We start from the raw sequence: 57364 nt of genomic DNA on the forward strand, positions 1-57364 counted from the left end.
CTCAGAAATCTGCCTGCCTCTGCCTCTCAACTGCTGGGATTAAAGGTGTGCACCACCACTGCCTGTCAAAATGGGGCCTTTTAGGGGAATGAAGGACAGAAGAAACAAACCCCATAGTTCTGTAAGTCTCAGGGCTTCTGAGCTTGGGATGACTTAGTTTAACCCTCTCCTCCAAGGTCCAGATGCCCATTATTGCAGAGACAACACCTACTGCCCCCAGTCACACAGACACTGAGATGTAGGCCTATTCTCCTGAGACACAGGTCTGTCCTCCTAAGACACAGGCCTGTCCCCCTGAGACACAGGCCTCTCCTCTTTGGGTTTGTCCCCCTGAGACACAGGCCTGTCCTCCTGAGACGCAGGCCTGTCCTCCAAAGACACAGGCCTCTCCTCTTGAGACACAGGTCTGTTCCCCGAAGACACAGGCCTCTCCTCCTGAGACACAGGTCTGTCCCCCTGAGACACAGGTGTCTCCCCTTGGGACACAGGCCTAGCTGGGTGGTGGTGGCACACGCCTTTAATCCCAGTATTCGGGAGGCAGAGGCAGGCAGATTTCTGAGTTCGAAGCCAGCCTGGTCTACAGAGTGAGTTCCAGGACAGCCAGGGCTACACAGAGAAACCCTGTCTTGAAAAAAGAAATCCAAAAAACCAAAAACAAACAAAAAAAAGAAGAAGAAGAAGAAGAAGAAGAAGAAGAAGAAGAAGAAGAAGAAGAAGAAGAAGAAGAAGAAGAAGAAGAAGACAGAGAGAGAGACACACGGGCCTGTCCCAAGACACAGCAGCCATCCACACCCCCACCCGTCTCCCAGGAGGGGTTTGGAGAGCACTCTGCTGTCCAAGCCATTTTCAGTTCATCTTTTCCTAATTTTGCTTTGAGGAAGTCGCTGCAGCGGCGGCGGGCACTTTCCCTTCTCTCACGCACTCCCAACGGCTTCTTTTTCCACCCCCATGTCTCTCAAAGCTTGGATGATGGTGACCAAAACAGGGGGTCCTGCCTTATAGGACAGCAGGGTGTTACTGGGCAGGGTGGAGGCAGGTGCTAGCAATGGGGGAGCACAGGGCAGAGTGCAGGAGCAGCCTAGGGGGTGGACGTGCCCCTTTCTTGCACAAAGGCCCTGAGGCGCAGTTAGCGTGCCATAGCTTAGGGCAGGAACAATATCAGTTTCCTTCTGCACACCCCAGTCTACAGGTCTTTCAGTGGACTTTTGGGGAGGAGGGTACAAAAGCCATCGGGCAGCTGGCCCTAACTCCAGGAGGTGGTGTGTGGCTGGGACCCTGAGCCAACATCGGCAAGTGTGGTGACACAGACACAGGGGTCACACAAGTGAAGGAGCCCAGAGAGCAAAAGCCCTCTGGTGACTCTGGGGCAGTGAGCATTCTCGCAGGCTTCAAGGGGAGAGACCACGAAGGGGTCAGCAGGGCAGCCCCCTTCCCAGTGTGGAGGAGGGAACAGCTTGGGTGCCAGACTGTAGGGCGTGGGCTCTTGCTTCCCTCCCCAGGTGCACGAGCCCAAGAGAGACTGGGCGTTGCTCTCTGCTGAGAGATCGGGGTCCTCTGCCTCCCCAGACGTGAAAAGTAAATGGGACAGTGTGAGACATGAGCCAGGCGTGGCCTGCCAGGCAGGGATTTCCCCGTCGTCCAGCTCATCCTGGTTTGGAAGAAGGCCCTGTGTGGACTGAGATGCGGAGTCTGGATCTGGGCAGGGAGGTGGTGACTCCTAGTTCTCACCCCTGGCTTTCTGCCTACTGTCAAGCTGTTTATTTTTATTATTGTTGTTATTATTATTATTTGTGTGTGTGTGTGTGTGTGTGTGTGCACCTGAGGTAGGAGGGGGCATGCTACAATGCACAAACTTGCAATAGTTGGTTCTCTGCTTGTGGTAGAGGATCAGAAGTTCTAGGTATTCCTCAGCTACATAAGGGCTTCAAAGCTCATTTGGGCTACATGACTATCTCAAGCAAACAGAACCCAGCAACAACACAACCACAACAAAAACCTAGCTCATCCAGGCTGATAAAACACACAGTAGGACCTTCATTTGACTCTGTATCTGAGTACCTACTCTGTGCCTGCACAAATTGCTCTGAGACATGCCCAGCCTACAGGTGGAGGCCACACAGGACGGGACAAGCAGCAGGTACAAGCTATAGAAGACACTAAGGGAGCTTCAGGCTGCTGGGACCAGAGTACAGTGTTCAGGAAAGATGGGAAGGCGGTTCTGTGTCAGAGCTTCCAGATTGCACAGAACTCATTTCATTGAATCTTATTTTACCCAGTGGAGGGCCTGGGCTAGCCCTGCCTAAGACTGCTGAGTGCTGCCTCTAGTTTTGTGAATCAAATCAAAAGATCTGGGTTGTAGCTGGGCATGGTGGTACATGCCTAGAATTCCCTAGCATTTGGGAAGCTGACACAGAAGGATCAGGATTCAGGGTTAGTCTGGGCTACATAGTGAGATCCAGGCCAGCCTGGGTAACCCCACCTGAAAGTAAAAGTCTTTGGGGTACAAAGCCCAGCATAGCTGTTCATTCGGCCTCACTGGGTGCATTAGCTTGGTCCTCACAGCCCTTCTTCTACAGACCAGAAAAAATGATACCAAGTCACCTCCTTACATGACTGTTCAGACATCCAGCAAGTATTTAGAGACCTGGATTGAGGCTAAGGGGCAGGCCATGAGCCCAACACGTAGTAGTAGATGCTTCATAAATGTTGTTGACATATGAAAAATGTGAACCATGGAAGGCCTTTCAGCCAGGAGGGCCTTGTCTTAGAGCAAAAGAGTAACAAAGGGAAGAGACAGCCGAGCCTGGGTCTGACTCCTCCCACTCCCTGCTCTATGTCCTGGACCTTGGCCTCTAGAAATAACACCTACCCCAGCACTCAGAAGGCAGAGGCCACCCTGGTCTACAGAGCAAGTTTCAGAATAGAGAAACACCGTCTCAGAAAAACAAAACAAAACAAAAAGCAAACAAACAAACAAAAAGAACAGCATCTACCTAACTGCTCTGCCATTTTCAATTGGCTCCGGCTGCTGGAATTCCCCAGGGCAAGACCCAAAGACTGAGGTCGGTGGTGAGCTGGGAAGCAGCAGCTCCCTGGCAGAAGGGTCCAGGCCTGCCATGGAGGAATGGGTGGCTGACTTGGCTCTTTAACACGCGTTAGTGGTGCTGTTCTGAAGTGGAGAAAGGTGGGTGGGGTCAGCATCAAAGCACATATGGTGTGCACATGGGGACTCCGGCCCCTCTGTTTGGATGTCACTGTGGAATGACAGATTAAACCTGCTGAAGCACAGGGCAGCTACTGTCACCTAGTATCCCGCATCATGTCCCAGGCTGGGTGCTGGCCAGGCTGGTGGCCGGAGGGACGGGGAAGTGGCTGCTTTGGCTATCTTTAGCACCTTATCATAGCCTTTGACTCTGCCAGGCTGAGCAGAATTCAAGAGGGGAGAGGGAGTCAGGGCCACTTCTCCATAATCACATGAAGCCAGTGACCTGGAACCGCTGCTTGGGGACTCACTGTCATATCTGACTCCTCTTGCCTGTGGGGAAGATAAGTACTTCATCACCCCCATTTTTGAAAGAAGCATAGCCCATGGATGAGCTTAGGGTTGGGGAGGGAGGACAGAGGGATTCGAGGGACTGTAGTACTACTGGGAACCACACCCCTCTATCCCTCCTGGAGCCTCAGTGGCCCTGCTTGTTGTGGGCAGTGGACATAGTAGTCAGGTGCTTAGCTTAGCTTCCTGAGGTGGCATCTGCCTTCAGCTCCCTGACACCAAGGAACGAGCCCCTCTCTGCTTCAGATTCCTTCTATGGGCTGTCAGGATCACATCTGCTCGGAAGCAGGCCTCAGCCTGTGAACTGCAAACAGCTGTAAGGACTGAAGCCCACCCAGCCAGAGATGTGATGCACAGGAGGTGCTCACCGGGCTTGCGATCTCCCCTCCCCCACCACAGCAGCCAGGCTCTATAGCTGCTCCTAGCATGGCTCAGCCCAGCGGTGCCCACCCCACAGCTGGCCACCGTGTACTTTTTATCACACTATTCCTCTCCCATCCTCAGCTTTGCACCTGTTTGCCTCTGTATCACTAGGTAGTGATGAACCCATTTCAAGGAGCAGCCCTAAGGATTCTGATGGTGTGAAGATCTCAGGCTAGACCAGAGAGAGAAGCTGGTCCTCAGTAGAGGGAAGGGTGGTAGAGGGACTGCAAAGCTTCAGACAAGTAGCTGCTTGCTGAGAACTGGCAGAATGAGGTTTCCTGCAGTATTAGGGAAGGAGGCAGCCTGGGGCTATTGCTACTCCAGCAAGACTGTCACCAGGACCCAGGTGATAGCACTTTGAGGTGAGCCCAGGTGGCAGGGCCGCCTCCTTGGGCAGTCCCCGGTGTGTGGTAGACAGTGGCTGTCACTCCTTTTAAGGCAGTGGCAACTCTGCCACCACTTCCCTGTCCTCACTTGCTCAGATTCTCAGCAGGTATTTTTGTTTTTCAAGATTGGAATGAGACTCCTTTTGTCTCCACAGGATTCCAGAGGCCTGTCTAGGGGTTCTGGTGAGAGGAAAGTCTGAAGGGAACAAGCCACAGGCACGGGAGACACACCTTCCAGGCGACGGTCCAGCCACTGCAATCCAGCAACCTGGAGAAACGCTGGTGCCTCCCACCCCAGTACAGACGCTGTACTTCATAAAATTTAAGCACCTACTGTGCACCAAGCTGCTCAAGGGAACCTGCAGGTAACCCTTGAGGAGCTGAGTCCAGAGCCTAAGAGGTCTGTCCAGAGCCTTTTTGAGGAAAGGCCAAGAGCTTCACCTGAAGTATATTTTGCTCAGGCCCAAGCAGCTCCATCATTGGGCAGCCACTGGCCTGTTATCTGGACACTTATCTGCCTCTCCACACAAGTTCCTGAGAAGCAGCTTCAGGTCAGCTACTCATTTCCCCAGTACTCCAGCAATGGTATACAGTGAGCACCAGCCTCTAAAGACTAGCCTGGTATCATCTTGGGTCTGCCATCTTGGACTAGGACCAGCCCTCAGATGCTGAGGCTGAAGATGAGGTCCCTATTACCCACAAGGTGGCTCACAGCTCCAGGTACCACGCTTTCTTTCCTGTCTGCAGCCATACACATGGTGAAGTGTATATTAAACACATATGCAGAGAGCTCCATATATAGGCTTAAATTCTTAAGACCCACCTGGTGTAGAACCAAGGCTACATCTAGTCTGAAAAGGTCACCTCACCTGTAGCAAGAGCATAAACAAGCCTGCTGGTAGTCAGTTTGGGGAAAAGGCTACCCTCTAAGGACTCTCAAGCACAGGATGATCTTCACATTTGTGATCCTAACCTTGAGAACGTTGCTCCACTTAGAGACAAAGCCATGCACAGCATAGACTGCCTGGGGCTAATGCTTCCTTCGGTCCTAATAGGTTCCTAAAGGAGCCCAGGCCTGAGATCTCTTCAGAATGGCAAGGACAATTAATTCCAGAACACAGCTGGGTTTTCAGCCATGTGCTTCACCCACCACCTGGTGGCCCAGGCCTAAAGTACAGCCTAAATTGCCAAACACTTAGGTCCCACTATTCTCAATGGAAAGGCCAGGAAGCTCATGGGCAGCCTCCCATCTCATGCAAACAATGCTATACCATACCATGGAAGCCAATACCAATCTATAAACAGCTTTGTTGCTCTGAAGCCTGGCAGCCACCTAATCTAGCAGCAATTCCAGGCTGCAGGACCATCCCCCAGCTCATGCTATCTGGACTGGATGCAAGATCCCATTAGAGCCTCAGAGCCCAATCCAGCTTTTCTGAGCAGGGTTGGTACAGTAAACCTTTGTGTATGGTAACAAAGTACTAGAACAAACAAGCCAACTACTAGGTGGATCATACCAAACCTTTTGTAGATTTTTTAGCAGGCCTAAGGCCTCATCAGTACTGCCTAAGGAACCAAGAGACCCCTGGCTGATGTCACCCAAGCTATGTACAGACCTGTGACAGAAATTAGGGACATATTACCCTTTAGTAGCTTTTAGGCATTGGAAACCCATTTCAACAACTCAAATGCTGCTCACTAGGCTCTTCATTCCTTAGTGTATGAACACCCAATGCCACCAGGCTGGCCAATGATGCTAAGGAAATGCAAGAAAACCAGTGTATATTATGTTTATATTTATATAGAAATATTTTATTGAGGGGACCCAGACAGCTGTGCAAAGTGATCCTGGAATCAAGCACCTTCCTCCTTGGCAATGCGATCTTTCTTGAGTGGTCCCTGGAGGAGAAACAGCAGAAACATTATTCCTGCACATAGCCAAGACAAAACCAGGCAGCAGGTGCCCCAGCCCAGGTAGGTCCTTACCATGAAGGCTTTCTTCTCTTCCATGGTCTGGAAACGACCATGGCCAAACTTGGAGGTGGTGTCAATGAACTTCAGGTCAATCTTCTCCAGAGCCCGACGTTTGGTCTGGACCAGCAAGGACTGTGGGCCAAAAAGAATGGTCAGTGACTGACAGCCAGCATTCCAATCCCAGCTCCAACCACCACCACAGACATGAACAGAATGGGTAACAGGTTCATGCAGAATTCCCCTCCTCTTCCAGGATTAATACCAGAAACAGGCCAACTTCCCTACAGCTCAGGCCTGAGATCCACCGCCCCAGATCTGGTCAGAGCCCAGGATCTTCTCACCTTGCGAAGAGTAAGGACTCGCTTCTTGGTTCCCACCACACAGCCTTTGAGCATGATGAAGTCATTGGTCACCTCACCATAATGGACAAAGCCACCCTAGGGAATTCAGAGAACTATTGGTCAGCAAGGCTAGTTAGTTGTGTCATAGAGCCAACCAAGATCAGCCGGGCTGTTCTCAGAAGGAAGGCAACAGGGAACAATTCCTCAGTCTCACTCGGGCGCTGTGCCCAGCGCACATTCCAGAGCCTCATCACAGAACAGCTGATCTTGGACATCTTTCACCAACCCCACCTAGTTGCTGTGCATGGCCTGCATGGCAAGTTCTGTCCCAGACATATTCTAGGGGTCAGCTGCCAGTACTCACCAGTGGGTTGATGCTCTTGTCAGACAGGTCATAGTCAGTAGATGCATTGTTCTTGATCAGTTTACCATCCTTGATGAGGTAGCCTTGACCAATCTTGTAAATCTGAAGAACACAGAAGTCAACTGAGAAGGCAGTTTTAAGAACCAGCACCCAAAGTCAGGTAGAAACAACTGCCCAGACCAGCATCAAGTAGGAGTCCTATAGTTGTGTTTTCCCAGGTCGTGGCCCAGAGTAAGAACACTGCTATTTGCTGGATTTACAAGTCAGATAGTCCCAGTCCCCTTGGGACCCTGAAGGTAAGAGGTTCCTGTTACCAAGAACTGCATGAATAACTAAATCTGCTATGTATGGTAGCAACTCGTGCCTGTAATCCAGATACAGGACTGCCACAACTCCAAGCCAGCCTGTGCTATATAAAGCATAACTGCTTATAAATTGATCATTTCAAAAAATTTCCCAAAGGTTTAGGTCATTAAACTTGGCAATGTCTTGTATCTATGTATTCCTAGGACTATCTTGTTCTGTGGACCTGAGACCCTCTGCCATCTGCAGGCTCCCCTTACCTTCTTGTTAATCTCTGTTCGGTGATGGTAGCCTTTCTGCCCAGCTCGAGCCACAGAGAAGGCTACACGGGCAGGGTGCCAGGCTCCAATACAGGCAACCTTGCGCAGACCTCGATGGGTCTTTCGGGGCAGTTTCTTTGTATGCCAACGACTGGTCACCCCTGGAAAGGAACATTTACTCTTTTAAGGGGGGTTGGGTGGCCGTGTCCCTTCCCTATGAGTACGAAAGACACTGATTATCTAACATAAATCTGAGTATCAGAATTCAATTCCTACCCCACATTTTTAAGTCAGACTAGATGGGTGTCTGCCTAAATAGTTGTAACATTCCAGGGTCTTACCCATCGAAATGGCGGCAACCCTTACCTTTGTATCCTTTGCCTTTAGTCACACCGATGACGTCAATCATCTCATCTTGCCCAAACACCTGGTTCACAGGCACCTGCTGCTCCAGCCTCTCCCGGGCCCAATCGAGCTTCTCAGCCACAGTGCCTCCGTTCACCTGGATCTCCATCAGGTGCGCCTTCTTCTGGCGCAGAGGGAGCAGGCGCATCTAGAAGCAGATGGATCAAGTCAGTGGACTGTCATGAGCTATATTAAATGGCTCCCATCGAACTAGCCCTGTTTAGTGTCACAGTGCCCTCTGCTGGTCAATAAGGAAGAGGCCAGGAATGTCTCTAACACCTTCAGGTCAAAATGCCTGCAAAATGACCAAAACATTAGAGCCTCACACCCTAAGGTCCCTGTGCTTACCTGAGTGTGGGCAATGATGCGGATGACCTGGCAGTACTTCTTCATGCTGTTGAAGTCCTTCTCCAGCTGCTTCTTGCCTGTGTCATCCTGCCATTTCTTACAGTACTTGGTGAAAGCCTTCTTCTTAGATTTGTGCCTTCAGGAGCAGAGCACAGTTGGGGGAGGGGCCGGGTGCAGGCCTTCATCACCCTTGCAGTGGGTGAGAGGAAGGCAGACTGGCACCATTTGGGGATGGGGCTCATTGCCGGCTTCTAAGGAGCCTTTTCCACCGGCAAGCGGAGCCTGGATGAAGCTCATCGGGCAGAGCCGAGCGGAGCTGAGCAGAGGTCCACAGGTTAATATAAGTCATAAATGTCAACAATGCACAATTCTTGCTCCAGGGTAGCCGAACTTCCCTCATCTGGGGTCACATCTCACAGTAGTATAAGTCAGGGAAACAGATTAGAAGCAGGGGACTTATCTTGTACATACAAGGCCAGCATCTAAGATTTTCCCAGCTCCCTTGCCACTTCATTGGCAAAGGTACACTAACTTCAGCTAATGACAACCTCAAAAACTTTTGATCAAATACATTCACTGTGAGCCCCAGTTCATCGTTTCCCTTAACTCAGGGGAGCCTCCCACATTCTCAAGCTTACCAGTTCTTATAGAATCGCCTTTTACACTCATCACTGATATGCTCAGCAAATACAGTCTTGAAGGTCCGGAGGCCTCGTGGGGTTTCAACATATCCCACAATGCCCACGACCACCATGGGTGGGGTTTCCACAATGGTCACAGCCTCCACAACTTCTTTCTTGTTCACCTCTGTGAAGACAACAGGCATAAGCATCAGTGGGAGCAAATACCTCGGCACATACAAGTGTAAATCCTGGACCTTCCATCTCTGCCCTTCACATCTCTGGGATCTCCAACTGCAGTTGAGCTGAGCTGAAAGTTCTAGGTGTCACAAACCCAGCCTGCACTTACTCTGCAACACTGCTACTACCAGACTATGCTGGGTGAGAGTATCAGCAAAACGCCATGTGCTTCATTCCAGACTGTCTCAAAAGCAGCTGTATCACTAGCCTGGTTTCAGTGTCAGAAAGGCAATTGTTAACTGTGTCTAGAGAGGCCAACTCAAAGTTGAAGAGATTTCTTTCTTGAGCCTTTAATAGATCCCCTTCCCTTTCAGAGGGCCTGGGATTGATTGATTGATCCCCAGAAAGGATCAATCCCCACATGGAAATGATCTCCACATGGAAAGGACCAACTTCACAAACAGAACTTTGCACAGTACTAGAATCTCTGGTTTAATCTTTCCTAGGTCATGGCACTCTCTTTCTTAGGGTCACTGTTAAGAGTGGACACTGCCACCTTAGGTGAGGCATAGCACAAAGCACCCCAGGATGGAGGTCTTCTGTTGTGCTTCTTTGCAAAATTGCCCACTGCCCCAGTTGGACAAGTGCTGTACATACTCGATCCTGGCCTGTCAACTTCCCGGACGATGTGGGTCATGCCAGCCTTGTAGCCCAGAAAGGCTGTGAGGTGCACAGGCTTGGAAGGGTCATCCTTGGGGAAACTCTTCACCTTCCCACGATGCCGGCTGCTGCGTTTTCGAGGCAAGAAGCCCAAGGACCCATGCCTGGGAGCTGAGAATTTCCTGTGAGACTGAGGTAAAGTGAGAGATCATTAGCATTGCTCTCAATCTTCACATCTCTTACCCCTAAGGCCAAGGATTCCACTTTTGCAAAAAATTTTTCCAGTAAGCACAGTGTAATAATATTTCAGCTTAATGCTTTTATAGTGTCCATGCAAACAAACAGCAAAGTCATACTAAAAGTTCCTTGGGCAAGTTTTCTGGAGTCACACCTAAATGACAGTATGACATACTAAAGCTATTACAAATCGGGCGGCCTTTAAGCCCAGCACTCTGAGAGGCAGGGGCAGGCGGACTTCTTGAGTTGAGGGCCAGCCTGGTCTACAGAGAGTTCCATGGCAGCCAGGGCTAAACAGAGAAACCCTGTCTCGAAAAGCAAACAAAAACCCAGGAAGAGCATATAGCTCTTTAGGGCTGGAATGATGGCCCAGTTGAAATCCCACACACATGGCGGTTCCCAGCCATCTGCAATGTGTTCTGGTGCCCTCTTCTGGTGTGTCTGAAGAGGGTTACAGTGTACTTGCATATCATAAAAATTTAAAACAAGTAGGCCTCAAAACTCCCAAAGCCAAATCAGAACTTGACAATCAGCACAGAGTTTCTGCCCGCCCGTCAAAGTGTTCATCATCTGTGGCTTCTGGGAACTACAGAGATCCACCTTCCTTTCTCGGAACCACACTGCCAAAGTTTTCGACCAGATTTGAAAAATGCTTCAATTTTAGCCAACGCCATTCTTTAGAACTCCACGAATCCCTATCAGTCTGATCATGGGTTCTAACCTCGAAATTAACCACAAAATAGCCCATTTATTGAGTCCCTTGGGATTGCACTCCACCAAATGGCTCCCACCCAGGCCCAGGCCTGTCGAAAGCACGTTCTCTGTTCAGCCCGTTAAGGTTCCTGGATTTAGGGATGGTCGCGGCCCGTACATTGACCCCCCCCTAGAACATCCCCTTAGTATTTGTGAGGCCGGATGGCGCTGACGGGAGGCGAATCCAACCAGGCCCGCGGAAAACCAGAGAAAAAGCAGCATGCGTAAACGTACCATCTCGCCGCCACACGCCGCCGCTAGAGATCGACCAGGCGCTGGTGCAGGCTATATAAAGCCAAATGATGGCTCCGCCTCCTGAGCGTACGAACGTGCTGACGCATGGACGTCGGGTCGAAGGGCACGCGTTGAACCTCATTTTACATACGTTTTCCCGCCCACTCGGGATTGACAAATAGAGTCAGTACGGGGAGTGGTTGGGTTCAAACTTAGTGAAACGCCTCGGAGACGTTTAAGTTTAGAATGTAATGAATCTACGGCGTTCTGTAGCAGCCAAATTTGATGATAATGAAGGCAAATGGAGGTATTGCGCTTCCTATCACCTCTAGTACGGAATCACACAGTGTTAGTCTCTTCGGTCCCACACAGCAACGAAACAACGGCATTGAAGCAGGCTTAGTGTCATACAACTGACTGCGTTGCTCTCGCGAGCTCTTAAGATAGAAAGGCTGACTGGAACTGCTTTTTGCCTAACCAGTTTTTTTGATGTGACCATGACTTGCCTTTAATACACCATGATTTTGGGCCCATCTCCCTCAAGTCCTGTCTCTGCCATTTCAGTCTCCAGATGCCATGTCCTGTTCATATTTTGCTCTTAACTTTCAATTTTACAAACGTGTGTGTTTACCCTGTGTGTACTTTTGTACGCCATGTCCGTGCCTGGCATTTTCGGAAGTCAAGAGTGTCAGATCTCCCTGGACCGTGGTTAATGCTGTGAACTAAAGCAACAAGTTTTCTTAACCACTGAACCATCTCTCCAGATTAAGAATTTTAATGAATTTATTTTTAGCACATCAACATGGCTTTCTTAAAAGTAAAAAAGAAGCCGGGTGGTGGTGGTGCACGCCTGTAATCCCAGCACTCTGGGAGGCAGAGGCAGGCAGATTTCTGAGTTCGAGGCCAGCCTGGTCTACAGAGTGAGTTCCAGGACAGAGAAACCCTGTCTCGAAAAACCAAAAATTAAAAAAAAAAAAAAGATTAATCTGCGTGAGTACATTGTTGCTGTCCTCAGACACACCAGAAGAGAGCATCAGATCCCATTACAGATGGTTGTGAGCCACCATGTGGTTGCTGAAAATTGAACTCAGAACCTCTGGAAGAGCAGTCAATGAGTGTCTGCTGAGCCATCTCTCCAGCCCTTCCTTTTTTCTTTTACATTTATCTGTTTTTATTTTATGTGCATCAGCGTTTTGCCTGCACACATGTCTGTGTGAGGCTGTCAGAGCTTGGAGTTACAGACAGTTGTGAGCTGCCATGGGTAAGAGGCTGTTGACTTGAAATAGGCTCCTTATCTGGACCCATCCAATGAGTCATTCATGTTAAATGTATTAAAGATTAGTATATTTGAAGAAAAAATGAATTTTGATTGATTACAGTAGCCAAACTTCACTCAGTTAAAGGAGTCAACGACCCAATAATGCAAACTGATCATAATTCAGCATGATTTATGTTTTAGAAAAACAGTGCAGTGGTGGGACATGCCTTTAAATCCCAGCACTCTGGGAGGCAGAGGCAGAGTGAGTTCCAGAACAGCCAAGGCTACACAGAGAAACCCTGTCTTGAAAAAAAAGAAAGAAAGAAAGAAGGAAAGAAAGGAAGGAAGGAAGGAAGGAAGGAAGGAAGGAAGGAAGGAAGGAAGGAAGGAAGAAAGAAAAACAAAGTAACTCTAGCTTTTGGGAATCAGGTTTTGATCTTTAATCCTGTTCTCTGTCCACAAATGCTTGCTGGCCATGTGACAGTTCTCAAGTTCTTTGATTCTGACCTGTCCTCATGGCTACCTCCTTTAACTAAGAAGAAAAGAAGGACAGGCAAATTGGTGCAATTTTGATAGGAGAGGCTGGAGGATCAGTAGATCAAAGGTATCCTTGACTACATAAGACTAGGGGAAGGTGCTTAAACTGTTTCTAAAATATGTTTAGAAAAATCAAGTCTTCAAGCTGTGTATAGGGCCATATGTCTTTAATTTCAGCACTTGGAAGGAAGAGCAAGCAGAGCTCTAAGAGTTCAAGGCCAACATGGTCAACTTAAGTAGCTGCAAGCCAGCTGTATAGTGTGACCCTGACTCAAATTAAATAAAATTTAAAATTAGCACCTTTAGAAAATTAGGACTTTTGAGTTACAAATTTGACTCAGTGGGTATAATATTTGCCTAGCCTGCATGAAGCCCTACATTTGATAACAAAGTCCAGGCATTTAGCATACACCTTCCATTCTTTCTACCTGAGAGAGACAGAATGGAACCAGGCAGATGCAGATCCACAGAACATAAAGAGAAAGCACAAACCTCTAGGTATTGTACCATAGCAATTTCCTCCCAGTTGAAACATTCCGTCCTGCAGGGGAGGCTCCTGAGACTCAGGAAGTAAGCAACTTACAAGTCTCAGGAAGTTCTTCAAGCTTACCAGATTCACAGGATATATAAACTAGGAATTGCTGAGGAGAGACTTTTCCACCTGTAGAGCTGCCTGGGTGCAGTGCAAAGGATTACCAGTGAGCTTTTGGGTGCTAGAGTTAACTGTCCTTGAGCTATCCATGCTCCTGTAGTAACTCCAGTCAACTCATTGCTTCATCAAGTTGAACTTTGGTGGAATCATTTCTCTGGTCTGTCATTTGTGTCATCTCTATATTGGTAGATATTTATTCACATTTTCTCAGGGAATTTCTCACACAAAAGGATCATGGATCCTGACTGATCCATGATCAAGAGCGATGAGGCTGTTATTTGTTTGTTTATTTTATATGTATGTGTCTGTGTTTGAGAACATGCACTTGGCTGCAGGTACCCAAGGAGTCTACAGGCCACAGATCCTTGTGGAGCTGTAGTTATAGGTTATGAGCCACCCAGTGTTACTACTAGGATCTGAACTTTGACCCACCACAAGAGCAGCACTTGCTCTTAATCACTGGGCCCTCTCTCCAGTTGTCTTAGTTAGGGTTTTACTTCTGTGAACAGACACCATGACCAAGACAACTCTTATTAAGGACAAAATTTAATTGGGGCTTGCTTACAGTTTCAGGGGGTTAGTCCATTGCCATCAAAGTGGAAACATGACAGGTAGAAGTAGAACACGCCTGAAATCCCAGCACTCTAGGAGGCAGAGGCAGGCAGATTTCTGAGTTCGAGGCCAGCCTGGTCTACAGAGTGAGTGCCAGGACAGCCAGGGCTATACAGAGAAACCCTGTCTCGGAAAAAAAAAAAACAAATCCAAAAAACCAAAAAAAAAAAAAAAAAAAAAAGTGAAAACATGGGGCTGGAGAGATGGCTCAGTGGTTAAGAGCACTGACTGCTCTTCCAAATCCTGGCAACACATGGTGGCTCACAACCATTCTTAATGAGATCTGACTCCCTCTTCTGGTGTATCTGAAGACAGCTACAGTGTACTTACATATAATAAATAAATACATCTTTACAACAAACAAACAAAAACAAACAAACAAAAAACCAAAGTGGAAACATAGCAGCATCCAGGCAGGCATGGTGCAGGAGGAGCTGAGAGTTCCACCTCTTGTTCTGAAGGCAGCTGCTAGAAGATGACTGGCTTCCCAGCAGCTAGGACAAAGGTATTAAAGCCCATGCCTGCAGTGACACACCTGCTCCTACAAGGCCACACCTCCTAATGGTGCAATGCCCTAGGTCAAGCATATACAAACCATCACACCAGTCTATGTTTTTGTTGGTTGTTTGGTTGTTGTTGTTTAGATAGTCTCAAGTACCTAAAGCTGACACTGGAACTTAAATCTGAAGCAAGCCTTAAACTAATTCTCTAATCTCCACCTCCCAAGTGCTAGGACTATAGCCAACCAGGTTCAGAAATAAGGAAGCCAGGCGGAGGTGGCCCACACCTTTAATCCCAGTACTTGGGAGGCAGAGGCAGGTGGATTTCTGAGTTTAAGGCCAGCCTGGTCTACAGAGTGAGTTCCAGGACAACCAGGGCTATATAGAGAAACCCTGTCTTGAAAATACAAAAAAAGGGGGCTGGAGAGATGGCTCAGTGGTTAAGAGCACCTACTGCTCTTCCAAATGTCCTGAGTTCAAATCCCAGCAACCACATGGTGGCTCACAACCATCCGTAAAAGACAGTTACAGTGTACTTACATGTAATAATAAATAAATCTTAAAAAAAAAAAGGAGGTGGTTTACACAGATATTGTGAAACTGTAATCTTTTGCCATGGTGCTTAATAACAAAGATGACGTTAATTTGATGGTGACCAGAGCTGCTGAAATGATGTCCTCCCAGAAGTCTTTTCGGTACAAGGTTACCACAGCCTCTGTGCAGGATCCTGGCTCTCATTCACTCAGTGGCAATATAAAAAGACACAGCAATTCAGTAATTCCAAGAGCTTTAGGAGTTGTGTGCCAGGAGGCAGGACCAGGACCTGATAGATATCACACATCTATTTCACAGGGGCAACTAGATGGGATGAATGCATCCATCTATAGCTGACTGACAAGGCCCGTCACATTGAATGCTTGAGGGAGTGCAGTGGGTGGGTGTTAAGGCACCCAGATGGCTCTTTTTTTTTTTTCGGTTTTTTGAGACAGGGTTTCTCTGTGTAGTCCTGGCTGTCCAGGAATTCACTCTGTAGACCAGGCTGGCCTTGAACTCAGAAATCCACCTGCCTCTGCCTCCCAAGTGCTGGGATTACAGGCATGCGGCACCACGCCCGGCTCAGATGACTCTTTATATTCTGTTGTATTCTTCACGAAGTGGTCTGTGCCTTAAATCCAACACTGGAGAGAACTCTGTGAGTTTCAGGCCAGCTTGGTCTACAGAGCAAAGTCCAGAACAGCCAGTATTGCATGGTGAGATCCTATTTTCAAATTAGAAACAAAGCGCCCGGGCGGTGGTGGCACATGCCTTTAATCCCAGCACTTGGGAGGCAGAGGCAGGCGGAGTTCGAGACCAGCCTGGTCTACAGAGTGAGTGCCAGGACAGCCAGGAATACACAGAGAAACCCTGTCTCAGAAAAAAAACCAAAAAAAAAAAAAAAAAAAAAAGAAACAAAGCAAAATGAAGACACTCACATTCACTATTAGTGCAACTTTCAAAAATAAAAAAATTTTTATTTTTATGGTGGCACACGCCTTTAATCCCAGCACTTGGGAGGCAGAGGCAGGCAGATTTCTGAGTTCAAGGCCAGCCTGGTCTACAGAGTGAGTTCCAGGACAGCCAGGGCTACACAGAGAAACCCTGTCTTGAAAAACCTAAATAAATAAATAAATAAATAAACAAACAAATAAATAATTAAATAAATATGAAGGCTAGCAAATAAAGGTAAATATAATGCACTCGCTCTGCCTGATGTGCTTAGTTCAATCTTTGGGACTCATTTAGTGGAAGGAAAGAAGCAACTATCACATGTTGTCCTTAGACTTCTGCACACATGCTAAATATAATGATGACAAATTAGAAGTAGCGGCTTGAGAGAGGGCTCAGTAGTTAAGAGCACTGGCAGCTCCTCCAGCACCCACAGGGTGGCTCCCAATGATTAATACTTGAGTCCCAGTGAATCCAATGCCCTCCTCTGGCTCCTGTGGGCACTGCACAATTAGGCCACACACATGCACACAGGCAAAGCACCCATATGCATAAAAATAATAAATAAAATGTTCACAAACCAAACCTTTAATTAAAAATAATTGGATAGCTCCAAAAAACAAAAAAGTAAAAAATAAAAATAAAAAAATAATTGGAGCTGGGCAGTGGTAGCACACGCTTTTTTTGTTTGTTTGTTTGTTTTTGTTTTTTGGATTTGTTTTTTTTTCCGAGAGACAGGGTTTCTCTGTGTAGCCCTGGGTGTCCTGGAACTCACTCTGTAAACCAGGCTGGCCTCGAACTCAGAAATCCGCTGCCTCCGCCTCCCAGAGTGCTGGGATTACAGGTGTGAGCCACCACCACCCGGCAAACACACACTTTTAATCCCAGCACTTGGGAGGCAGAGGCAGGCAGATTTCTGAGTTCGAGGCCAGCCTGGTCTATAGAGTGAGTTCCAGGACAGCTAGGGCTACACAGAGAAACCCAGTCTTGAAAAAGAAAAATGGGACAGCCACTCCTGGATTTTTAGCCTAGCCCAGTGGATCACTGTTGGCAAGGCTTTCTCCAGTGCCCATCTACTCCCTGGCAGTTTGGATCTGGAGATGACACTGACAGCGCTGACACCCCAGTGATCTCTCAGGAACACTCTCTTCCTTGAAGCTGGCTTGGTTCATTGTCTTACCCTGTCTTTTCCTTTCTTTGTTTGTTTTCCCCAGACATGGTTTCTCTGTATAGCCCGGGCTGTCCTGGAACTCACTTTGTAGACCAGGTTGACCTTGAACTCAGAAATCTGCCTGCCTCTGCCTCCCAAGTGCTGGGATTAAAGGCATGTGCCACCACTGCCTGGCTTTATACTGTTTTATTAGCAGATTCTATTTGCATTTCTGTAAGCCCACTTCTGACACCTCTTCCACTATTCAGTAGCCTTTTATTTGTTTTGTTTGTTTGTTTTTGAGGCAGGGTTTCTCTGTGTAGCCCCGGCTGGCCTCAAACTCAAGAGATCCACCTGCCTCTACTGGGATTAAAGGCACGTTCCACCGCTGTCAGCTATGCCTTTTAAAGTGTATAGTCATTGTGTAAATCACATATATGTAGATAGATTGATTGGTTAATTGATTTCCAGTGTGTGCTGCGTGACAAGTGTTAATATGAGTAATTAGGAATGGAATAAAATCACCTTGGCTAGATTACCAGGGTGTAGGCGGGATTATCTAGCATACTTACTGTTGAAACTGCTCTACCCCATGAATTTATTGTTACGAGATAAATCGTGGAAAGATACGAACGTGCTCATCTACTTTGTGGCGTAGAACTCTGGATAAGGTGCATATGGGCAAGAGGAGAATGTCTGCACAACATTCATGGACATGTAGTAAGTACCAGAGCTGGTGGCTCAGACCGGGAAACTTCTGACCACACACGGCTTTGTGCTTCGGGGAAAATTCTCTGTCAGGTGTGATTGCTAATGCCTGAGATCTCAGCACTTGGGATCGTCTCAAGTTCCAACTGAGTACAGGTTCTATAGTGAATTCATCAGTTCGGAACACTTGTTCTTACAGTGGACCAGAGTTTGGTTCCCACTACTCACTCGGTGACCCATAAAGGTCTGCAGCTCCGGTTCTAGGGAACCCCACACCCTCTCCTGACCTCCTCAGGCACTGTATTTATACGATGCACATACAAACATGCAGGCAGGCAGGCACTAACACAAAATAAAGATTTAAAGACAAAATGAAAAAAGTCGTCCAATCTACAAAGTTATAAAGATTTTTCTCTTGTTTTCTTCTAGAAATTTTATAGGATCATAGTATAATAGCTGCCTCAAAGATTTCTCATGGGTAAGGTAACACTGGCCTGAAACTCCATTCACAGGGGTAAAGAAGCAGGAGGAATAGAAGTTCAAAACCATGCCCCTCCACAGGGTGAGTTTCAGAGGCCAGCCTAAGAGACCCTATCTCAAAAACAAAACAAAACAGAAACAACAAATAAGAACAAAACAAAACAAAAACCCAGGAGCCCTAAAGGTCAAATTGTGTTGGGGTTGGGAGAGGGTAGGGTGTACTTATTGACCACCTACTGTTTGTGAGGCTTTTGGATATAGACAAAACCTGACCAGCAGGAGCCCAGACAGAGGAGGCAATGGGAGAAATAAGTACATAATTAATTATTGGATTAAGGAAAGGGGTGGGGAGCTGTGGTGGAAAGGGAAGGGAATCTCAGGTCTGTTTTTTCCCCCAGCTTTTACCTCCCTTCCAGGTCCTTCCAGGTGTGTGTGTGTGGGGGGGGGCATGCATGACGTAATCGGTGGAGATAGGCGGCAAGGGGGTTCTGCCCCCCCCCCCAAGGAGGTTCTGCAGATCTCTTAAAGAGGGTCATTCCTACAGCCAGCGATTCAGCGACGCGTTCAATGAGACACTGTACTGTCAAATGAAGCTCCTTCCCTTTATTTGGGGCAGAGAGGGAAAGGAAAGAGGCAAATAAATAAATAAATAAATAACATGGAGGGCTCCCGAAGGCGGGGACGCGTCTGCACTCTCTGTCCACACCCCGACCACGCGCTATTTTGCAAAGAGGTCATCCGGCTGGCAGGGAGCGCGCCCCACATCGGGACCCCAGCGGCACTCGCTTTCCGAGCGCCAGCTTCCTAGAGCTGCACCTGCCGTGCACGAACACCCCCTGGCGGGAGGCCGGGACTGCGCTTCCCGAGCGCAGGGGAGGGGGCGGGGGCGCCGCGCACGCGCACGGGCCGGCGGCGCGCGCCGAGCGGGGGGCGCCGCGCGGTGCAGCCACGATGGAAGGGGGTGCGTACGGAGCGGGCAAAGCCGGGGGCGCCTTCGACCCCTACACCCTGGTGCGGCAGCCACACACCATCCTGCGCGTCGTGTCTTGGGTAAGGACACAGCAAGGCGGGCTGGGGCGCGGGTACCGGCGCGACCTCACCTGGCCCGGGCGGCCCTGCCGACACAAGCGGATCCCGGCCCCTGCCATTGAGTTCCTCAGCCCTATCTCCGAGACCTCTAGGCTGTCGCTGCTTTGCATCTAGCGGCCCGGTTCGCGCGCGTCCATGGGGACGGTGCCCAAGTTCAAGGCCGCTTATTGGGGGGCGCGGATCAGGGCGTGGATCTTTTTCTAGGGCGCACTGCTGCACCTGCCGCGCGCTTTCGGGGCGAGGACCGGGAACTAGATTTCGTTGCTCACCCTGTACGTTGCAGAGCTCTGAGGCTGGAGCCTGGATACTTGGGTTCCGCCAATTCCGGCATCTGTTTTGCCGCGTGACCTTGGGCAGGGAACCACCCCAAAAAAGATCAGGGATACGAAGGATTCAGTTCAGAGCTGGGTGGGGAGCGTCACCTCTTATGTCATGCCTCAGTTTCTCGATTTATATATAGGGTGGGAGGAGCCTCCTTGAGGCCCCTTTTGGCTACGACATTTTATGAATCCGCAACTCTCCCATCCCTAGCAAACAAGCACCTGAGTGGATTCTAAATGTTGTCTGGAGAAAGGTCCCTTCCACGCAGTAAAGAGCAGGGAAGCCTGTCAGTTTGCAGTCTTCAGGCCACCTAGTCCGTGCAGGTCCCCCAGGCCTGAGTAGGGCTCAGCTCAAACTGAGCTGGGGGCTGGGGCAGAAACAGCTTGAAGGGGTGACTCAGGGGTCTTTTGCACTCCAGAGCGAGGAGGCCTGTCGGCTCTGGTGTCCTGGCTTCATGGAGGGTCTTGTCTCTGCAGATCTGGAGTCCATTCCTGGTGTGCTAAGACCAGAAGAGCCTGCATTGGTGACATGGGTCAGGGACCTTGGGGGCTAGTAACAGAAGTCAGCTGTGACCTGGGCTTGTTGAGGTGCCCTCTTTTCCTGGTTCTCAGGGCCATTTCCGGCTCTGATGGGTGGAATGGCTTGAGACTTATTCTGGTCTTAGGAATCATTTAAATTTTCTCCTTGTGAGGAGCCTTGTTTCTGTTACTCTTTATGGCTACGCAACCCAGATATATCCCTGAGGGTTTGTGACACCGGATTTATTCATTCTTGACCCTCCCCAGCTTGCAGAGGCCCCTGCCGGGGCCCCTAGATGAAGTGGGAACCCTGGAGGCTCTACTCCCTCTGACCTCTCTGGGGCCCTGGCTGGGAGGTTGCTCACACTAGCTTTGTGAAGGGGCGTGGGCGTTCCTTACGCTTGGGTCGTTTCTACCGGTGATGGCTTCATTTAGCAAAGCTTTATTGAGTCTGCCAGGCCCTGAGGGGAGGGAAGGCAGAATGACTCAGGCTGGGCCCTACAGTTCAGGGAGCCCATGGTCCTACTAGAGTCAGGACAGGGGTCTTCCTGCTGTGGAACTGATGTGCTTCATGGAGGTAATGCCATGTTGGTTCTAGTGGGACCGAGAAGGCTTATATTTTATGTCTGGGTAAAAGGAGGACATGCCCAGCAGGAGGGGGGAAATGAACTAGATCTAGCACCCACTCACTGGCTGTGGGAAAGGCAGGCAAGCCTTGGAATCCAAGTCTTCTTGTCACCAGAGGACTGGGCTTCTGCTGTAGGGGAGATGGCAAACCCTGTAGTTTCCAGATTGGAAAGATGTATAGATGATCAAGTCCAGTCCCAGCCCAAAGCCCTTCGGGCCCTTCCGGCCCTGCTCACACACCTGCCTCCCAGGTGCTTTAATGCTTCAGCAATGGCGTGTTCTGTAGGCTAGAGGAAAACAAAATGTTTTTAAAATCTAGATAAAAAGCTTTGATCCTGGGGCAGTCGTGGCTCCTGCCCTTGATGGGGAGTACTCAGAGACTGAGGCAGGTGGATTTCTGAGATCAAGGCCGGCCTGGTCTACAGAGTAAGTTCCAGGACAGGCAGGGCTACACAAAGAGACCTTGTCTCAAAAAAGCCAAAAAACAAACAAACAAAAACCAAAACAGAACAAAAAACCAAAGGTTTTGCGCGATGGTGCATGCTTGTAATCCCAGTATTCCGGAGGAAGAGGCTGAAGGATCAAGAGTTAATGCTAGCCTCGATTACATGGTAAGTTGAGGCCAGCCTGGGCTACATGAGACTGCCTAAAAGGAAGATAAAGAGTTTTGTGCCCCTACTTGCTTATCAGTGTATTACCAGCTTTTTATTGGACAGCAACACGGGACACATAATACCATTGAAGCACACACTCCCGGTGAAGAGGGGACTGGGGCGTGGCCGGTAGTAGACCACTTTGCCTAGCAAGTGTAAGGCTCTGGTCTCCAACCTCAGCTCCAATGGGGGTGGGAGGTGGGATGAGAAAGAATGAAAGAAAGAGAGAGAGAGGAAATGGTGAATTTCATGTGGTGCCGCGTTGTCTCTGTTCCATCTTTTGGAACAGTCCGTGCTGTATAGACGTCTTAACACATTCTGGAGTGGGCCCATACCTTCTCTCCGCCCTCACGGTTTTGCATCTACTGTGTGTCTGGTAGCCCCCATACTTCCTCATGGAGCTACGGGAGCCTGGGTTCTGGGTCTGAGGTGCCTGATTCGCTCAGGTTTGCTCACACCTTCCTGGCTTTAGCATTGATGGAGCCGGAGTCCCAGGCCCCTCTGTCCCATACAGGCTGGACTAATACCTAGGCCGCGACCTCAGGCACCATGTGGTCCCAGCGCCAGGTACACATAGACGTGTGTGTTAGTAGAACTTGTTCCAGGATGATCTTTTGTTGTTGTTGTTGTTGGTTTTCTGAAAGATGGCCTTAAGACCCTTACCATGCAAGCTATGTGACCTCACTCCACCCGGACCTTGTGAACCTCGGGTCCCTGGAGCCATTGACCTCCGTGGCACAGAAGCAGGGCTTCCCAGAACCCACTTGTCCCTCCACTGGAGCTGTCTCTACTCTTGGCTGTCACTCCTTCCTCCAGGCTGGGCAAGGCCAGACTGCACTTGATGGGGACGACGGAGCTGGGACTCCGTCCAGGGCAACTACAAGCTGTTGCCTCCGTCTGTTTTCTTATCCCCTTTTTTCCCCTCCCCATATCTTTTTTAAAAAGACAGGGTCTTATATAGCCCAGGCTGGCCCTAAATTTGATATGTAGCAGAGGATGACCTTGAACTGATCCTTCTGCCCTCCCTCTGGTGCTAGGATTATAGGCTGTGCTACCACACCTGGTTTTTTTGTTTTGTTTTGGTTTTTTTTCTAGACAGGGTTTCTCTGCGTAGCCCTGGCTGTCCTGGAACTCACTCTGTAGACCAGGCTAGCCTTGAACTTAGAAATCCACCTGCCTCTGCCTCCCAAGTGCTGGGATTACAGGTGTGGGCAACCATCGCCCTGCACCACACCTGGTTTTATTAAGTATTGGTGGTGGTGTAGAACAAGCCAAGCAAGCCCGCCATCAGCTGAGCTACAGCCTCAGCCTCCTTTAAATATTTTAAATTTTCATTTCATTTTTTAAAGATTTATTTAGTTATTTTATATGTGTGAGTACACTGTAGCTGTCATCAGGCACACCAGAAGAGGGCGTCAGATCCCATTACAGATGGTTGTGAGCCACCATGTGGTTGCTGGGAATTGAATTCAGGACCTTTGGAATTGCAGTCAGTGCTCTTACCCGCTGAGCCACCACTCCAGCCCCTCATTTCGTTTTTTTTTTTTTAATGTGTATGTGTCTCTGTGGGCATATTTGTGCAGGGGACTGAGGAGGAAGAGATTGTTTGAAACCTTGGAACTAACTTGGAGTTAGAGGCACAAGCCTCCTAACCTGGGTGCTGGGAACTGAGTACCCTGGGTGCTGGGAACTGAGTACCACAAGGGCTTTTAGAGCAGTCTCTCCAGCACCTTTTACTTTTTGTTGTTTTGTTTTGTTTTGTTTTGTTTTGAGACAGGGTTTCTCTGTGTAGCCCTGGCTGGCCTGGAACTCACTCTGTAGACCAGGCTGGCCTGAAACTCCTGCCTCTGCCTCCTTTGTGCTGGAATTTTTTTTTTTAATTTACTTATTTATTATATGTGAGTACACTGTAATTGTCTTCAAATACACCAGGAAAGGGCATCAGATCTCATTACTAATGGTTGTGAGCCACCATGTGGGTGCTGGGAATTGAACTCAGGACCTCAGGAAGGGCAGTCAGTGCTCTTAACGTTAGCCATCTCTCCAGCCCCAAGAAGGAACAAAGTGACAGTTCAGACGGCTGTAAGCCATCATACAATCGCTGGGATTTGAACCCGAGTACTTTGGAACTATAGTCGGATTTTTTAACCGCTGAGCCATAGCTCCAGCCCTTGTGCTAGGATTAAGGGCACATCCAGCTAATTTTTTTTTAACGTTTTTTGTTTGTGTGTTTGTTTGTTTTGGTTTTGTTTTGTTTTGTTTTTCTAGACAGGGTTTCTCTGTATAGCCCTGGTTGTCCTGGAACTCACTATGTAGACCAGGCTGGCCTCAAACTCAGAAATCCACCTGTCTCTGCCTCCCAAGTGCTGGGATTAAAGGCGTGCACCACCACTGCCACCCAGCTTCTTACATTTTTTTAAGATTAATTTTTATTTGTGTGCTTAATTTGTGCTTGTGTGTGCATGTCATGTGAGTATGGGTGCTTGAAGAGGGCATCAGGTCTCCTGCAGTTGGAGGTATGGGCCATCTTCTGTGAGAAATGTGAACTGAAAACAGGTCCTCTGGAAGAGCAGTGAGTGCTCTTAACCCCTGAAGCATCACTCCAGCCCGTTTTTAACTTGAGTTTCAGACAGTCTTGATGTATAGCCCAGGATGTCCTTGAATTTAAGGTCTTGTCTCTCAAGTACTAAGATTATAGATGCGCAGTCCAGTTTTATCCCCTGACTTCCGGTGGCAGCCTATGCCCCTGCTGGAGGTGCTGGGTGGGGGAGCCAGTTCTCAGCCCCGTGACTCAGAGCAACAAAGTTGAACAAAGGCCAGGGGATGAGAGGGGAGGCCCGGAGGCCAAGGGAGGATAACTGGGTAGTTGGAAAAGCCAGGCTTGGAAGCCAGACCTGAAAAACCTGCTTCCTGGTGGGAGAAAAGGTATACAGGGTACAGGGCAGGCCTGTGGCAGCCTTCCTCAGCCCTGCCTGGCTGTGTGACAGAGCACGATATTCTGTGAGCCTCAGTTCCCTGCTGATTAAGTAACAGAAAGACAATGTCATATTATATATATATATATATATATATATGTATATATATATATATATTTTTTTTTGGTTGGTTGGTTGGTTGGATTGGTTTGGTTTTTTGAGACAGGGTTTCTCTGTGCAGCCCTGGCTGTCCTGGAACTCACTCTGTAGACCAGGCTGGCCTCAAACTCAGAAATCTGCCTGCCACCGGGCAATGGTGACAGACACCTTTAATCCCAGCACTTGGGAGGCAGAGGCAGGAGGATTTCTGAGTTCAAGGCCAGCCTGGTCTACAGAGTAAGTTCCAGGACAGAGAAACCCTGTCTCGAAAAACCAAAAGAAAAAAAAAAAAAGAAGAAGAAGAAGAAGAAAAAGAAATCTGCCTGCCTCTGCTTCCCAAGTGCTGTAATTAAAGGTGTGCGCCACCACCGCCCAGCTAATGTCTTAGATCTTATTTATTTTATTTTATACGTATGAATGTTTTGCCTATATGTATGTTATACACCACATGTGTGTCTGGTGGAACTTCTATGGAACTCAGAAGTCAGCATCAGATACTCTGAAACTGGAGTTATGGATGGTTGTGAGCCACTGTGTGGGTTCCAGGAATCAAACCTGGGTCCTCTGCGAGAAAACCGGTGCTCAGTCATCTCTCCAGCCCAATGGTATGCCCACCCTTAAAAAGGCAGTGCCAAAAGGCTTGGAAGATGGCTTTGCCCGTTAGTGCTTGCGATGTAGGCCTAAGGTCCTGGGTTTAGATCCCTAGCGCCATCGTGAAAGCACGTTTTAATAGCACGAGGCTGTAACCCCAGCACTGGGCGGGGCATACACAGGCAGGTCCCTGGAGCTCTGCTTGCCAAATCAATAACTTGAGTGCCCAGTGAGGGTCCCTGCCTAGAGCAGCAAGGGCTGAGGACACCCCCATGCTGACCTCTGGCCCCCACATGTATGCACACAAGCAAACACTGCGGCAGAGGGAGGCTCGTTGGCACACACGTGAGCAGAGCGGAACACTGTGGGAGCTTGGCAGAGTAGTCATGCCCTCATGTTTCTGGGGGAGCCTTCTTTTCAAGGCACGGAGTTTGGCCCATCTCTTCTGTTGAGGAGGCAGGTGCCAGTGAAGTGAATTGTGGGAAGAGGTACTTTGGCTGGTACAGCCCCAGCCTGTCAGCCCAGGCTGGGACCATAGAGGAGATCCCAACGAGTCAGATTTCTCAATTACAGAGCAAGTGGACATGGCCTGGGACCTGGGTCTTCAGCTTCTGCGTCACTCCTGAAGTCCCAACCTGGGACCTCCTTGTGTAAATTGCACTGTAACAGGCCAGAGGTGGGCAGGCTCAGGGTACTGTCTCTCAAACCCTTCTAGGCCCTCCCCCAGCTTAGACTGCACAGCAGGCCTGATACCTCCCTTCCTTCTGACAGACTAGTTCCAGGGTGACCACTGTCCCTCCACGTCCATGTCACATACCTTCCCTCGTCGGCTGGTCGTCCGTCCTGGTCCCTGTGCCAACTTCCGATTCCACAGCTTGGCTCCCCTTCTTCCACAGTCTCTTCCTTATCTGCCATAGCCACAGCCACCATCCACACCCCAGGTTGTGTGTAGCCTCGTCCCCAGCCCAGTTCTCCTCAGCCTTGTCTGTCCTGTGATTGTGTACCTGGACCTCGGAGCCACAGATTCCTCTCCACGACCCTTATCCCGGGGCTTCTTGTCTCTCCGCCTTGGTTCCTCAGTAGTTACGCGTCCCTGCTCTGGCACACCTGCTATAGCTGGGCCAATGGCGGCGCTGTGCCCCTTCTGGGCCAGCACCCTGTTTGATGGCCCAGGCTGCTCTCCCATGTTCCCATTCCTGCGTCTGCATCTGGCGTTTTCTCTCCTTGATCTCCCCACCCCCACACACATATTCCCCATGGTCCCCTCTCTGCTCTTGCCCCTTTCCCCTCTTCAGCATAGGAAGCCGCCCCCTCCCCATTTCCCTGGTCCCTTGTAGGGCTGCGTGTGCTCAGTCTAGCTCAGTACTCAGCAGGCTCGCCCCTACCTCACGCCTCCCTCTGGTCAGGCTCATCCACGACCTGACCTTCACATTGCCAGATCCCGTGGCCAATCGTTATCAATGGATCTCCACCGTGCCTGGCTGGCAGCGAGGGCCTCTGCATGCCCGTACAGTAAATCCAGACGCATAGGATGTGGACTCGCTGTCCTCTCCTTAACCTATGCTCTGAGTGTGTTCTGGACGCCTGCTCCAGCAGTGAAGGCCTTCACACTAATGAGGGATATGTGATCCAGAATCCACTTAAAATAGGGCCGTGGTGAGTGAGTGAAGAGTGTGGGCCCTGGCTTAGCGACAGGGAGCTGACACTAGACTTAGGATAATAACCAGCCAGCCAGAAGGAGCTGATGCTGCAGCGGAGTTGAGTCCGGCTATAAGCCTTGGGGGCAGGGAATCTGCCAGCCCCCCCAGCACTAGGGGATGGCTGGTTTCTTGGGAGGGCTCCATACTGTGGCTATGTGAGGTGGGGCTTCTCCTACTCTGTCCCTTTGTTTTACCTGAACTGTCATCTCCCCTGTGAAGCCATCCTGGGCTCCCAGCTTGCTCCTGACTCTTCGCTGCCCTTGGACCTGGCAGGTAGCGGAGGATTGGCAAAGCTGCAATCTCTTCCACCTTGTCTCCAAAAGGGAGCCATGGCTAGGAGCAAGGCGGTGTCGAGCTGGGGTGCTGGCATCACCTGACACGGAGAGGGGCAGCAGCTGAGGGGAGAACTCTGTCCTCACTAGCTGAGGGACTCCAGAGTCTTAATCAGTCGCCCTATCTCTGAGGTCCAATGGCCGCCTTGCTCGCTGGATGGACTGGATACTTAGGTCCAGCCGTGACGGAATCAGACACTTGGACACTTCTTCAGGTGGTAACCAGGCCTCACTTCCTCCTTCCTTTTAAAAGCGGTAGAGGTGGCACTGATTGAGGGGCGCTGGCCAGTCAAGGCAGTCCTCTGGGTCCTCCTTCCTGGTAAGGCTTCAGGAGGGGTAAGTTTGTAGCATCTCAGTACCCGATGAGACCATGTCTCTGTGCCCTGCCCAACCCCCCCTCCCCCAGACCTTGTGAGGACAGCCTGTGGGAAGATTACCACTTAATCCCCAATGGTCACATCCAAGGCTACAGGGAGAAGAGGCTCAAGCTCTCCAGGCAGATGAGCTCCTGCTGGAAGCTGTCACGAGTCCTTGAGCTGTCGTTCCCCGCTTCCCTCACATGATCCTGTAGACCGAGGACTTGTCTGTAGTAGGGCCCTTGGCAGCCTGAGTCATCTCTGCATGGTTTCCTGTTGGAACCCTGGAGGCAGGACTGGGGCTAGGGAGGGGCCAACTTCAGGCCAGATGCTCTCTGGAGCCAGGTTTAGCTCACAGTAGGTTTAGAGAGGCTGCACTTCCAGGGGTGTGTGGAAGGTCCTACCTACCGGCCAGGGATGCTGACAAGTTCTTTCCTTGAACTCTGCACTGCCTGTGCCTGTCAGACTGGCTCCTGCTTCCCGCCAGGCTTCTCCTGACCTTCCTACTGGGTCCAGGAAGACCGAACCCCACAGTTGAGCTATAGGGAACAACTTATGTAATGGTGTCATGGAGGACACTGACTGGAAGCTGTCCTGGATCTGAGAGTCCTGTCTGGAGAGGGCTTCCTGGAGCTGCGTGGTTCCTGTGACTGCTTAGATGCAGCAGAACCAGCCTCCCTGGGAAGCTCTGGGGGAAAGATAGCTTTTGTCCTTGGCCACAGGACGGACAGCCAAGGGCAAAGGCCTAGAGGTGTCATTGCTTTGGGAGGTTGAGCTTGGTAAGGAGCCAGAGAAGAGGGTACGGGCTGTGGTGATTCCACTTCCTGGGGAATTGAGTGTCAGTTCAGTAGGGGACCAGCTGATGCGCCTTGACCTTGGTTTAAGGAGGGTGGCTGGTATGACTGCGGCCATTGCCTGACGATCTGTGGAGGTGGCCTGGCTCCAAGGTGGTAGCACGAAGAGTTACAGAGTTATGTGAGGAAGCTGACGTGAGAGGCCAGATGGCCAGATTGGGGTGGGGTGAGGTCCAGTCCAGGTCTGGGGTCTGGTATGTAGATGGGACCCTTTGCGATTTTGTGTGTGTGTGTGTGTGTGTGTACAGCTAATTTGGGTAAACCTGGCATCTATCTAAAGACCTTTCCAGACTAGTGTGGCGGACACTACACCAGGAGGTTGAGTCAGGCGGACTGTTGTGAGTTCAAGGCAGACTGGGCTATGTAAGCGCGTACCAGACGAGCTAAGACCCAGTCTCACAAAGAAGGAGCTGGAGAAATATGCTGCTCTTCTGGAGATATCCAACCAAGTTCAGTTCCCAGCACTCACAGCTGCCGGGAGCTCCAGGTCCAGGGATCTGACGTCATCTTCTGGCCTCCTTGGGCACCTGCACACACATGGCACACACAGGGCTTCTGGAGTTGCTGGGCTGTTCCAAGCTGGCTAAGGAACGGGCTGGGGAGGGCAGCTGTTCTTAGAGCCCTGCGGCTGGCCCAGGCCCAGACTTCCCGCCCGGCTCCGTCCTCTCTGTATACTGACCATTTGGTCCTGTAGGAGATGGGCAGGTTGCATGGGGGCTGTCGTGATTGCCTGGAACTGGGGTCTGGGATCTGCCCCTTCTGGAAGCAGGTGGTTAGAACCTAGAGTGCTGTGGAAATGCAGGCTGGGGCAGAGGCCACGCCCCCGGCTCCCGCTGAACCCTATTGGGTAGCAGTTGCTATGTTGGGATGTATGGTAAGCATTAATGGCCAAGTGGGGTACTTCTATTGGCTTCGGCTGCCCAGGGCTGCAAGCTGGTACAGAATTTCATGAGAGACAAACCGTAAGCATCCTAGCTCATGAGATCAGGGTACGGAGAACCACCTTCCTGTCCCCTGCGGCTGAGCCATCTGTACCCTCCCCATGGCTGACCAGGGTCGCAGAGGCTCAGGACTTCTGGGGCGTCTCATTTCTCTCTGCACCTCTGAATTTAGCAGTCCGGGATCCTGAAATTCTCCTCCAATTAGATCTCTCCTCTGGCTGGCTTCTGAGTTGGCTGCGGGTCTGCACCAAGCACCATCTGGGATGTTTCTAAAGACAGGATGGATGGATTCAGAGCCGTGGCAGAGGCTGTTTATCTGGGCTTCTCCCGTCTATTTTCTTACTGTATTTTATTCAGGGGTGCCTGACACAGCACACAGCTGTCAGAGGATAGCTTTCGGTTTTCCCCTCCTACCACGTGGATCCTGGGACTGAGCTCAGGACGCCAGGCTTTGGTGACAGCACCTTTATCTGCTGAGCCCTCCCCAGCCCTCCCCACCATTGTATCAAGCTAGTGTGGAGAGGGAGATTCCTTTTGAGCCTGCTGCTGTCTAGTGACTTCCTTGGGTCTGGTCCTGCTGTCTGGGTGCTCTGCTGTTTTGGAGCCCTGGTTCTACCTGTGAGACCTTTTTTCTTTCCCCACAGCACAGCCAACAACCGCAATGTATTTTCCCCAGTGTCCTGGCCACCACTGGATCCGTATAGAGTTTCCTTCTGGTTTAGTTTCCGGTTCTCTGGTGTCTGCTTACACTACTCCGTATGTTCCCTGCAGTCTCTGCAGATCTGGCCTTAACGAGCTACCCAGGGAGGCTGCCTGGCACAGGGCACCAGCTTTGGATTCAGAGAGCCTGGCGTGCCTGTGCTGGCTCCCCTCAGCCCCACAGTCCCAGTCCCAGTCCTAAGACAGGAGTGAGTGTGTCTGGTGGGTCAGCGCACACCAGTGCACACCGTAGGTCTTTCTCTCTCCACATCTGTGAGAGGCAGAGCAGCAGGCACCTGAGGAGGCCCTGTCCCCTGCTCTAGGAGGGTTCCACTTGGATGAGAAGCTAGACCATCTCTGCCAGTGAGGAGGAGTCCTGTAGGGGGCTTTGGGCTTTGGAGACCTCCAGAGACTGGTTGTAGGTTTTTGGAGACAGTTTATCTGCAGGCTCCTGTCCCCCGCCGGGGGTTGGGGGGTATGATATTTTCAGGTGCACACCTCTCTCCCCGATGATCATCAAGTCTACTCTCCGATTCGATATTATTCGCTGCGAGGGATCTGGGCAAATTGTGCAGGCCACGTCTCCTCAGCGGTCCTGGCTCTTTCCTGTCTTGCTACTGCAGGAGCTCCCTGCAGTCTCTCTTCCAGCTGCCCAGCCGATTCTTGCAAACTCCGGTTAGGTCAGGTCAGTTGATTGAATCGGTGTTGATTCCTGGAACCACCCTGACCTTAGAGGCCAGGGGCCCGGCCTTTTCTTACCTTGACGACCTTAATTCCGTGATGTCCTCTGGCTGTGCGCCAGCTTCCCCATCCTCCTCCACACACTGCGCCCTAGGGCCTTTGCACTCCTGGGTCCTCCCTGAGTCATCATATTCAAGATACCTGATGGGTTTGGGGACTTGGCTGCAGCCTGGCTAAGTGGTCGCTTCATCAGAGGGCCACCTGGCCACCTGACCTGTCTTCTCCCTGCACCTGTCACGGAGACCAACGTTAAGTTTTGAGGCATGACCTGTACTAGAACAGTCTCCAAGGAGGAAGGCCTAGAGGGGGGCATAGCACAGGGAAAGGAAGGGAGGAAGCGCGGAACTGGAGGGGAGCAGGGCTTCCTGAGTGAATGGGGTGGGTGCCCAGTCGGCCTCTATACCTAGAAACTCAGGGTGACGGTAGAGAGAGGAACCCCAAGCATGACCTTCCAGCTGTAGGGTGGTGACCCGTTGGAGGTCACAGGACCAGTGAGAAGGGTTTGCCACCCAGCTTGTTCTGAATCCTGTGCTTACTGCGCCTGAAGCCAATAGCCACTGCACAGTTGTCAGCCTGTGTCTCGCTGACCTCTAATGCTGGCTTCAGCTGTCCCCAGCCCTCCGCTGCATTCTTGGTCCACAGCCAGCCTCCCTGCGTCCATTCCTCTGAAGTATTGTGTGTTTCAGATCTCTGCAGGGCTGGCTTCTTACCCAATATCAAAGGGCCTGACCTCAGGACGCTTCCCTGACTGTTGATGTATCCTCTTCACCTCCCTGCTGTCAGCCTAAACATCCATTCCCCTGATTAGACATCAGTCCAGCATCTCTCTGGTGCTCGCTCGGGTCATCCCCACATGGGCCTGGTGTGCATTCGTTCTTCAAAGTACATCGGCAGCCCTGGGCTGTTGTTCCCCTGAGTTTGCATTCAGACAGGTAAAACTGCATAGCTGAAGACCCAAGGCCAGGCAGGGGTGCTCAGACCAGACTTGCACCCTACAGGTCACTCCCCTCAGGGATGTCTTACTGCACTCAATGCCTGTTTCTGCAACGTTGCTGGCACCAAGAAGCCTCTAACCTGTGGTGAGTGCCTGACGAGACAGAGCCGGAGCCTGCGGCTACCGCTGTGGGGTTGCAGACCTCCCGTTTCTGTTCTTCTGAGAGTGTTTTGGTCTTGTTTCTCACCCTCCAGGGAACACGTGTCTCCAGCACATTTTTCTTGGCCTCTCCGAGGACTTCCCGCCTGGTTTACCCTAGACACCCAGTCTCTTCCACTTTCCCCAAGGCCCAGGTTTCCGCCTGCCTCCTCCCCTCCCGGCTCCTCCCAGCCTCTGAGGAGGCCATTCCCTTGCCTGTGAGAAGATGGCCTACTCTTGTTCTTAGGCCTGCAGCAGTGGGATATTTTCTGGCCACAGGAAGCGTGCACCTCCTAGACAGTGTTGTTGCTCAAGAGAGTCCTCTGGCATTGAGCCTTCCTGCCCATAGCCTCCAGGGAAGGAAAACACCCTGCAAGGACCTCTCTCTTACTCCTCTGAGGCAAGCCCTGCTCTGGGGTGCAAACCTCTCCATGTGGAGAAGCTGGTATTGTTTTGAAAAGCCAGGATGGTTAGCACCTGACCAACCAATGAGCGGCGGCGTCCCCTGTGTGTATGTGTGCTTACGAGTGTGCGACCGTGCACAGGTGGAAGTCAAAAGACAATTTTGCGGAGTTGTTTCTCTCCTTCCACCTTTATGTGGGTCCTGGGACTTGAACTCAGGTCTTCAAGTTTGTGCTGCAAGCACTTTTATCCCCTGAGCCATCTCACCAGAAGATAATTTTTTCTGGAAGACTGTTCGTTGTCCTACACACAGCAAGCCTCAGATTTGAAGGCAGCAGGCCTTTCTGAAGTCTCTCTAATCAAAGACTTTCATCCTGCTGGTTTGGTGGCATCTGGTGATGTGCAGGACATGGTCATTTGGTGCTTGAAGCCTTGGGTTGTTGTAGCTGCCTGACCCAGATGCCAGTGTGCAGGGATGGGCCAGGCTGCTGTCCCTCAGAGCCTGCCTTGCCTGCTTGGGAGCCCCTGACAGAGTCTTTGAGACCCCCTCGTAGGCCACTCCCCTCCTGGTCCCCTGAGCACCAGCCTGGGCTCAGTGTTGCTTAGCCATTATTGATGTCCCTCACCACCTGGTCCGTTTCTTCAGGTCCTCCAGAGGCTGGCTACCTTCTGAGTCTCAGTTTCCCTTTTCTGGCAGTGAGCACTCTAAATCTTCTTCTGGGTTTCATGGGCCAGATGCAGAGCCAGTGAACCAGAATATCCTGTGTGGACAGGTCTGTGGTGTCCTGTGGCTCCGAAAACCTAGCCCTCCATTCTTTCTCCCTCCTTCCCTCCTTCCATCTCTTCTTCCCTCCCTCCTTCTCTCTCCTCTTTCTTTCTCTCTCTTTTCTTTTAAATCAAGATAAGCTCTGACTATGTAGGCCTGGGTATCTTTGGAACTTACTGTCTAGACCAGGCTGGCCTCACATTCACGAAGAGTTCCCTGTCTCTACCTCCCAAGTCTTGGTGTTAAAGTTGTGTGAAACCACACTGCCCCCCCTTTTTTAACTAACCCTTCAAAACCCAGTGGCCTTTAGTATTTTCATGTTGTGCGGTACAACCCAGTCCCTATCAAACGGCCCCCATTCCCTGCCTTCTGCTCTGCTCTGTTGCTGCTTTGCCCGTGGTGAAAACAGCTGGTGGAAGAAATCGCATCAAGTCTGTGGTGTGGTGGCTCATACCTTTCATCTCAGTACTTGAGGCAGAGGCAAATGGGTCTGTCTCTTTTTAAGTTCAAGGCCAGCCTGGGCTACATAGTGAGTGAGACCTGTCAGAAGGAAGGGGGAAAAGGAGAAGAGACAGGGTTTCTCTATGTAGCCCTGGCTGTCCTGGAACTTACTCTGTAGACCAGGCTGGCCTCAAACTCAGAAATCCATCTGCCTCTGCCTCCTAGAGTGCTGGGATTACAAGTGTGCGCCACCACCACCCGGCCAGATTGATTTTTAGTTTTAGTGTTTGACACCAGAGATAAACCTCAGGAAGTCGTGTGCTCAGCACGTCGCTGCCTCTGCACTCCCTCCCTAGCCCTGTATCTGGTCTCCTTGCTTAGTTCAGTTCTTCCCTTCAGTGGCTGACTCAGAATCCACCTAGAAAGGGCTGTGAGCTTTGCTTTCTTTCATTCCTCCATCCACGCAAGTGTAGACAGAATCTTCCTTCAGTGTCCTGAACCTGTGGTCTCAAGCTCGTTCTCATTTTTCCTTGGGAAGAGCTTGCATAAATCCTCTGAGGAGTGCGTGCACGTGCCTGGCTCCTGTCTAGTGCCTGGCTCCGCCCCCCTCAGCGCAGGCACTTAATGGAATTCAAACATCACAGTGCACTGAGGCCTGGGGGAGATGGTGTCAGGAGGCAGTCACGTGGCCAGAGCTATACTGGACCACTGTCATATGACACCCAAGAAGACAAGAAAACAGTGTGAATGGTCCTTGGATTCCCCTCTTTGTCCGTATCACCGGTTCCTTAATCCTCCTGGGGTCAGCTGTGGCAGAGAGCATGCCTGGCTGATACTGAAGTGGCAGTTCTTTATAGAAATATGAAGCGGGGGCAGGGGTGATGAGGACAGCTCCTCGGTTAAGAGCACTAGATGCTCTTCCAGAGGGCAAAGGTTCCACTCCCAGCACCCACATGGTGGCTCACAGGGAGCTCTGGCGCCCTCTTCTGGCCTCTGTGGGCACTGCACACTGTAGTGCACAGACAGATTATCCCTGCACATGAAATACATTTTTAAGAAAGTGGAAAGTAGTTGCTGAAGGAATGTCTCAGTTGCTAAGTCTTGCTATGCAGGCATGAGGACCTGAGTTCAGTCCCCAGTATTCATTCAGAGTTGGGCACGGTGGCTTGAGCCTGTAGTAATAGTGATGTCTAGGCAGAGGCAGGGGGACCACCGGGGCTCACCAGCGGGACGGTCTAACTGAATCTGTGAGCTCCAAGGTTAGTGAGAGAGCTTCTCTCTAAGAGTAAGGTAGACAGTACCAGAGGAAGACCCCGACACTGACTTCTGACCTACACATACATGTGTGCACATACAGATATGCACACGCACACATATGTACATGCGCACATGTGTACACACAGAGACGTGAGGCAACGGCAATTGGGAATGGACAACAGTGATTCCTCCAGCTCCCGCTTCCAGCTCCCCTCAGGCCGCATAAGCCTGTTTCAGTGTTTTTCTGAGATCTGACCTTTCCCCATCCAGGGAGGAAGCATGGAGGTGACAGGCTGGTCCCCTGGGCTTGGGCTCCATTTCTGTCACTCACCAGCTGGACACATTCATTCACACCAGTGCCTCATCCACAGAATGCTGATGATTCTGATATATTAGTTAGCTATTACTGCATAATAAACTGCCCCCACATGTATGGCCTTGAAACAGCTGTCACGCATTGAGACCCAGTCTCCCTGGGTCAGGAATCTGCTTGGTGGGTGCCATTGCCTCCAGGTCTCTCCCAGGCTAACGCCCCGGTATCAGCCAGGGCTGTGGCTCACGTGATGGCTCTGCTCTGGGTGCATCGGTTTCAAGTTCACTAAACGGGTCCTGGGTGGGTTTCAGTCAGCCCCCATTCCACAGGCTGCCAATGGAGGCATCTGCTCCCTTCCGGCTGCCGGCCAGAGACTTCTCCCTGCTCCTTGCTGTGTGGGTTTCTATGGTGCCGCTTGAAACACAGCAGTTGGCTTCCAGTAGAGCAGGCAGGGCAGGAGACCAGAGAGTGAGCGAAGTGGGAGCCAGAAGCAGTCCCTCGCCGCTTTCATAATGTCGTACTCACGGAGGTACTTTGATCCTAGTTCTCCCAGTTATTCCTTCACGTCCCTTCTCCAGAGCCCCCTGATCCCAACAAGTTCTTACCTTCATGCCTTTGCTTATTTATATTTTATTTATGCGTATGTGCACATTGTGTTTATACTATGTGAGTGCAGTGCCCACAGAAGCCAGAAGGGGGCGTCAGATCCCGGGGAGCTGGAATTACAGATGGAAACTGTACCCAGGTCCTCTGGAGGAGTAGCAAGCTCTTAACCCCCTCCCCCTGCGCTGTCTCTCCAGCCCTGTATCTTTGCATTTAAAGTTGTCTGCCTGAGCACAGGAGGGGCAAGCACACTTCACCATCCCTGTACAATAAAGAAGATGCCTGCCCTTCCTCTAGCAACCACTGGCCCCCTGTCGCTCCTCAGAAAAAGGGTAGGGCCTCATGAATCCAGACACTTTTTTTTGTTTTTGTTTTTTCCCTGAGACAGAGTTTCTCTGTATAGCTCTGGCTGTCCTAGAACTCACTCTGTAGACCAGGCTGGCCTCCAACTAGGAGCTCTGTCTGGCCCTGCCTCCCAGGTGCTCGGAGGAAAGGTGTGCGCCACCATCGCCGCTGCCCAGACATGTTTTTAACCACATTGTCTATTAGAAGCAGACCACTGTTCCAACCTCCTGCTGGGTGTGACCAGCAGGAGGCAGGGTCACTACAGCCTGAGCCAGCTGCCCATCCCGCTGACATGAACAGGGTTGGCTACGACTTACAACACGGCCCGTGGGATGCACTTGGCAGTATTGTTACCACTTCGAGCTTTTGTTATTTCATTCCCTTGGGATAGGACCGCGACCTGTGGGTTGAGACACCAGACTAGAACAGCCTAGGCCATTCAGGAGGAACATAATGTGGAACTGGGCAGGTGTCAGGAATGGTGGAAGTTGACCGGGAGGACAGGGTATTGGACCTGAGTTCCACACCAGCCTTGGGACCCTTGGTGTCAGGTGGTAGGCGAGGCTGCATGTGCAGTCAGATGCCCTTAAGTCCTTGCAGCAGTGTTAGGAAATGGTTGATGTTGCCTGTGCTGTGTGACCTCAGGCAAGTCACCCTCCCTCTCTGGGCCTTCTGCTTCACACCTACTTGCCGTGTGTTCACAGTGAGTCGGGGAGCCTTGCTCACACTTGGCCCTCTCCTGGCAGGTCTTCTCCATCGTTGTCTTCGGGTCCATCGTGAATGAGGGCTACCTCAACAACCCGGAGGAGGAGGAGGAGTTCTGCATCTACAACCGCAACCCCAACGCCTGCAACTATGGCGTGACTGTGGGCGTGTTGGCCTTCCTCACCTGCCTGCTCTACCTGGCGCTCGACGTGTACTTCCCACAGATCAGCAGTGTTAAGGACCGCAAGAAGGCCGTGCTATCTGACATCGGTGTCTCGGGTGAGCAAGCTTTGGGGGTGCCCCTTACCAGCGTGTCGAGAGCTCTCTCCTCTACCCTCCCCCCGAAGTGTAGGTGACTGACTAGGGACTGTGGTTGGGGAGGGGAGGGCTTCTTCTGCACCCCTCCCTGGGGAGACTGGAGCTGCCCCCTTCCATTGGTCCTGGGAAGGACTGCCACCCTTTGCAGGTCTCTGACCCCTTGAGAGTCCCAGAATCAGCCCGAGCATGGTTAGGACTGACGGCCCCTGCTTCTAGGCCTGGGGTCCCTTTGACCTTCTAGAAAGAGCTAGGACTAAATGAATGTCCCCAGAAGCTCCTCTTAGGGGCTGGTACGTGCCCGCTCTGTCCTGGACAGCTCTGGTAGACCATGGGTGCCCATTTGCCCTTCTGCCCAACCACACAGCTCAGCTTCAGACGGGCTCCTTTTAGGGTTGTTTCTGGAAGCTGCACACGGGTGGAAAGTGGAGATCCAGGCTTCGGGTCGTGCGGCCACTATAGTCCTGTCTCAGTTGTCCCCTCCCCACAGTTCTCTAGAGGTCTGAGCAGGGTCACTGCATTCTGCCCCATGCATAAGCCACTAGGCTTCCCGACCAGGTCAGGGAGAGGGCAGCCGTTTAGAGACGCCCCAGATATGGCTGCCTCCTGCCCTCTGTGCCGTCCTCCCTGTATTCCAGCCCTGTGAGTTGGCTTGACCTGCCATCTCTGTGGTCTCCCCGACCCCAGCTCTGTGATTTTCCTGGCTCCCTCTCTCTGCTCCAACCCCTAGCTCATTATTTGGGGGTCAGGGAGATGGGAGCATGCTCTTGAACTGTCCCCCTGTTCCTCTGGGTCCTGTTTTCTCCCCTTCTCTTTGTGTGTCCCTGACATCTGACCTGGCCCTGGGCACCCCAGCCTTCTGGGCCTTCTTCTGGTTCGTGGGTTTCTGCTTCCTGGCCAACCAGTGGCAAGTCTCCAAGCCCAAGGACAACCCTCTGAACGAAGGGACGGACGCAGCCCGCGCTGCCATCGCCTTCTCCTTCTTCTCCATTTTCACGTGGGTGAGTATGGGTCCCCTAGAGTCCCCACTTGCTCCAGCCAGACCCCAAGCTGTGTCCCGTTGAGTGGATGGGCTGAGCCCTGCTTCCCGGGGGGACCCTTGCGGGCTTCCTGAGCAAGGCAGACCCTCGCCTTGTGGTGGAACAGCTTTCCTAAGGATGTGGCTTAAATGTCACAGTGTCGCCCGGATGGGTCTCGACCTCAAGAGCCTCCTGCCTTAGTCTCTGGGCACTCACCGTGCTTTTGCCGCTTTCCTTTCACGGACCGAATCTTCACTCTTGGGGTCTCCCCACTCCAGGAGAAAGCTTCCTATTGGCTCCGCTTTCCAAACAAGGAAACCGGGGCTCAGTCACTTTGCAGTGCACTTATTTATATTTTGTCTTTTTAAGGGATTTTATTTTTAGGTCCAGGATGGTGGCATTCGCCTTTAATCTCAACACTGGGAGACAGAGGCTGGCTGATCTCTGAGTTTGAGGCTATCCTGGTCTATAGAGTGAGTTCTAGAGCTACATAGGGAGACCTGGCTCAAAAACAAAACAAGCCGGGCGGTGGTGGCGCACGCCTGTAATCCCAGCACTTGGGAGGCAGAGGCAGGTGGATTTCTGAGTTTGAGATCAGCCTGGTCTACAGAGTGAGTTCCAGGACAGCCAGGGCTACACAGAGAAACCCTGTTTAATGTGTGTGTGTGTGTGTGTGAATGAATGAATGCATTATCTAGGATCTAGGGGTCCAGCATGGGGTCCTTTTCAGGGCTAGCCCAAGGTCTCAAGGGCTCCATGTGCCACAGCAATGCTAGCCCTTTTGCGTGGGTCTAGGTCAACCATCCATTTCCTCCCTTCCTAATCACCAGTCGAGAGAGGTTGGGGTGTCAACAGCCCCCCTTCCCTCTTCTCCCTTCTGTTACTCCATTGTAAGTTCCACATTCTTCAAGGAAGCCCGTGGGCTGCACACTGTCAGCCTTCTCTCTCCCTACTCTCCCTGGGTGACTTTAAAGATTTATTTATTTATTTTATGTATGTGATTGTACTGTTGCTGTCTTCAGACACACCAGAAGAGGGCATCGGATCCCGTTACAGATGGTTGTGAGCCACCACATGGCTGCTGGAGATTGAACTCGGGACTGCTAGCGGAGAATCTTAACCGCTGAGCCACCTCTCCAGCCCAGACTTCTTTTTCTTTTTGAGGACCCCAGCAGCCATCTTTGGGGGGCACTCTGTACCCCCCAGTATTGGGAGCTAGAGTTTTGCGGTTCAGGTCCCAGAGGCTAGCCATGGTCACCATAGAGCTCTTGATATCTTCAGGACTGGGCAGGAAGATCAAAGCTCAGGGGATCTCATTCGGGAAGAAGGTACCCTAAAAGTAGGACTTCCCCTATTCCTGCCGCTGGCTGAGATGGTGAGGCCGGCAGGAGCGTAGCAAACACCCAATAGCCTGGTGCTGCTGCCCACTGCTGGCCCTTCCTGAGGCAGCTCTGCCCTTCCGCTTCCTCAGTGGCCTCACCCCTGCTCTCTCTGGCAGAGCCTGACCGTAGCCCTGGCCGTACGCAGGTTCAAGGACCTTACCTTCCAGGAGGAATACAACACACTGTTCCCCGCCTCAGCACAGCCGTAGTCCCTGAAGGACAGGGAGTCTACACCTCAGCAGGGCCCAGGTGCAGGAAGGCCCAGTGCTGGAGATTCTGACCACTAGGACAGGATGAGACTGGCCAGAGGAGTCGGCTATGGCTCACCACGGTCTCCCGCATGCTGCATTTCTTCCTTTGTTTATTCTTTGCATTCGTTCCTTCAGTAAACATTTATTGAGCAGCTGTTTTGTGCCTGTGTGGATTAGACAGGGCCCTGGCCCCAGGAGGAGCCTGGCTGGGGAGGGAACAATAGCTGGTCTTCCAGAAAGTCGAGTGGGCTGTTGAAAGACCTGAAGTGCCTCCGTGAAGGGACTGTGCTACTGACAGGGTCATAAACCTGTCCATGACTGTGGTGTGAAGGACCAGCTTAGTGTCTTCCTGGGCTGGCTACCTACCGAGGGCTAGCCTGGAATGTTGGACGACCTGTGGCCTGGCTCGGTTTTCCTGTGCCATGTGACTGAGAGCAAATTCTTGCACCACCCTGAATCTTAGTCAATTTTCCTCGCCTGACTGATAATGAATCAATGACTTCAGGCAACTGAGCAGACTGGACCAGGGCTTGGCACAGAGATGCTCAATAAATGTCAGTTCTATTGTTCGTTCATTCATTCATTCATTCATTCATTCCTTGAGGGAAGCGCATCTCCATAAGCCCTCCTTGGAGAGTGGGTCTTATAGTAAATACTTGTTCTGCCAAAAGACTTTGGCTTTTACCCAGACCCTGGGTCTCACCCACCTGTGCTTGTGCTCCCTGCAGAGGTGGGGGATGCAGTGAATACAGAACGCTGCCTCTGCCTTGCTGTAGCTGAGTGCAGTGTGAGCCTGCTGCAGTGTGAGCCTGCTGCAGTGTGAGCCTGCTGCAGTGTGAGCCTGCAGACATTGGAGGCATGCAAGTACAGACAGCCTCCTGCCCAGGAGATGCAGGTCACATGGAGTGCAGGTCCCAGAACGCTGAACAGAGGCCTTCAACACTTCTCTCACAGCTCTGCTGGGCCAGGTCCTTTTTTCCTGCATGTGGTCTCTTGTACTGGCTGGCCACAGTAGGTGTTGCCACGGGGGCAGAAAGGAGCCACAGACACAGTTGTAATTGCCTCTTGATCAGTGGTTCTCAACCTTCCTAATGCTGCGACCCACAGGTTGAAAACCACTGCTTTATCTGGCGCTCTCTCCCTGGGAGGATCTGTAGACGTCTCTACTCTATCCTCCCACCTCTGTTTAGGCATCATGAAGTCCGGGGTGAGGGAGGGCCTGGTCTCCATGCCTCTCAGGCAGTCGTTCTATTTGCTTTCTGCCCTCTCACCCCAGTCCCAGAGAGCTCTGACCGCTCCTCAGTCAGTCACAGGCCAGGGCCCCATGTTTGGGGCTGAACTTCAGCACTCTGCCATGGGTCCCCCTTCTGTCTGCCTTCATCTTCCCAGCCATGACCTAGGAGTGTAGACTGGCAAGGAGTAGGGAAGGCTTTCTCTGTGAATTACAGAGCTGACCTGATGTGCTCTTTGCCCTGCCCCCCCTCCCCCAGGTTAGCACCCTTGTCTTCTCTCTGTCCATGGCTGCAGTTGGATCTTTCCCAAACTGTGCTGAGAGGAACAGGGTGCAGTATGTGTTGAGCAGTCAGGGATCTGATTTGCCCCAAGTGTTTCAGCTAGGATTAGCTTCAGTGGCCAGTTATACCCATTCCAAATAATAACAAATCCCAAGTCTGGAGAGATTGCGTAGGGCTTGCATAGCGGCTGCACGTGTCCCCAGTGATCCAGGCTTCTTCTGTCCCCATCTCTTACCCATTCTCCACCCTGGTGTGTTTTAGCAACTAGAGCTCTGTCCCGCTTAGCACGTCTGCTTCCTAGGCCGTTAGATCAGGGATTGGGTCAAAGAACATTGCCGTATCTCATTGGCTGTGAGTCAGTCACACGACTGCCTAGCTACAGGAGAAACAGAAAGATGGCGTTTAGAAGCTGTGAAGAGGCAACTGTTTCTCCTGGTTCGCGTAGCATCCCTGAGGACACAGTTTGGGAGCAGGCTGTGTGTCTGAGGGCCGTCTTAACCCTCCACAGTAGAGTGCTCTTGTCTTGGGATACATGGGGCAGGTAACTTCTGAGGACCCTGATAGATGGCTTATATGGTCCTGGACTTTGGAGGGGTGGCCGTATGAAATGAACAGTCCTTCCCCTTGGTCCAGCTCAGTGCTTTGAACGTCTATAACCCTCTGCATCCTGTCAACTAACCTCTACTAACCTCTACTCTTGTCTGTCTCTCCCTTAACCGTCCCCACCTATCCCCGTCCCCGCCTGCCCCCTCTCAGGCTGGCCAGGCTGTGCTAGCCTTCCAGCGGTACCAGATTGGCGCCGACTCCGCCCTCTTCTCCCAGGACTACATGGATCCCAGCCAGGACTCCGGCATGCCTTATGCACCCTACGTGGAGCCCAGCGCTGGGTCGGACCCCGCTGGCATGGGTGGCACCTACCAGCATCCAGCCAACGCCTTCGATGCTGAGCCCCAGGGCTACCAGTCGCAGGGCTACTGAGCCCCCCCTGATGGTGGTGACAGTGACCGCCTACCCTGCCCTTGCCCTTCCATCCTAGCTCCCCTCCCAAGCACCCTGCTCCCTCCCAGGTGACCCCGCCTAGCACATGCTCAGTCTCCAGGTGACTCCACAGAAGCCCAGAGCTGCTGGGGTGGGGAGTGGTAGGGTGTGTCCACATATGCGTGCAAGTGTGTGTCCAGCTGGGGTGGGGAGTAGTGGGGTGTGTCCACATATGTGTGCAAGTGTGTGCCCAGCAGGGGTCTACAGGTGGGGCCTAGGGGTTTCAGTCATTCATTGTGTCCTTGGGCATTCACTGAGCACCTACTATATGCCAGGCCTTGCTCAACTGGGGAGTGAGGGAGTTAGAGAGGGGGAAGGTGTTCTGATGAGGCCCTGTTCCAGACACAGGAAAGATGGGACAGACAGATACTGGGAAGTTCAGCCACATGGTGAGTGTAGTCAATCACAGGATGTGGGCCGACATCCCCAGAATCCTTGATATACAACAGTCCTCCTGGGATTGCCAGGGTTATCTCCATTTTATGGTTGAAGAAACTGAGGTCTGAGGGATCTAGGCTCTTTGTTCAAGGTCATTGAAGTGGCTGCTGATGAGGCCACATTAAGATGACCAGATATAGAGCTCCTGCCAGCCTTCTCTACTTCCTGTTCCTGTGCTGTGGGAGTGGGGGTGAGGGCGGGGCAGCGCTTCAAGACTTGAGTCCAGTGAGACCCTGTGATCTGCCTCAAACTGAGGGAGGGCCTCCACGGCCTCAGCCGCTTTCCTCATGCAGGCCCCCTCCTCAGTCTTGGTCTTCTCCCAGTGGGCTCCCTCAACCTGTCCTTGTCCCTTGGTGTTGCTCTGTGCTCAGCATGTCCCACAGGGAACTCCTTTGGCGGGGTATGCCAGCAACCCTTTGCAGTTTCCCAAAGGAGCAGTGGCCACACCTGCCTCTTGGAGGGCTCACTGAGCCCTTCGCTCGTGGCTGGGTAGACAGGAGGCCAGGAGGTAGTGGAGACTGACCCAGGGTCCCAGTGAGGAAGTGGTAGCATGACCTTGCTTCCTAAATTTATTGGCTCCACCCCCAAACTGCCCCCCCCCTCACCTGGGACACTGTCCTCTTTCTGCTTGTTTGGGTCAGCAAAGGCTCAGGCAGGGTCAGTTTGAGTGCCACAGCCACAGGTCACACTACCCCAAATGACGCAGGGGTGAGACGCTGCCCAGAGACTTCCAGCCACCTGAAAGAGAATAGAAAGAGAATAGCCTTGTTGCCTCCAAGAGGGAAGGGAAGTGGGTGGGGCCTAAGGGAACACCAGGGAGGCATTTTCATACAAAATGCTTCCCTCCCTGTGACAGAGGGAGTGCAGAGGGGGGTTGTCTGTGCCATCTCCCTGTGTGTGCCCAGTTCCTGTCAGTGACCTTTAACAATTGAGTGTCCCCACCACCTTGCTCCATGCCCTACAGGACTCTGCCAGGCAGATTTGTTCTTCTGGTCACCCATGTAGTGTGCTGTCACCAAGGGCGTCAGTGGTCCCTGTCTTGTAGGAACCTGTGAAGCAGGCACAGACAGGCCCAGGGTCCATTACAGTGGGAAACCTGGCGACAGCGCAGGCCTGAGGAAGAGTCAGGGAGGGGACAAGGGTTCCAGAGGCCTAGAAGGAGCACCACTGCTCCTCCTCCTGAGCAGAAGGGGAAACCAGGAAGGGAAACAGACCCTTCCGAGTCCTCAGGCGGTTTCCAGAACCAGGAGCACAGAGAGTTAGCATTGGGAATTGGATGCAGACTGAGTCTCCAGGTTTTCTGGGGTTCACGGTGTTGGGAGAGAGCCCCAGGCGGCTGAGTGACAGCTGGCTGTTGCTGACTTCCATTTTCTACACCTGGGAAGGGACTCTGTATACAGCCCCAGGCCTCCACCAGGTGGCTCGGGTGGGGACAGCTTGGGGACCGTTGGCAGTGACTAGAGGAGAGGCAGGCTACCGGAGTGTTGCTGTGACACCACAGGACTTTGCTACTCTGGACCCAGAGCCTCCCTGCCTGTGGGCACTAGAGACCCAAGGACTGCCCATCCGTTTCTCCCTGAACAGCAACAGGCAGCAGGTGATGCCAGGCAGAGGGCAGGGTGCTGGTTAAACTCTGCCCAGCCTTGGGCATCTCTCATAGACTCTTCCTAGTGCTTAGGCCGGAGACCTTTACAGGACCAGAGGGTGGGACTTGAGCATCTCCCCTTGTCCCGTGCATCGTGGTGGGGATGTCAGACAACAGGTGAGCGGCCCGAACAGGATTTGAGTAAGACCCAGGCTTCTGACTCAGTAATTTGAGAGGACTCACACCCCGATGGGCTTGACATAGCCTTTGGAGGACCCAAGGCCAGCAGTGCACCCTGGATTTCCTTCCCCTCTCTACCATCTCTGCTTTCCTCCCACGTTCTCCTTGGAGAGGGTTCCCCACAACCATGCCCTATGGAACTGGGGTTCCCTTTTCCCTGTCAAGCACAAAAGAAGGTCTGGGAAACTTGGGGTCCACACGAGTTTATAGCTGCAGGGATCCTTTGAGAGAACCGTATTTCATCCACAGCCATGCACAGAGTGAGAGATTGGGAGCCCCGTCTTCTGCCTTCTGAGATGACATCCTGCTCACAGGCCATCTTGCCTGGGCGACACCCAGTCTGCCTGGGATGTAGCAATCTAGGAGCTAATCCCCAGGGGACTGGCGCCAGTCTCCGTTCCATCTGTCCCTAATGATTCTTGATTTTCAAAGACTTGGGGTTCCAGGCTTTTCCCATGTAACCAAGAGCTTCCCACTTGTTACCCCTGGGGCACCTCTAACCTTGATTCATAGATCCTTTGCTCCCCAAAGAGTAAGAGCAGGAGTCCCCAGAGTTTGTGGAGGATGAACTGGGCCAGCTGTCTCCCAGTACTACCCCTGACTGATAACTTCCGCCCCCCTGGTGCCCTGGTCCCTCCCGCAGCGTTACTGCCTGTGTATAGTATAAATATATATATTTTCTATATATAAGATGTATAATATAAGGCTCCACAATATATCTGTGAGTGTGTGTGCGCGTGCGTGTGTGCGGTGAAGGGCAGCCCCCAACTTGGGCCCTGCTCTAGACCCTCCCCCATCTGGTTAAGCCTCTCCAGCGGACCCAGTGGCCCTGGGTATCCTCCTCTGTGACATCCATCCATCTGTGGTGACCAAGTGAAGGTGGTGACTTCTGGTGACATAGTAATAAAGTGAAGAGTCAACTCAGCTGTGTCACTGTGTTTCTTTGATGTCCAGAGTTGAACATGCCTTCAGCTTGCTTATCCCCTTTCTCTTGTTTGGCTAACTTGTTTTTCCCAACACAAAGTTCCAAGGCTGGCCTCGAGTTCGTTATAGAGCTGTAGTGACCTTGGACTGTGTGTGTCTTTGTGTCTGTGTGTCTGTGTGTGTGATGTGTCTGTGCTAAAAGAGGAGAGTTTTGTGTTGTCTCTTCTTTCCTTCCACCTTCTCTTGGGTTTAGAGGATTGAACTCACATAGCCAAGTTTGTGCCGCAAACCCCTCTACCCACCGAGCCATCTCGCCAGCCTGCCACATTATTTTCTCAAGACGAGGTCTCTTGCTGATTCTGGACTTCAGCAGTTCAGCGAAGACTGGCTGTTCAATACTGGAAGAACTCCAAGGATCCTCCTGCCTACACCTCCCCAGTACCAAGCTCTATTTTGCATTCTTGCAGTGAATCCAGATTCAGGTCCTCATAATTAAGTAATAAGTACTTTGCCAGCTGAGCCATCTACCTTTCTGATACTTCCTGTACGTCCCAAGTGCTGGGATTATAAGCACATGCTGGCACACCTGGTTTATACTGTACAGGAGGGAGACCCCAGGGCTCTGTGCGTGCTAAGCGAACACCATACTGTCTAAGCTATATTCCCAGCCCAAAAGGATTTTTTTCTAAACATTTACATATTTACTAGGGAGGAGGTGCCATGGAGACCACGTGGGCCTGGTTCTTTCCTTCCACCGTGTGGATCCTAAAGATCAAACTCAGTCATCGGTAGCTGGCCTGATATTCCATACATAGGCTAGACTGACTTTGAACTCTGCGAGGTCCATCTGCCTCCTGACTGCTGGGATTAAAGGCGTGTGCTGCTGTGTCTGGCTCATTGTAAATAGCTATGCATTTTTATGTCTGTGAGGGTTTTGTATGTATGTGTGTATGTGCCTCACATATGTGAAGTCCCTGAAAAGTTTAGAAAAGAGCATTTGTTCCCTTGGAACTGAGGTTATCTATGGCCATTATCCACTATGTGGGTACTGGCAATTGAACCTGAGTCCTCTGCAAGAGTAGGAAATGATGAAGCACCTTGAGAACACATACAGTTATTTTCTATAGAATATGGTGATTTCTGTCTCTGAGGTTTGCTTCTCATTGTTCATAAGTTCTTTAAAGAAGTCTTTCCCCGGGGCTGGAGAGATGGCTCAGTGGTTAAGAGCACTGGCTGCTCTTTCAGAGGACCCAAAGTCAATTCCCAGCAGCCACATGGCAGTTCATAATTATCTATAACTCTAGTCCCAAGAGATCTCACACCCTCTTCTGGCCTCTCTGGGCACTAAGCACCTAAGTGTTTAATAGATAAACATGGAAGCCAAACACCCATACATATACACATACATATACACATACACATACATATACGTATACATATACATATACATCTTTCTCTTTGGTCTGTGAATCAGACTCAGTGCTTTAACATAACCTTTAGGTATATTACCTCATATTTTGCAGTAGTCCCTGCCTGAGGGCTGGCTGTGCTACCCATCCCTAGACCCTGGAGCTGTACTGGTGCACACCCCACAGGGCCAGGCTCTTCCACGGGAAGTCCCTTCTCTTGCCGTGGCCTTGGTGGGTTTCAGCCACCACTGTTTCCTTTGCTCCTGTCCATCTGAGCACAGATCCTGGCTCCCCGTTCCCTTGCAGGGCCACAGTGTCACAGACTGCCTAGCCATATGTGTGCATGCCAGATAGGCAGGCCAACTCCAAGGCACCAAGGCACCTGTGCTGCCTACCACCCACCATGCTGGCTGGCCTGAGCCTGCTGAGTGCCACCTGCCATATCTCCTCTGCTCCTGGGCTTACTGCTTTAGGTACTGGGTTTACTCACAAAATACAACTGAAAGGGGTAAAAGCAGTGGCTGGCGAGAGGGCTCAGTTGTAGAGCGCTTGTGCGAGCTTGCGGCCTTGAGTTTGATTCCCAAGCATCCACAGAGATGTGTGATGTGACAGCAAGCATAGATGGCATGTATTCTCAGGGCTGTGGACAGATGGTGACAGGAGGCCCCTGGGGCTTTCTGGCCAGCCTGTCTAGCTGAGTGCTTCAGGCTCCACAAAGAACCTGTCTTAGAAAAGAAGGTGGGCAGCTCCTGAGGAAGAATGTATAACACCAAAGACCTCAGGCCTCTGGATACAAAATCAGATGAGCATACATGCACGTGTATATACACACATAACGCACACACAGAATTATTTAGTATTTTAGAATGGCTAAGGCAGAGCACTGAATCAAGTGCCAGACTCATTCAGAGAGCAGGACCCACGTGGTGACATAGGTGGCCAGCCCTCAAGTCTGTCCCCTGCTCAGAACATTAACTCCAGCCTCTCCGTTTCTCATTTGTTCTATTTTGGGCCTTCATTTTCTTCTTTTAGCCTCCTTGTCAGTTAGCTACACTTGGCTGCAGGCTAGAGCTATGCTGAACACTTTGTAAAGCAAGATCAAAGTCATGTCTTTCAGCATCTGTGACAGGTCCCATTTTATAGAGGGGGAGCTGGGTTGTGGCATAGGGTCACATGAGCACAACCTGACTTCCCCACACTGCTCCCTGCTTTCAAAACTACTGGGGACTTGGCTTCTTTTTGTTAATTTCATTCTGTTGTGGGATATCCTTGGCCTGGTGAGATTTCAGACCAGATGGGAAGCCATTTCCCCCAAGATGATTCAAAGTCCTCAGGATTTTCACTAGTCACCTGCTTCCCGTGGGCCAGCCATGGGTGGTGTCCTCTAGGACAACAAGGTGAGTTCGTAGGCCTCTTCCACCCAAATACACTTCCTGATCAGCCTCTCTGGTCCTGTGGGTCCTTGTCTAATGTAGACGCTTATTTATCCAGACTGACCTTGCTGTACACTCTCCGTTCCCAAGGATGACCTTACATTTCCGGTGCCCCTGCTACCATGTACCAAATGCTGGGATTATAGGTGCATGGCTCCTACAGGGCTAGAGATGGAACTCAGGGCTTGGGGCATGCTGGGAAACACTTCCAGCTGGGTCATATTGCCTGCGTTGGTGTCACATGTTTTAAGTTTTTCTGTGGCTGGGCCTGGTGATACCATCTTTAATGCCAGAATTTGTGAGGGAGAGGCAGGTGGATCTCTGAGTTCCAGGACAACCTGGTCTACAGAGTGAGTTCACATACATTGACTGTTTATTAGGTGAAAAGAATGAGCAGAGTCGTGAGAACCAAAGACTTGAACCACCATCACAAAAGCGTTAAGCCCAGTACTTCTTCACAGAGAAGGGCCAAGTCACTAGAAAGGTGTGGGCCCTCCCGCTAAAGCTTAACTGTTCTTCTTCCATCTTGTGGGTCCCACGGTTTGAACATCGGCTATTGGCCTTGGCAGCAAGTGCCTTTACCTGGTGAGCCACCTCACTAGGCCAGGGCTGGAGCTAATATAACAGTTAAGCAGCAGCTGGGTACTGTTACCACATGCCTTAAATCCCAATATGTCAGAAAAGATACTTGTGAGTTCAAGACCAAGGTGGTCTACAGAGTTATTTTCAGGACAGCCTAGACTACAGAGAAATCTTTGAATCAAGAAACTAAAAAGAGGGGGGGGGGGGAAGGAGTTGAACCAGGAGGACACACAAACCTGGCTGCAAATTTTAGGAAGTAGTTTGTCAAGCCGGGCGGTAGTGGCGCACACCTTTAATCCCAGCACTTGGGAGGCAGAGGCAGGTGGGTTTCTGAGTTTGAGGCCAGCCTGCTCTACAGAGTGAGTTCCAAGACAGCCAGGGCTATACAGAGAGACCCTGTCTCGAAAAAACCAAAAAAAAAAAAAAAAAAAAAAAAAGAAGTTGTTTGTCCAGTGGTGGTCAACATGTCAAACAGCGACCTGCTATTTTTGTTCTAGGATGTAGCTGTCTATGTTTGATCCTTAGCTTTCTAGGTTGCTCCTTCAGCCAGCCCTAGACTGGTGATCACAGTATACCGAGTGATCACAGTATGTCTCCATTGAGTTGGAGCTTAAAGAAACAGGGTTAAGACCAGAGGAAGCCATTTTGATTCTAGGGCACTTGTACTGGTCCATTCCCCTTTCTCCACATTTACCTCTAACCAGAGGTACATAGACTCACTTGCAGCTGTCCTTACTATGAGGCAGGAGTTCACATCTGCAAGTTACTGTGCTCAGGACTAAATTCTTGATGTTTTCCTTGGCAAAGCTCCCCAGCCTCCCCTTTGAAGCAGATAGCAACTTCTTCATGCTTGGGACGGAATCCTTGAAGCGGGGCCTGGCCTCCTCTCCATTGTTCACGGATGGTCTCTGCACGTATCCTGCCAGACATTTCTGTCCTGGCCTCTTCACTTGCACTGTGGACACACAGGTCCAAGGCAAACTTGTCAATCTGTCGGGTACACGGGAGCCATGGAAATGACAGCAGATGGCCCAGGAGGGAAGAGGTCAGAGATGGTCAGAGTAGACCTGAGGCTTCTGAGCTCAGCGAGGCCGAGCCTCTGTTTAATACCAGAACTTACCTGCAGAGGTGGGAACTTTCAAAAAAGAGACTAGTGTGCAAACATCACAAAGCCAATAAACGTAGCCTTTTGAAGTAGTGGAGGAATGAAGAAACTGCTCGCTAAACAAATCTCCTAAGAGCTTGGCTTTCTGCAGGGAACAATAAAAAAAACGGATCCATTAAAAATTCCAAAAGGGGGCTGGGGAGATGGCTCAGCCCTTGAGAGCATTTGCTGTTCTTTCAGAGGCTGTGGGTTCGTTCACACATATGTGGTTCATAGCTGTATGTAACTCCAACTCAAGGGATCTGATACCCTCTTCTGGCCTCCATGGCTATGAGGCACATACATGGTACACAGACATATGGCCCATAAAGAAAAATAAATCCAAGAGGGAAAAAAAGAGAGAATTTCAAACTGAGGGCTGGCAAGATGACTCAAGTGTGTAAAGGCATTTATTGCTAAGGCCAGTGACCTGAGTTCAGTCCCCAGAAGCTACATGGGAGAAGAAAACTGACTCCCAGAAGTTAGCCCTTGACCGCCACGAAGATGCACCCCCATGTGTGTCTGTGCGCCAAGGCTAACCCTGGTGAAGCCGTATAGAAATATAAATGTAAATGTGTCACCAAGGGAACATGGGGTGGAAAAATGGCTCGGAAGTTAAGAGTGCTTATTCTTGAGCTGGAGAGATGGCTCAGCAGTTAAGAGCACTGACTGATCTTCTGAAGATCCTGAGTTCAAATCCCAGCAACCACATGGTGGCTCACTACCGTTTGTAATGAGATCTGAGATGGGATGCCTTCTTCTGGTATGTCTGAAGACAGCTACAGAATTATTTATTATAATAATAAATAAATCTTTTTTTAAAAAGAGTGCTTACTCTTTTTTGTTTGGTTGGTTTATTGAAATACTGTATTACACAGCCCTGACTATCCTGAAACTCATTATGTAGACCAAGCTGGCCTTGAACTTGCAAAGATCTGCTTGCCTCTGTCTCCCGAGTGCTGGGTTTAAAGCATATCCCACTACCACCTGATAATTTACTGCTTTATAAGACATTGTAGATCTAGTGTGCTAGCACACACCTTTAATCCCAGTGCTCAGAGACAAAGGCAGGTGAATCTTTGAGTTTGAGGCCAGCCTGGTCTACAGAGCAAGTTCCTGTACAGCCAGGACTATACAGAGAAACCCTGTCTTCAAAAGAAAAAAAAAAGATTTTCATATGATTGGGCGTTCTGCTTGAAAGTATGTGCACCACAAGCCCTTGGCAGCCAGAAGAGAGTGCGCATTTCCTGGAACTGGGGATTCAGATATTGTGAGCCACCTTGTGGGGATTCTTTGTAAGTTGCCAGTGCCTTTAACTACTGATACATCTCTCCAGCCCTCAACTTTACTGCTTTTCCAGAGCATCAGGATTTGGTTCTCAGAATCTACAAGGTGGCCCACAGCCACCTATACCTCCAGTCCCAGGGTTCTGATGCTTTCTACTGCCCTCCAAGGCGCTGCACACATATGGGATACATAAACCCATACAGGCACAAACACATACAAATTATAATTTTTTTTTCCTGAGACAGGGTTTCTCTATAGTCCTGGCTGTCCTGGAACTCACTCTGTAGACCAGACTGACCTGCAATTCAGAGATCCTCCTGTATCTGCCTCCTGAATGCTGGGGTTAAAGGTATGTGTGCCACCATGTCTGACCCATAAATTGTCATAAAGAAAAAGGGAACATGGACAGTGTTCACAATGATACTGATGTGGCCTTCACACTGACCCTGCCCAGGGCTCCTTCTTTGACCCCCACCAGCACTGCTACCAGTTTCACCAGTTGCCACACTGTCTACCAGTGTTCTTGGTGGTCCTTCTATGAGAACTCTGTCTCTGATGCTCACTCTTTTTTTTTTAAGATTTATTTATTATATGTAAGTACACTGTAGCCTTTTTATTATATGTAAGTACACTGTAGCCTTTTTATTATATGTAAGTACACTGTAGCCTTTTTATTATATGTAAGTACACTGTAGCTGTCTTCAGACACTCCAGAAGAGGGTTACAGATGGTTGTGAGCCACCATGTGGTTGCTGGGATTTGAACTCAGGACCTTCAGGAGAGTGGTCAGTGCTCTTAACCTCTGAGCCATCTCTCCGGGCCCCTCTGATGCTCACTCTTAATGAGATTAAGAATTTTGATTGGTAGTAGAGTGGTGGTGGCACTTTTCTTTTCTTTTTTTTTGGGGGGGGGTGTTGGTTTTTTGTTGTTGTTGTTTTTTAAGTTAATGACCACTTTTTTGTTTGTTTGTTTGTTTGTTTGTTTTGTTTTTGAGACAGGGTTTCTCTGAATAGGCCTGGATGTCCTGGAACTCACTCTGTAGACCAGGCTGGCCTCGAACTCAGAAATCCGCCTGTCTCTGTCTCCCAAGTGCTGGGATTAAAGGTGTGCCCCATCACGCCTGGCCAGTTGTTGTTGTTTTTGAGACAGGGTTTCTCTGTGTAGCCCTGGCCATCCTGGAACTCACTTTGTAGACCAGGCTGGCTTTGAACTCAGAAATCCACCCGCCTCTGCCTCCCAAGTGCTGGAATTAAAGGCGTGTGCCACCACCCCCCCAGCTGGCACTCACTTTTAATTCCAGCACTGGGGAGGCAGAGGCTGGTGGATATCTGAGGATCTCTGAGTTTGAGACCAGCCTGGTCTACAGAACGAGATCCAGGATAGCCAGGAATACACAAAATTAAAAAAAAGGAAAAAAAACATTTAACTGAAACAGGACAACTGGACATTAATGTAGGTGGCACCATGCCCTGGGATAGGGTCCCTGACCTGGATAAAGAGGAAAAAAGTGACCTGGGCACAGACATCGATCTGTCTGCTTCCTGAGTCTGGATGCCACATGGGCAGCAGCCGTAACTTCCTATTGGGATGGACCACGCCCCAAACCGTGAGCCAAGTCAACTCCTTTGTCCTCAGGCTGCTCCTGTTAAGTGTCTTATCACAGCACTAAGAAATGTATGTCACTAATGCACCCTCTGGGTCCTCTTGTGGATGCACCCTTTCAGGCCTCCGGTAAGACGCCACCAAAGGAGGCTTTCAAGAGCCCTGTCTCCCGCCATGGTACCTTCACGGGGTCTGGGGTCTCCGTTTCCCTGCCATACTGTAGACTCCATGAGAGCCAAGGACTATTTCCTTTGTTGTTGTTGTAGTAATTGGGAAAAAATGGTTAAGTTTTAACCTCCTTGAGCCTAGACTGGTCTCAAACTCATGGTGATCCTGCTGCCTCAGCCTCTCAAGTACTGGGATGTACCACCCATCTCCACATGTACCACCATGTCTAGCTCTGAAAAAGATTTCAAGAACAGATAACAAAAGAAGGCTGACACGTGAAACTCCATCTCCAGCCCAGCCCAGATCCCTCAGCGGTCAAGTCTTGAGCCCTCTGGCTCCATCCATTCCCCATTCCTGGTCCTTTCTGTTGTTATAGTAGTACAGAACAGACCTTCTCCACATAGTTCATCATATCATTGTGGGGCTGTAAATTTTTTTTTTCAAATCTTACTTTTAATGATGGTCCTCAAACGCCTCCCTTTTAGCCCCCCACTCACCAGAGGTAGTGGAAATGAAAGGATATGGGGGGAGTGGACTTGTTTAGAAATGGTTCTTTGAAACCACCCCTGTCTGTGTTGTCTGGAAATCAGCAGTTCACAGGTTAGCAACGGCAGCTCGATCCACTCGCGAACACTTCACGGAGATATCGGCAGTCTATTTTGGTAGTCAGGATAGCAAACATGAATCAGCAGCAGTGGCACTACCTAGTAGAGACAACCAGGCCTCAGCCCCGGCACAAGTCAGCAGGAGGGACAGGGCCATCAGGAGGAGCAGACGAAGTTCGTGGCTGTGCCTTTCTCAGGGAAGTGAAGATCAGTGAAGACACGAGACCCACAAGCACAGCCAGCTCTATAAGCAAGCCAAGCTCAGCCTCTGTCACTGTCCGCTGAGTTCTAGTTATTTCCCTCCCTCGTCACCCATCCTCCACGGGTCTCCTCTCAACATGTCTTGCCTCAGCTGGCATCACTACCAGTCAGCCCCTGTCCTTGTGGAAGCAGCTAGAAACTGCAGCACACTTTCAGAAGTTTTTTGGTGTGTTTCTCTCTATGGAGTCCCATCAAAGGGAGCTCAACTACATAATGTAAGGTGGACCAATGCATGCGTTGCCAGCAAAGAATCCTCCATCACGTGTCCTTTCGTGTACTTGCTTTAGCAGAACAGAACACCCTTTCTCCTGTGTCTGCTTCAGTGAAACGTCCCTTCACGAGTCTGCCTTAGCCTTTCACCTGTGTCCACTTTAGCTAAACGTTCCTTCATGCGTTTGCCCCAGCAAAATACCATCCAACCAACTTTCCACTTCCTGGGACTGGTTAGAGCACTGGAAGCAAGTTTGCTAGCCCTCCAATAATAAAATAGATGTCTCTATTAAGATGGTCAGCACTGCTGGGTAGTGGTGGCACATGCTTTAATCCCAGCAGGAGGCAAGGGGAGGTGGATCTCTGTGAGTTTGAGACCAGCCTAGTCTACAGAGAGAATTCGAAGATAAGTCAAGGCTACACAGAGAAACCCTGTCTCAAAAAGCCAAAATAAACAAATAAAATGGCTGTACTGAGACCCCACAGCCACAGGGCAAAATGCTGTAACAGAGAAATTACAGAAAGGGAAGATGCTCTGTCCAGTGTCACTTGCCCTCTTGCCTGTACCTGCTTGGGGTCCTAGACAAAATGAGGAAATCCAAGGGGAAGATGAGGCTAGGGGTGGAGATGGCGAGCTTCTATTTTAATTTTTTCCCCATATCATCTGCTCAAGGCAACACGTGCCTGCACCATTGGCTGCAGGAGCAGCAAATACCAGGTCAAGGGTTGACTAGAATCTGAGGGTGGGCTAGGGGTCCAGGATCACAGAGGCCCTAGGTGCAGACTTCTGACCTGAGGGCTTGCCAAGCCTTCCTGCAAAACCCACCTCAGATCTCAGGAGGCCAGACTTGCTGCAAAGCTTCCTGCCTGCTTTGTATGCTGTTGGGGCTGGGGATGTCATGGTGTGGTTGTTGGAGGCTCCAGGAAATGCGTGCAACCAAAGGCAGCCTGCCCATCTGGACACCCGAGATAAGGCCCCAAGCCATCTCTGGCAGTTTAGATGGATATCAGGACTAGCAATTGCAGTAGAAGTGTTTCTTGAACTGATCAGAAACAACCCCAGGGTGACACATCTGTTTGTGCTGAGGAAAACAGGACCCATTTTAGAGGTGTGAAGAGAAAATTGAGGGGAGCTAGTGAGCCCCAAGCTATAGTCCCACTCCTCGCTTAGTCACTTGGGGACCATGAGACCGGTATACCTCAGTTTCCTCATTTATCAACATACTGATTCCCTTCTGTTGGGTACTTTAACCAACTTGATGTTGCAGACATTTGCTAATCCTTAAGAAAACCTAGGATCAAAACAAGCAAACAAACAAGCAAATAAAAAAACTGGTGGCCGGGCAGTGGTGGCGCACGCCTGTAAGCCCAGCACTTGGGAGGCAGAGGCAGGCAGATTTCTGAGTTCGAGGCCAGCCTGGTCTACACAGTGAGTTCCAGGACAGCCAGGGCTACACAGAGAAACCCTGCCTCAAAAAAAATAAAAAATAAAAATAAAGAAAGAAAGAAATAAACCCCAGCACTAGATAGAAGCAGGTGGATCTCTGAATTGGAAACCAGCCTGATCTACAGAGTGAGTTCTAAGCCAGCCAGAGAGGCTAGCCTGGTCTATACAGAGAAACACTGTTTAAAAAAAAAAAAAAAAGAAAGAAAAAAGAAAAAACCAAAATAGAAAAAAACTGAAAATGTCCAATCCTGTCTGGATCCCTTTCTGTCTCCTATTCACCATCCTTGAGCTCAGAAGAACCTCTACCCTCCAGGTGTCTGTGTCGCTATACCCTGTCCTCCCTCTCTCACTACGAGGGGCATGTCCTCCACCTGAATGGTCTCAGTTCAGGGCCTTGAAATAGAATCCAGTTATGTGCCAATCAGAGCTTCCCGAAAGGCCCCCCTGTTGCTCGTGCCTCCTCCTTGGACCCTGTCCTCTCTTGTCATTGCCCCTCAGCTGCTCCATCTGTGTTGTCTTTGCATGCTCAGCTGGTGTTCTGAGCTCTACCTCCCAATGACGGGACGTCTCATCTCAGAACCACACCAAGCTCAGCGTGCTAGTGTTGGAATCATGCTCATGCCTTTCTCTTGCTCCATAAACCTACCTGAGCCTGCAAAAAACCAATCTGCAGGGATCTCTGACACACCTCTTCCCATCACCACTGTCTTAAGCCATTTCATGTTGCCTTAATAAAATACTTGATGCTGGATTATGTATTCGTTTAATGAAATGGGATGTCATATAGTTGTCCATGCTGGTATCAAACTTCTGGTCCTCCTGTCTCTTCTTCTTCTTTTTTTTTTTTAAGGATTTATTTATTCATTATATTTAAGTACACTGTAGTTGTCTTAAGACACACCAGAAGAGGGCATTGGATCCCATTACAGATGGTTGTGAGCCACCGTGTGGTTGCTGGGAATTGAACTCAGGACCTCTGGAAGATCAGTCAGTGCTCTTAACTGCTGAGCCATCTCTCCAGCCCCTCCTGTCTCTTCTTAAGGGATGGGGTTACAGGCAAGTGTCACCATGTTTGGTGAGACTTCTGGTTTGCTCAAAGTTCTGGAAGCTGGGAAGTCCAAGAGGACAGCATCCGTACCTGGTGTCTTTCTGTGTCAGCGTGGCTCTGAAGAAGGGGCAAGCCTGTCTGCCATCGCTCCTCTTCCTCTCCTTAGAAAGACACCAATGTGGTCGTCGTCATCGTCGTCGTCGTCGTCGTCGTCGTCGTCGTCATCGTCGTGGGGCCCTGACTCCATTAATCCTAACTCCTCCATCTCCCCAAAGCCCTACATCGATTGCCATGGCCAACTACCACCAATGTGATTTTTAGGTTTGTGTTTCCAAAAGCTGAACTTTTGCAGGACACAATTCAAACCACCCCAAACCCCACTGATTTTATACCTCCCCCCTCTGCCACCAGCCAAGGCTAACTCTATCATTGCTTGCCTGCACCAGTCCTTTATGCTGTATCTTTCTGCCCCCATGTAATGGCCATAAAACTTCACATAGTTCTCAGTCGTTAGAGAATCAGTGAGCTCATGTCAAGAGCTTGCTTAATAACCAATGACTTCCTTGTTAAGACTAGGTT

The 57364-nt window shown here is 50.7% G+C and overlaps 2 protein-coding genes and 3 non-coding genes across 8 annotated transcripts; 1 reads left to right on the forward strand and 4 right to left on the reverse strand.

The window, feature by feature from the left end:
* Window positions 1-6147: 6147 nt before the first annotated feature.
* Rpl3 (ribosomal protein L3) lies at window positions 6148-11102 on the reverse strand. The gene is made up of 10 exons (XM_052160960.1): window positions 11042-11102; window positions 9815-10007; window positions 8996-9164; window positions 8358-8493; window positions 7971-8157; window positions 7605-7765; window positions 7042-7143; window positions 6678-6773; window positions 6349-6468; window positions 6148-6261 (listed from the first exon to the last, which is right to left on the reverse strand). The coding sequence occupies exons 1-10, from the start codon at window positions 11042-11044 to the stop codon at window positions 6217-6219; spliced, it is 1212 nt and encodes a 403-aa protein (XP_052016920.1). The 5' UTR covers window positions 11045-11102; the 3' UTR covers window positions 6148-6216.
* Window positions 6846-6939, reverse strand: LOC127668271 (small nucleolar RNA U83B). Its single transcript, XR_007974046.1, has one exon. It is a non-coding gene; the product is annotated as a small nucleolar RNA U83B (small nucleolar RNA).
* LOC127668274 (small nucleolar RNA U82P) lies at window positions 8494-8548 on the reverse strand. The gene has a single exon (XR_007974049.1). It is a non-coding gene; the product is annotated as a small nucleolar RNA U82P (small nucleolar RNA).
* Window positions 10566-10629, reverse strand: LOC127668318 (small nucleolar RNA SNORD43). The gene has a single exon (XR_007974086.1). It is a non-coding gene; the product is annotated as a small nucleolar RNA SNORD43 (small nucleolar RNA).
* An 8196-nt stretch (window positions 11103-19298) lies between the features above and the next one.
* On the forward strand, window positions 19299-45589 carry Syngr1 (synaptogyrin 1). Of its 4 annotated transcripts, none has more exons than XM_052161629.1 (4): window positions 19299-19473; window positions 36925-37162; window positions 38054-38199; window positions 42121-45589. In XM_052161629.1, exons 1-4 carry the CDS (start codon window positions 19375-19377, stop codon window positions 42340-42342), a joined length of 705 nt encoding a protein of 234 aa, XP_052017589.1. In that variant the 5' UTR covers window positions 19299-19374; the 3' UTR covers window positions 42343-45589. The 4 variants fall into 4 exon arrangements, with proteins under 4 accessions (XP_052017589.1, XP_052017590.1, XP_052017591.1 ...); XM_052161630.1 differs by having other exon boundaries at window positions 19300-19473; window positions 42187-45589; XM_052161631.1 differs by lacking the exon at window positions 42121-45589 and adding an exon at window positions 39240-39709 and having other exon boundaries at window positions 19300-19473.
* The last annotated feature ends 11775 nt before the right edge of the window (window positions 45590-57364 follow it).

Source organism: Apodemus sylvaticus, chromosome 17, assembly GCF_947179515.1.
Source record: "Apodemus sylvaticus chromosome 17, mApoSyl1.1, whole genome shotgun sequence".
Classification (NCBI taxonomy): domain Eukaryota; kingdom Metazoa; phylum Chordata; class Mammalia; order Rodentia; family Muridae; genus Apodemus; species Apodemus sylvaticus.

Excerpts from the sequence above, each read along its gene's own strand:
- Rpl3 (XM_052160960.1), bottom strand. Across the intron at positions 7,766-7,970 it reads TAAAGGCAAAGGATACAAAG|GGGTGACCAGTCGTTGGCAT; the intron begins GTAAGGGTTGCC and ends GTTCCTTTCCAG. Across the intron at positions 7,144-7,604 it reads GAACAGAGATTAACAAGAAG|ATTTACAAGATTGGTCAAGG; the intron begins GTAAGGGGAGCC and ends TGTGTTCTTCAG.
- Syngr1 (XM_052161629.1), top strand. The coding sequence starts at position 19,375 with ATGGAAGGGGGTGCGTACGGAGCGGGCAAAGCCGGGGGCGCCTTCGAC. Across the intron at positions 19,474-36,924 it reads TCCTGCGCGTCGTGTCTTGG|GTCTTCTCCATCGTTGTCTT; the intron begins GTAAGGACACAG and ends CTCTCCTGGCAG. Across the intron at positions 38,200-42,120 it reads TCTTCTCCATTTTCACGTGG|GCTGGCCAGGCTGTGCTAGC; the intron begins GTGAGTATGGGT and ends GCCCCCTCTCAG.